The 68,107-nt window shown below is 37.6% G+C and overlaps 1 protein-coding gene across 1 annotated transcript; it reads left to right on the forward strand.

The window, feature by feature from the left end:
• Nucleotides 1-12,115: 12,115 nt before the first annotated feature.
• On the forward strand, nucleotides 12,116-42,689 carry AMTN (amelotin). Its single transcript, XM_006896843.1, has 8 exons — nucleotides 12,116-12,169; nucleotides 16,889-16,975; nucleotides 18,613-18,678; nucleotides 19,452-19,541; nucleotides 29,458-29,493; nucleotides 34,238-34,264; nucleotides 40,936-41,206; nucleotides 42,559-42,689. The coding sequence occupies exons 1-8, from the start codon at nucleotides 12,116-12,118 to the stop codon at nucleotides 42,687-42,689; spliced, it is 762 nt and encodes a 253-aa protein (XP_006896905.1).
• Nucleotides 42,690-68,107: the final 25,418 nt, after the last annotated feature.

Here is a 68,107-nt window from a genome sequence, read left to right on the forward strand (position 1 = left end):
TTCTATTCCATTGATCTATGTGTCTGTCATTGTACCAGTACCATGCTGTCTTTACCACTATGGCAGTGTAGTAGGATTTGAAATCAGGTAGTGAGATACCTCTTACCATTCCTCTATTTTTAAGGAGTGCTTTGCTTATTCGGGACTTCTTTCCATGGATGGAAAGATTCTTTACCCTCTCATTACCAGATAAAACTTCTGTGAATGGAATTCACAAAAAAGTAGTGTTTAATTACTAATTATTGGCTGTACTAGTTAATTATAGGCCTTTTATTATTCACTGGGTATGATGAGGAAGGAAGGAGAAAATTAGGATTAAGAAATCCTAGAAAATTTAAGAATTATAAAAGCCTTTATAGGAATCCACTTGTTTCCTCAAGTTGTCTAGTACATGTTTTGGTCATGTGCATAAATGCATTTTTATAAGGAGATATAGTTTCCAAGGCTTTTAATTTTATTAGATTCTCAAAAGCTTCCAAAACGCAAAGAATCTTAAAATTGGAACAAATTAAAATAATCAAAGAGTACCAAAATATGAAGGGCTCAGAGATGTCAGCTGTATTCATAAACACTTTAATGAATCATTTCATATTTTGCTTTAATGAGCAAAATAAATAATCTCACTGTTTTTGCTGATGTATCCTAGTTTTGGAATGGTTGGGGTATTTTTTCCCATCTTACAGTGCATTCTTCTTGACAATAAAATCCACAATTATACTATTATTTCAAATTACCCACTTTCAAACTTAAAATTTCTGGTCTAAGAAGTTACTTAGTCTTTCTAATTTCACTTGCGTATTTCAGTCTTAATTTCACTGAGTGCTCACTTTCCTAGCAGGGGCATGTCCCATTCCATTTTGGGGTTAGAGGCGTGTTTGCAACAATCAGCTTACTCTCATGCTTCTGAATCACTTATTGCCCAGACAGTCACAGCAGTGATTTAATTTGAATGAGTTATTCACAGCAACATACTGATGATAGAACTGAAATTTCCTCAGCTAGGCTAGGAAAATTTCCAGTTGCTTCCTATTTGTATGACAACTGTGCAAATAATAAAGAAGAATCAATACCTTGGAATTGTGCTGTTGGTGAAGAATATTGTATATATTATGGACTGTCTTTATTTCCACTACAAGAAATCGTGATCCAACAGTGTGAAAATATTCTAACAATGTTACTAATATCACATACAAGCAAGATCTTGTTGGAAATGATCCAAACAAATAACTGGAACAATACATCAGCAGAGAACTGCCAGGTGTGCAAGCTGGATTTAGAAGAGGCCATGGCACTAGGGATATTGAAGCCAATGTAAGATGGATATTAGCTAAAAGCAGAGAGTACCAGAGCAATGTCTGTGTTTCATTGACTATGCAAAGGCATTTGACTGTGTGTATCACAACAAATTGTGACTAACCTTGGGAAGAATGGTAATATCAGAATACAATCAGAATCCATTGTGTTTACAGAAAACCTATACTTGGAGCAGTCACTAGAGTAATGCGAATAGGTGTGTCAGAAACAATGAGATTGGAAGATAGAAGAGGCTAGGGAAAGGTTCAGAACTATTGTTCTTAGGGTCTTTATGAGTCACAGACAACTTGACATCACATAACAACAATGGACTGATTAAGGAACAAACAAATTTGTCTTGGAGGAGGTGAAATCATGGTGTCTCTTAGAAGCAAGGATGTTGATACTTCATTTTATATACTTTGGTATGCTTTCAGGAGATGACAGTCCTCGGAAAACAATAACTCGTGCTTGGAAAAATATAGGTTCAGTAAAGAGGAATGAGACCTTCACCGAGATGAACTGCCATGATACCATAAGAATAGCAGGGATTATGAAGACAACATGTTTGGGTATGTTTTGCTTAAGGTTTCCATGAGTCAGAGACAATAACAGCACCTAACATTATTGTCAGGAACAATACCAAGAAAAAATTTAACTGTTTCCATGACAGAGGTAGAGCAGTGGAATGGAACTTAAAGGAATACACTCCCTCTCACATTGACCAAACAATAATACCAGGAGGAAAGTACACATACAAAGTGAAGTTGCTTGACTACTTATGTATCCTTTCCTACTCACTCCATGTCCTATCCTGTGACATCTTCATCATCTCCACCATGTTCATTGGTTCATTCACTGTGTCAATCCATCTCATTAAAGTTCTTCCCCTCCTTCACTGACCCTCCAGTTTCCTTAATATGATGTCCTTTTCCAAGGACTGGCCCCTCCTAACTACATACCCAAATTATGTGAGATGAAATGTCACCATTCTTCCCTCTAAAGAGTACTCTGGATGTATCTTCTTCAGATTTATCATTTGTAAGGTCCCTATGATTCTATAGTCAGCTCAATGGTGCCTAACAACAATAATACGAAGCTAATCACCATTCTTGTCAAGTGTAAACTCTATGAGGGTATAGATTTGTATCCCTTCCATTCATTGTTTGCTCACCAAAGAATAAAGTTATTTCAAAGAAATGTAGAGTGTATTGTTGTTGTTGTTGTTGTTGTTGTTGTTGTTGTTGTTATGTGCTGTCAAGTCACCTATGACCCATTGCGACTCTATGTAGAGCAGCTCAGAATACTTCCCTGTCCTGAGCCAGTCCCACTAATTCTGATACACCAGCCCTTATTGCCCAAGTCACTGTATCAGTCCTTCTCATCCAGGGTCTCCCTTTCCTGCACTGTCTATCCACCCTTCCAAGCATGAGATCTTTCTCCAAGGACTGATCTCTCCTGCCCACATGCCCAAAGTATGTGAGACAGAGCTTCAAAATTCTAGCTTCCAAAAAGAAACTTAGTTTAGCCCTCTCCAAGATAGACCTATTTGTTTTCTTGGCAGTAGAATGTATGTTACATGTGAAATAATAGATATGAATGGATTAACTGAATAGAAGAATGCATTTGTATATGAAAACTCATGAGAATTTAATCAACAGCTTCCCTTCCACCTTCTTTGGCACTTACACACGTTTATTCTCTCAAAACTACAAGAAAAAAAGAAAACAGAAACTATTTACTCTTCTATGCTTTCTGCCTCTCCAATCATATTTATTCAAGTCCAGTTAAAACTTGGTTCTTTCTCTGAAATTTGATGGAATTCAACCACATTCCAACACCCGATGTTGATGTTAGGTGCTGACGAGTCAACTATCATGTATAAATAACACGTCTGAAGTTTTCCCTATCTAACCATCCTCACTATCTCTATTGTACTCAAGACTAGTGTCTATGGTCACTGTGTCAATCTAATTTGTTGAGGTTCTCTTTTCCTCTGACCTTTTCCAGGATGTTGTATCCCTATAGCACATATAATTCACTCATCAACACGTGATAACTATCTGCTATATTAAAATATGTGCGTATGGTATGTGTGTCGTTGTTGTTGTTAGGTGCAGTCAAGTTGGTTCCAACTCATAGCGTGCCCATGTGCAACAAAACTAAACTCTGCCCAGTCTTTCATCATTCTCATAAATATTACTATGTTTTAGCCCATTGATATAACCACTGTTTCAATCATTGACTTTCTTGATAGCTCTTTATACTTTATGTCCTTCTCTGGGAACTGGTCCCTCCTGACAACATGTCCAAAGAACGTGAGATCATGAAGTCTTACTGTCCTTCTTACAGCTTCTAAGGAGCACTCTGGCTGCACTGATTCTAACATGGTTTTTTGTTCTTTTGGAAATGAATGGCATAGTCAATATGCTTTATCAACACCATATTTTAGAAGCATCAGTAATTCTTTGCTCTTCCTTATTGATCATCCAATATATGCTTATGAGGCTATTGAAAAGACCATGTATTGGTCAAGCATACTTTAATCCTCAGGATGACATTCTTTCTCTTGGATTCTTAAGGAGGTCTTTTGCAAAAAAATGGTTCCTTGAAGGTTGGTCATTGTTTTAATTCTTGACTGCTACTTCCATGTACATTGTGTGAAAATTCAAGCAAAATTAAATTATTGACAATATCAAACTTTTATGTTTTTTATCATGATGTTAATTGGTCCATTTATGAGGACTTTTGCTTCTTGAGTAGAGGTATTGTTTATACTAAAAACTTTAAACACCTTCAGTAAGTGTGTCAAGTATTTGTTTCTGAAAGCAAGGTTTTATCATTTGCAGAATGTGTCTTCCTACAACCTTACGCTACATCCTTCTTCACATAGTCCAGGTTCTCAGATTACTTGAACAAAATATAGATTGAGCATGCAAAGTAAAAAAAACATAACCCTAATTCATGCTTTTTCTTTTAAACCTCATGTTGTTTTTTTATTCCATAGAGTCAGAATCGACCCATAGCTGACCCTACAAGTGGGTTTTCAGAGATAGTTGATTGCACAAGAGGAGATTGGCGATCTTTCTCCCGCAGACTGGGCTGGTGGCCTCGAACTGCTTGCCTTCAAGATTATAGCACAGCTTCTTGCCACTAAGCCACCAGAGTTCCCGCTAAACCATATAGTGTTCAAATGGCTTCATCTTGTTCTATGTACAGCTTCCACATGAGCACAATTAAGTGCTCTAGAATTCCCATTCATTCACATTACCTGTCATTTGCTATTGTCAACAAAGACTAACGACTAGGTATAATAGATAAAACACATATAAATAAAACACATATGAACATCTTTCTTACATTCTTTGCTTTCAGCCAAGATTTATCTGACATTAGTAATTATATACCCTGTTCCACATCTTTCCTGAATCCCATTTGAATGAAAACATAGGACAAATTAAAGAAATATAACACAAGATTCAAAGGGCTCTCCATCTAGTTCAAGAGAATCATATGTTGTTGTAAGATGTCATCCAGCTGAATACAACTCATTATGACCCTGAGAACAACAGATTTGCTATCTTTCTTATCCTATGCCATCCTCACCATTTCTGAGATACTTGAGTGCATTACTGAAGTCACTGTATCAATCCATCTTGGTAAGGCTTTTCCTCTCTCTCAACTACCCTCCATCTTTCCAAGCATAATGACCCTTTCAAAGGAGAAACCTCTCCTAAAATATACCCAAAGTATCTGAGACAAAACTTTGCTGTATATGTCTCTAAGGAACATTCTGGCTGAAAAATATACATCTATGAAATTAACGAGTATAATCAAAATATATCCTCTGCTCTAATGACAAAATGAGGGAGCTTTGGTGACCTAGTAGCAAAGAAGCTGTGCTGCAATCCCAAAGGCAAACAATTCAAGGCCAACATCTGCTCTGTGTGAGAAGGATGGGCACTCTCCTCCTGTGCAATTAATTTCCTCTGAAAATACACTGGAGGATCAGCTATGGGTCAGTTCCAACTCTACAGTAAATAACAGTGATAAAATAAGTTATAAAGGCCAGAAAAATGCTATTGTTGTTGTTAGGTGCTGTAGAGTCGAGCAAAAGTCCCTAACTAACTGCAGATTTTCTCAGTGTCATGCATCTCCTCATTTCCTGACTGCTGGTAATAAGGGTGTTAATTGTGGGTCCGAGTAAGATGAAGCTATTGACAGTTTCAATCTCTCCATCCATCGTGATGCTGACTATTGTTCCAGTGGTAAGAATCTTTGTTTTCCTGACACTGAGATGTAATCCACACTGAAGGCTGCATTTCTTAATCTTCTGCAACAAGTGCTTCAATTCCTCCTCACTTCCAGCAAGCAAGATTGTATCATCTACACAACACAGGTTATTAATGATTCTCCCTCCAATCCTGATGCCACACTCATCCTCATAGACTCCAGCTTCTTGGATAATTTGTTCAGCATACAGACTGAATAGGTATGAAGAGAGAATATATGCCTGGTGCACTCCATTACCAATTCCCAACCATGCAGTACTCCCATGTTCTCTTCACACAACACCCTCCTGGTCTAGATATAGGTTCTGCATGATCACAGTCAAGTGCTCTGGGATTCCCATTCTTCTCAATGTCAGCCACAACTTGTTATGATCCACACAGTCAAATGCCTTTGCATAGTCAATAAAGCACAAATCAGCATTCTTCCAGTAGTCTTTAGTTTCAGCCAGGATCCATCTGACATCAGTAATAATATCTTTAGTTCTACAGCCTCTTCTAAATCCCACTTGAACTTCTGGCAGTTCCCTGTCTATGTAAGAAAAATACTGAAGAAAATTAAAATATGTCCTATCTGCATCATCCTCATAATCTACTTCATGCTCAAGCTCATCGTAGATTATTTGAGGTCTCTTTTCTCTCTAAACAAGCTCCATAATTGCCTTTTCAATCTCTTTGAAAAATTAATTTAGTATTTGTATTGAGTCTTCGGCTTGGAGCATTTGGATTCTGGAGGGTAAGTTGTTTTGATTTACTTGAAAGTCAGGTGAAAACTGCTTTAGTATTTTTAAATTTTGTTAATGATCAAATGCAAACTGATTGGCAGTTTTGATTTTGTTAACAATCAGCTATGATCTGGAAGGCTCTCTACCAACTCTTATTTTATTTCAATAATAAAGATAATGATTGTTTATATCTTGGCACTTGCTCTGTCTGGATGTTCTCATGGGGGGAAAATATACGTTAATGGATTATTTTTTTTTACATTTTTTAGTTGAAATTGATTACATGTTTTGAGTCCTTCAACCATTCTCACCTTCTTTTCTTTTTATTTATTAACTAATTTTAATGAAAGTTTACTGACTTTGGATTTCCTTTCATTCATTGTTGCACTTTTTCCTCTGTCCACCCTCCCCACCCCCAGTTCACTCTTCTCTTTGAAAAGTAAAAGAAAAATTTTTTCATTGTTAAACCATCCCTTCCCCCAAGTCCACTCCACTATGCAGCCTTCATTCTGGACTCCTGTCATGACAATAATACCTAATCATATATCCCTTTTAAATAGTTCTTATCTTCTTTTCTGAATAGCTTCTCCCCAATTTAAAATAAACTCATTACCTCATCTCCCTCTGTATATAGATAATTTTTTTTAAAAAACACAAACAAACATACGTCATGTGAAGCACAGGTGCCATTTTTCTGTACATGTATAAGAAACCTCAGTGTACTCCTGTGTTCCGCTTAGATTAAAGTATCTTTACCTATTTCAAATAAAGCGTTTATGGAAGCATTTCTTGGAAGATAAATTTATAATATTTGTTGACATTTGGAATGCACGTATCCTTTAAAGTGATACTTATAGGATTAATACCTACATTTATGTTTCCAAGTGCATAAAAGAGAGATTATAAAAATGTTTTTTGTACCAGGTTGTTTTTGCTGTGTACGACAGAGTCAAAATCAACTCATAGCTGACCTTTTGTGCAGCCTATCTGCATCATCCTCATAATCTACTTCATGCTGATGACCTTTTCAGAGGCAGTTCATCACATGGGTGGAGATTGCCCATCTTCTCCCATGGAGTTACTGGTGGCCTTGAACTAAATGCCTTCAGGATTGCAGCAAAGCTTCTTGCCACTAGGCCACCAGAGCCCATATTTCTTTAAAAGTATACTTTAATCTTGGAAAAAAATTAATTTTCTAGAAAAAATTGTGCAAAATAAATAAATTCACATTTGTCCTCTTTCCTCTTTATTCACAGTTGCTCTTATTATGAGATTCTTCCATGGAAGCATCAATCAAGATCAAATGGCATATTGTATTAGGAAATCAACTAGAAAGGACTTCTCTGAAGTTCTAAAGAGCAAAGAGGCAACTTTAAAAATTAAATTATGTTTGACTCACCATAAAATTGTGGGGGATTTTTTATTTTTTAAAAAACAACAAACAGGTTTTATTTTCCATTTTTTCCCATTGTTGCACATTTTCTCCCCCTGACATTCCCCCTTCCCCAGCCCTCCCTGAAATGCATCCTTTGTTCCAAATTGTTGTCATTCATATAATACCTAATCATATATTCCTTTCAGACAGTTCTTCCCCTCGTCTGATGTATGTATGGCAGTGTTCAAACCATAACGTTTTTGATTGCTTCATAAGCACGTGAAAGTTGGACAATGAATAAGAAAGATCAAAGAAGAACTGATGTCTTTGAATTGTAGTGTTGGCAAAGAATGTTAAATATGCTATAAACTTTCAGAATAACAAACATGTTTTCTTGAGAAGCCAATCCCTGGGAAGGGACATCATGCTTGGAAGTCAGAGTTGGCGGAAGAAAAATATCTTCACAAGACGGATTATTACAGAGGCTGCAATAATGAACAAAAACACAGAAGAGATTGCGAGATTAGTACAGGATTGAGCTGTTTCATTTTATTATGCATAAAGTGATGTGTTACAGAGGCTAAAGTTGTATGGGAGGGGATTGTCCACCTTTCTCCCATAGAGCAGCAGGTGGATAGATTCAAACTGAGTACCTTTGCTTTGGCAGTTCAATTCACTAAGCCACAAAACCTCCCTAAATTTATCCAAGGTACTAGGTGCATTTATTACAATTGATTAATCATTATTTACTACTGTTGTTGTTGTTGTTGTTGTTGTTGTTGTTATTGTTGCTGTGTGTGATCGAGTCACCTGCTACTCATAGCAGCCCTATGTACAAGAGATTTACTTGAAAGTCAAGTGTAAATTGTTTGTAAACTATCCTATACCAATCTTATTGTCTCTAATACACCTACCCCCATTATCCCAGTCACTGAATCAATCCATCTCATTGAAGGTCTTCCTCTCCTGCGCCGTCCCTCCACCTTCCCAAGCATGATGCCCCTCTCCAAGAGCTGGTCCCTCCTTGCAACATGTCCAGAGTATGTCAGACAAAGCTTCAGAATCCTTGCCTCCAAGGTGCAGCGTGGTTTAACCCTCTCTAAGATGAACTTGTTCCTTCTCTTAGCAGTCAGTACTCTTCTCCAACACCACAGCTCAAAGGTGTAAATTCTCCTTCTATCATCTCTAATCATAGCTCAACTCTCTGATACATAACAAGTGATTGCAAAGACCACCACTTGTATCAGGTGCTCTTCAGTAGTCTGAAGATTACCTAATTGTTCTTCCGTACTCTGGAGAGGTCTCTGACAGCAGACTTTCCCAATGCAACACATCTTTTAATTTCCTGGCTGCTGATGCCAAGAGTGTTGATTGTGGAGCCAAGCAAACTAAATCTGTTAACAATATCAATCTTTTCACCATCTATCATGATGTTGCCAATTGGTCCAATGGTGGTAATCTTTGTTTTCTTGATATTGAGCTTCGGTCCGTATTGAAGACTGCAGTCCTTGACCTTCTGTAGCAAGTGCTTTAGGTTCTCCTCAGTTTCAGCAAGCAAGGTTGTGTCAGTCATCTGCATAACACAGATTGTTGATGAGTCTTCCTCCAATCTTGATGCCACATTTCTTGTCATATAGCCCAGCCTCCCGGATAATGTGTTCTGCATATAGATTAAAAAGGTACAGAGATAGGACATATCCCTGGCATACACCCTTCCCAATTTTGAACCATGCAGTGTTCCCTTGCTCCAACCTGATGACTGTCCCCTGGCCCATGGTTTTGCATAAGCATGATCAAGTGTTCTGGGATTCCCATTCTTTTCAGAGTCAGCCGCAGTTTGTTGTGGTCCACACAGTCAAACGCCTTTGCATAGTCAATGAACCACAGAGAAGACATTGTTCTGGTACTCTGTTTTCAGCCAAGATCTATCTAACATCAATTACAATATCCCTAGTACCATAGTCTCTTCTAAAACCAGCCTGCACTTCTAGCAGTTTTCTGTTGATGTGCTGTTCGAGTCATTTTTGGATAATCCTCTGCAGAATCTTGTCTGCATGTGAGATTAATGATATTGTTCAATAATTTCCACACTCTGTCAAATCACCTTTCTTTGGAATGGAAACAAATATAGATTTCTTGCAGTCAGTTGGCTAGGTGGTTGTCCTCCAAATTTCTTGGCATAATTTGGTGAGCACATCCACAGCAGCATCTGTTTGTTGAAATACGTCAGTTGGTATACCATCAATTCCTGTGGTCTTGTTTTACCAATTCTTTCAGAGCAGCTGGAACTTCTTCCTTCATCACCATAGGCTCTTGTTCATACATTGTTTCATTAAAGTCTTCTGTGTCCCCAGTTCCTTTTGGTACAACTCTGTATACTCTTTTCATCTTCTTTTAATACTTCCTGGATTTGGGCCCTTTGATTTTCTGACTCCATCTCTGCACATTTCATTATAATACTTTACTTTGTTTTCCTGTACTGCCCTTTGAAATCTTCTGTTCAGCTCCATATTACCTTTATTTCTTCCCTTTGCTTTGGCTTCTTGGTGCTCTACTCAGACTCTCCTCTGATGTCTATTTTGGTCTTTTTGTCCTACTCTGTCTTTATAATGACCTTTGGCATTCTTCCTGGATGATATTCTTTTGATTTCCTCCCACAGCTCATCTAGTTTGCTCAGTAGTGTTCAAAGCGTCAAACCTGTTCCTAAGATAATTTTGAAATTTATGTGGGATAGAGTCAAGGTCATATTTTGGTTCCCAAGGATTTGGTTTCTTTTCCTTAGCTTCAGCTTGAAATTGCATATGAGTATTTGGTGGTCCATTCCACAATTAGCCCCTGGTCTAGTTTTCACAGCTGATATTGAGCTTCTTCCACAGATGTAACTGATCTGAGTCCTATGCCTCCCATTAGGTGAAATCCATGTATATAGTCTGCATTTATATTTCTTATGAAATGTATTTGCAATGAATAAATCATTGATTGTGCAAAATTTTATCATTCTATCTCCTGCTTAATATCTGTTACCAAGTCCATGTTTTCCAACTACTGATCCTTCTTCTCTGTTCCCAACTTTTACATTCCAGTCACTTAATGCATCTTGATTGCATGTTTGATCGATCTCTGACTACAACAGTTGGTAGAAATCTTCTAGTTTATTATTAACTAAAGCTAGTAATTTACATTAGCAGTAATCTTTAGTGTTGTACACCATTCCTACAGGTTTTGACAGTGCATAATGTCATATATCCACCTTACACTATAATGCAAAGTTGTTTCACTTCTTTTAAAAATAGGGAGATTAATCCATTGCCATCATTTTCAATTACAAAATAATATTGAATTATAAGATGCTATTACAAATATAGTTTAACATAATAGTTACCATGGACTGCAAAAGAAAAATCAAGTATGTCCTGGAGAGGGTGGAACTGAGTTGCTCCTTAGAGGCAAGGATTTTGAAGCTCAATCTGACATACTTTGGACATGTTGCCAGAAGGGACTAGTCCTTTGTGAAGGACATCATGCTTGAAGAGTGGAGAAACAGTGTAGGAAAGGAAGACTCCAGATAGATGAATTGGCACAATAACTAGAGTAATGGGGGTAGCTGTGTGGGAGACACTGAGACTAGCTCCTGATAATACAGAGTTCAGAGTTGTTGTGCTTAGGGTTGCTATGAGTTGCAGGTGACTCAATGGCATATAATAACAACAACAAACATTAAACAAGTGAAATAAATTTATATATGCTGATACACAAGTTGTCCACTATTTAGTAAATAACACAATAGATCTCATTTTTTTTAACTGTGTGTACAGCATTATATTTTGGTGTTTGGTTTATATGTTCACTGTTGTTGTTGACATTAGGAACTGTCAAGTCAGCTCTTACTCATAGAGACTTTTTGCATAAGAGAACAAAAGCATACATGTTAACACAAGTATGTCTGGGAAGTCATTTGAGAAGGATTTGAAGACAAAGTTAGATTTCATTTTTTTTATTTTCTGCACTTTCTAAAATTACGCAAGTCTTGTCTTCCTGAAATAACCTTCATTCAAATGGTAGACATTGAGTAATATGATGTCTGCAACTAATAACCCACCAAATGAAATGTTAGGAAATGAAAGAAACCAAATGATTTCATATCAGCAGCTAACTCCTGATTGGTTGCCAATCTCTTGCTCCTGAGTTTAAATTCCTTCTACAAACTGCTACAAATCAAAGAGTAATATTATTCACTAGTAAACTGGAGAAAACAACTGAATTTTGAACATTGTTTTACCTGTACCCTTAGTCTGGTACATAAAGGTAACATTAATTGGCAATGTTTCAAATAGAGCATTTATTATTATTAAATAATTTTTCAAAAGGAAAAACAGAAGAAACACTAATATTGTTTACTATTTGTTTGTTTTTACAGATAACAATTTAAAACATGAAGACTATAATTCTACTATTATTTCTTCTAGAATCAACTCAATCATTACCAGTAAGTGCATGTTTGTGTTATGTACCAATTCCCTTAGCACAGTATCTATAGTAGACTCTTTCCCTTCCCATTTGCCATGAGAACTACTTTATTCTGTGATCCATTCCCTTCGTTTTCTGTTTTCCTTCTCCAAGGTGAAAAATTGTTCATTTGTATGAAGATTAACTTGTATGAAAGTCTTAAAGAGTGTTTGTATGAAAGCTTAATCTGTGTGAAAGTCTTAAGGCATAGCCCAATGTTTCTCACTTTTTTAAAATGCATTAATTTTATCATGGTAAAATTTCACTCACTTTGGTAGATCATTAGGTAGAAATATGAGAGTAAAAAAGTGCCTCAGGTTGCATATGCCTAAAGCTTTCATGTACAATTATTTTCTTTTCCAAGAAGAATTTCTTAGTAACTAGTTAACTGTGGCTAAACTGGTGACCTACATTTTCTGGTTTTTCCAATTGCAAGCACAAAACTCTGGGTGCTGTACATATAAAAAATTTACAAAATTATACATTAGTTGTTGTTAGGTGATTTAAGTCTGCCTCAACTCATAGCAACACCGCCTACAAAAAAACAAATCAAACACTACTCTGTCCTCACAATCATTGTTTTGTTTGAGCTCCTGTTTAAGTCACTGTATCACTTTATTTCACTAAGGGGCTTTCTCTTTTTTCACTTACCTGCTACTTTACTAAGCATGGTATCTTTCTTAGGGATTTGACTCTCCTAATCATCAAATCCAAAAAATAATATCAAAGGAATATTAAAAAGGTCTGTATTTGTTGCTAAGCTTAGGGTTGGTAGCTTGCACTCATCAGTTATTCCTTGAGAGAAAGATGTGGCAGCCTGTACTATGAAGATTACAGACTAGAATACCCTATGTGGTATGTCTATTCTGCCTTATAAGATAGCTATGAGTTGGAATCAACTTGATGGCAATAGAATGTGTTTAATGGCAGTAATTTTGATTTGAAATATTTCATCATAAAATGTGCTTGCACATAACAAATTTTTGAAAGAAGCACATGAGTTGAAATGCATACTCTCATTGTCTTTCAGATGTTGTATAGATAGAGATAGGTGCTTTTTGTGTCTCAGTGGGTTGTTCTTTGGCTGTTTGAGATGCTTCAGTGTGGACAATAGAGAAAAGAAATTAGAAGATGTTTTCTATGAAATATGTTGATGTTTGTTGTCAGGTGACACCTGAGATATAGGGGGGAGAGAGAGAGAGATGTTATTGTTGTTGTTTTCATGTGCTGTCGAGTCGCTTGTGACTCATAGTGACCCTATGTATAACAGCCCTAAACTTCACTCTGTCCTGTGCCAATCGCACTGTCTCCGATACACCCATCCCAATTACCCCAGTCACTGAATCAATCCACCACATAGAGGGCCTTCCCCTCCTGTGCTGTCCCTCCACCCTACCAAGCATGATATCCCTCTCCAAGGACCGGTCCCTCCTTACAACATGTCCAAAGTATGTTAGACGGAGCCTCAGAATCCCTGCCTCTAGGGAGCCGCCCGATTTAACTCTTTCCAAGATGAATCGCTTTGTTTTCCTAGCAGTCCATGGTACCCTCAGTACTCTTCTCCAGCACCACAGCTCAAAGGCATCAATCCTCCTCTATCCTCCTTGTCATTGTCCAACTCTCTGATGCATAACAAGTGATAGCAAAGACCATGGTCTGTGTCCGACACACCTTAGTCTCTCTCTCTCTGTATGTGTGTGTGTGTGTATCCCTCAGTTAAGCTTCAAGCACATTAGATATTTCAAGTCATTCATTCAAAAATTAGTAACTATCTACTGAAAAATTTCTATGTGCCACACATGCTAATTGTTGAATATATTATTGTAAGAAAATTTTAAACCCCATAATTCCTCTTAGTGTTCAGAAGAAATATAATATCAATCAAATAAGCCTTGGATAAAAATATTACATTATAACCAATTAGTTAAATGTAGGAGATAAACAGTGAACTTACAGGGGTAATGCAAGTCCTGAATAAGCAATCTCCATCATATTTCATCTCAAAAATACATTTTTCATCCTTGAAAGAAGTTTAATCTTTTAAATGATTTAAGATAGAAAAAAACAATTTTCAATTCTTCATATAAATTTGCCAGAGTAAATTTGCCAGAGTAAAATTGCACTTTGTAAAGTGCTCTCTCTACTATTTGCAAATTGTTGTGAAATTTGTGAAAGTTTAAGATAAATAAAACTTTGCAGGAACTCAGTTTTAGTCAAGGTGGACTGAAGAACAAGTGCAAGCTAAAACCTATTGTTAATAGCCCAATCGGAGAGCTCTGGTGGCCTGTGAGTAGGGAGTTGTCTGTCAACCCAAAGACAGACAGTTCAAATGCACTAGATGGTCCTTGGGAGAAATATAGACCTTCTCCTCCCATGCAATTTATAGCCTCTCCAAACCTGCTAAATGATCAACTATGAGTCAGTTCTAATTCAACAGCAATGAGGCCTTTTTTATAATATCCAATAGTGTGAAAGCAACTAGATAGGGAAAGGGGTTGGGGGTGTGACACTAAAAAAATTATTTTTTAAAAAAAAGAAAACTCTACAAGCTATAGAAACAATTTTATCAAATTAAAAACCATCAGATGAGCAAAGTATTTTTTTTAGTCTTTGTTAATTAATTTATTGAATTCCCCAAAAAAAGCACTTTTAAAACAATTTGTAAGTATACTTTTAAAACAATTTGTAAGTATAGATTCAAATATCAGCTGATAACTCTTTTCACAATGTCAGGAGTTTGGATACAGGTTCCAAAGAATATTATCCAGAAAGGAAAGAAATATGTGAGACAAACCAAGGTCACAGCTTGTGTTAGGGTGGTATTGTGTACTATAGGGTCAGATCGACCCATACATAGTTGAACCTCTGGCGAGTTTTCAGGGAATCTCTTTCTAGAGATTCTTTAATAAAAGATTCTATTCCTTAAGCAAAAAATTTCATACTTACTGCATGCTATGCATTAAATTTTATCTGCTTTGGATAGCTCTTGAGAAGCTTGTATTTTAACAAAAGAGAAATGATAAAAGTAATCATAAATCAGTAAGTTACATAATGCAGTAGTGGAAAGAAGAATGCCAAGCTGAATAAGGTTAACTAGGGGAGTGAAATTAGTTGTAAGACAGATTGAATATTCAGGACAGTGGTCGGTGTAGACCTCAATAAAAAAGTGAATTTCAGCAAAGACTTGGAAGAAGGTAAGGAGTGAGTCTTTCTTGTAGATATCAGGGGAAAGAAATTTCAGATAGAAGGCAGGGGTGAAGAAAGAACTGAGGCAAGTTTGGCTTTGACCTGTTCTCAGGACACCGAGGAGCACAGTGAACAAAGTGAGGCAAATGGCCAGAGAGATGCTGGTGGCTTAACTCATGAAAGCCATTGTCAAGTCTTTGGGGTGTGTGTGTGTGTGTGTGTGTGTGTGTGTGTGTGTGTGTGTGTATCTGGCAGGGGGTGTTTTGTTTTTCTGAGTGAAATAGAAAGCCAGTGGAAGGGCTGAGAGTGGCAAGATCAGACTTTTTTCTCAAAAGTTTATTTCAGCTCCCATACTAACAAATTTTTAGTTGTGTTGTTGTTGATATTGTACTGTGCCAAAACTTAAAGACTATATTTACATAACCTTAAAGATACCTCCAAGTTCCTTTTCCACACTTTTAACAACTGAGATGGAAAAACTCCAGTCAAAATAAAAGGCAGTGGCAGCTCTAAGCAAGATAACCTAAGTCCAAGGTTACCTAAGAACTGGCCCTGTGCTCAAAGTCCATGTCACATTGTCCTCTGGAAAGTAGATAGGAGCAAAGATCAACTTGGGTCAACCTGTCCAGGATGCTTCTGCTTGATTGCAGAGTGTGTGCTGAGATACAAAGGAGGAACTTATTTCTTAAAGCCCAAAGCCCTTGTAGGGATTCTAGTATTGGCTCTGCTCCTAATCTTGTCATTTTGAGCAAGTTGGGTTTTTTCCTCTTTGGGCCTCAGCTTCCCAATGTATACCAAAACCATAAAACTAACTCATGATAATTATAACAAATATTTTCACCCCACAAAACCTCTATTTCTTTTAAAAAGACTATTATTATTTGTGTGTGTATCGTCAAATTGGATCTGACTGGTACAGGAAGTGATTGCCCCTCCTTCTTCATTACAGCATCTGGTGGATTCGAACCACATACCTCTGGGATTGCAGTGCAATTTCTTGCCACTAGGTCATCAGAGCTCCAATCCTATGTTACTTAACACACCATGGAAATACCTTAGCCAAGAAATGGAAGTGACATCAGAAGATGAGGCAAAAAAAGGAAACTTTGTGGAAATTAAGAAATTCATGGCAATTTCCCTTTAAGCATTAGGAAAAAAGACAAAAACTCCAAGATCTAAGGTAAAGACCACATAGTTAAAGTGTTGGCAAAGAAGAGAGCAGTTATTGAAAAGAAAAGGGAACCGGAAACTACCAATAGAAATTCCACATGCCCATCATGAGCCTATGTTGCATCCACACTTCACTTCTGTATCCATTTGCTCTCCTATTTTTCCACTACACTTTGATATGTACAAAATGTTCCATTCTTACCAAAGAATTAAAATTGGTTCAAAACAAACAGTGCCTAAAGAAAGACACTTTTACATTTGCTGGCCACCTGTTAACTCTTAGGCATAAATAAATATACTTCCTCAAACATACTCCTGCCTCAACAAATATTTGTTACCACAGATACAGCTCAATCCTGCTTTGGGACTTCCTCAGGCAAAGCTTGTTCCGGATCAGACAACACTGCTGAACCAACAGCAGCCAAATCAGGTAAACATGTTTTGATAGAGAATATTGGTAAGCCAGGAAAGAAAACACGTTAGAACTACTGGATTTAAAAATTAAGATTTACACAATCTCTGACTCAACAAGAAGGAAACTTTCTTTAAATTTTATGTTTAATAAAACATAAGAACTAGTGATTATTTTTTTTAAATTTGACTAAGGAAAGCAATTCATCCTCACTCTTTTCTCTTTTGCATGAATAGTAATCTAGCTTAGCAAGCAAATGAAGTAAACTTTGAAAATTAACGACTACACTTATTTTTGAAAGTTTGTCATCTATGCAGTTGAGATAGCATATATGATATTTTTCAGAATTAATAAGAATCAAAAGTTGATCTATAATGATAAATGCACATTTCTTCATGGTTTTTTTTAAGGGAAATTTTATATTTTCTGATGAGCTAGCTGATAAGTTATTGTAAAATCTGTTCCTTGAAGCACACTTAAATACTTTTGAAATTACATTATCTCTTAGCTACTAGGTGTCTCTCTGGAGACTAAGGTGCACCTGATACAGGCCATGGTTTTTGCAATCACTTGTTATGCATCAGAGAGTTGGACAATGACTAGGGAGGATAGAAGGAAAATTGATGTCTTTGAGCTGTAGTGCTGGAGAAGAGTATTGAATGTACCATGGGCTGCCAAGAAAACAAACAGATTCATCCTAGAGAGGGTTAAACCAGGCTGCTCCTTGGAGGCAAGGATTCTGGGGCTTCGTCTGACATACTTTGGACATGTTGTAAGGAGAGACAGGTCTTTAGAGAGGGACATCATGCTGGGCAGAGTGGAGGGACAGCACAGGAGGGGAAAATCCTCTATGAGATGGATTGATTCGGTGCTGGGGTAATCGGGATGGGTGTGTCAGATGCAATGAGATTGGCACAGGATAGAGCAGGGTTTAGGGCTGTTGTACATAGGGTCGCTATGAGTGGCAAACGACTTGACGGCACATAACAACAACAACAACAACTTAGCTACTAGAACTACCTCACACTCTTACCTTCCCTCTATTCTGAAGGACCCTCTCCTTACCTCATTCCAGACTTTATGAACTAGTACAGATAATGCTAGAATCTAGAATTCTTTTATTACTTCTATGAATATTATAGAACATTCAAGTCGGGAGTCAGTCTTAACCTTCAAGGGAGTACCTAGGACTCATGTCATTTGAAGGTTTTTGTGGTGGCCTATGGGTAGGGAGTTACACTACCAACCCAAAGTTAAGCAGTTCAATTCCAGCAGCCGCTCTACAAAATGGACAATCTCCAGTGTAATGTACAGCGAGAGGGTCAGCTATGATTCAGTTCCAACTCTAGGTTAGTGAACAATAATAACTAGAAGAAGAAGAATATGAAATTAAACATAAAATTGTGTCCTAAAGTGAACATTTATTTAGAACAAAAAATAAATGAGTATTTTTAAGATGAATAAATACTGTAACTTGCTAATTTGCTTCCAGGGCCTTGGAAAGAGCCAATGTGAGTAAGAGGCCCTGAAGTTTCATCTTCATTTACCTTCACTGTAAATACAACTCTGACTTGAATATAGGTTAACTGAGCAGATCCACCTGGGTGAAGGCATTCACATACTCTTTCTCATAAATTAATTTCAAAACCCTGCAGGTCTTCACTTCTTTGGGTCTAATACCACTGACACAGCTGCTCACACTGGGGTCAGATCTGCATCTTGTAAGTACTCTTTTATATCATTATCCTACCAACTGTTACATATAATACCTGATGTTGAGCTTATATGCACACGCTCAAACTACAGATAAGGTGAAAGAGAAGATAGATGTCAATCAAAAGAGCACAAAAATATTTTCATAAAAAATATTTGTAGAAATTAAGCTGGTTTAATATTTTCTCTGCTTATCTCTTCTCTGAGATCCCTTCTAAATCCCACTGCAGAATCTCTTCACTGCCGCCTATGTCATTCAGACAACCCACACACAGTGACTAAATCATCACTTCAATAATAAGAGCAAGCTAGAAGGCATATAAAGATTGTCAGTCTTCTCATAGAATCTCTGCAAACTTCAATTAAGAGAAAAAAAATAATTAATGTGTTCCTTTCCTTGCTAGAGCAAGCTTTTACCAGTTATCTAGTTCATATAATAGACTAGATATTTTATTCTGTCTCTCATTTTTTATATGGTTATCTATGAAAAAATTCAATTCTTCATAGAAGAGTCCTAGAAAAATTCCTAGAGATATCTAAAAGGAAAGGATTACTGAAAAATTTACAAAGTGAATTAATTCAATGTCAAATTGGATGTGGAGAAAGTCCTCGATGTTGAATTTGTACGCTTTGTACAACTAAGTCTCTAATTCACATGACACAGAACTTTATTTACATAGCAAAGTCTCCCTTTAAATATATCACCTGTATGGTAAATACATTTTACCTTTCTGAATGTTCAAGCAATTTTTTAAATGAAAATTTCTTTATTGCCCTATAGCTAAATCCTTCTACAGGATTGGCAGCTGGCGCTCAGACTCTTCCATTGAACCTCGGGGCCTTGACTGTGCAGCAGCAGCTTCAATCACAGGTAAGTTCAATAAGGGGGCACTCAATTAACACAGTCAGCAGCAATTTCTCAGGGGGAAATCTAAAAGGGAAGAATATTTCCAGATTCTTTCAAGTTTTACCCAGAGAGTTTACAAAGGAATGTCTTACCGGAAGTAGGAAGTCTTTGGTAAAGTAATCTAGTGCTACTGAAAATCCATGCAAACTCACCCAGAAAACAGAAAGCATAACCCATGTTTTAACCTTTAAGAATATGCTTTTAAGGAGTAATTTGAAAAGTTGAAAACTAAAAAGTAAAGACAGTAAAGGCGTGATTGTGAGATATCAGGATTCTTTTCTAACATACTCCATTTTTTTTAAACCGTGACCAATAACAAGGCTGATAAAATGTATCTTCAGAAAATCTAATCTTAGCTATTCTGTGTCCTTTTTCTATGCCAACTTTAAAGTCTTAAATGACTTCCTAGCTCTTTACCACCATCCTTCATCACTTGCTTTCAGAAAAAATTCTGGAAAACACATTAAGATTTACAAGGTAAAATACTATGCAGCACTCATGAGCAATGATTTCAAAAAATACTATGTAACATGTGAGATCCTAGAGAGCATTATGTTGAGTAAAATAACACAGTCTCATAAGGATAAATACTACATAAGTTCATTATTGTAAAAATAGAAGGATAACTAGTAAAATGTGTACAAATGTCCAAAGAGGAAAGGGGGGAGATAGTGGGGCTAAAAGTGGAATGAAGGAAAATCATGGGGTCACAGAATTTGGTGGGTATAAGGAGAGAATGAAGGAATGCAACAATGAATGAATGGAATCCCAAAATCTCTGTAGATGTTCATTGAAATGAAAAATAAACAACCTAAATTTAAAAAAAAAAAAAAAAAAGCTCCAGTGGGAATCTGAAAAGATGGGGTAGTAGTGGGCGTAGAACCATGGTGATTAATTTTATAAGACACAATGTACAAGAATGATGGTATGAAACACAATGTGAATAAAGGAATGTGTGAAACACAATGTATATGAATTTGGTATGCAAACTAATATATAAACTTTTAAAACACCCAAAAAGGGTGTTCTTTTAAATTTATATTATAAATTTATGTGCTTTATCTACAAAGTCCAAAATTTTATTCTTTTGAGATCTCTCTAAACTTTATAAACTCTAGGGAAAAATATGATAATCCCTTTATGGCTAAAGTCAGTTGTTGTTGTTTGTTGTTGTTATGTGCCATCGAGTCGTTTGCGACTCATAGAGACCCTATGTACAAAACCCCTAAATGCCATTCTATTCTCTGCCAAACTCGCTGTCTCAAACACATTCATTCCCACCACTCCACTCACAGAATCTATCCATCTCATTGAGGGTCTTCCTCTCCTGCGCTGTCCCTCCACTCTGCCAAACATGATGTCCCTCTCCAAGGACCAGTTCCTCCCTGCAACATGCCCAAAGTATGTCAGATGAAGCTTCAGAATCCTTGACTCCAGGGAACATTCTGGCTTCACCCTCTCCAGGACAAACCTGTTCTCCTAGCAGTCTATGGTATATTCAGCACTCTTCTCCAGCACCACAACTGAAAGGCATCAATTCTCTATCATCCCTATTAACTGTCCAACTCTCCGATGCATAGCATGTAATTGCAAAGACTATATTCTGGATAAGGTGCACCTTAGTCTCCAGCCTGATTACGTTGCACTTCGGTACTCTTGAGAGGTCCCTCACAGCTGACAGCAGTCTTATGTAATATTTGTCCTTTTATGACTAAGAATCTGATTCAGCATGATGTCTTCCAGACTCATCCCATAGTGTTTTAGAAGTTCATTGTTTTTTTAATGCTGCATAATATTTCCATTGTGTGAATGTACCACAGTTTTTCTGTCCATTCATTTGTTGACATGTGGATGAGTTGCTTCCATTTCTTTGTTCTTGTGAATAATGTTGTAATAAACATGAGCGCACATACATCTGTTTGAGACACAGCTCTGATTTTTTTTAGGGTATACTTCCAGTAGTGGGATAGCTAGATCAAGTGATATTTCTATTTCCAAATTTTTTTAAAAGACCCAGACTGCCTTCCATAGTGGTTGCAAAATTTATATTCCCACAAAGTGTGAACAAGAGTTCAAAACTCTCCATATCCTCACCAGAATATATTGTTTACCACCTTCATGAAGTTGGCAATTTTTGCTGAGTGGGATGATATCTCATTGTTGTTTTTATTTGCATCTCTCTGATATTTAAGGATTTTGAACACTTTTTTTCATTTCTGTGGGCCATCTGAATTTCTTCTTTGGTGAAGTATGTATTCATATCTTGTGTCCATTTTGTGATGTCTTCTGAAATGCTAGAGTAGTCTATAAATCTTGCATGAGTCCCTTATCAGATTTATCATTGCCAAATATTTTTTTCCCAGCCTGTGTGTTTCAATTTTACTTTATTGGAGACATTTTTGTACATAGGGATTTTATCTGTAGAAGGTCCCATTCATTTATTTTATTTTCTTCTGAAGGGTTTTTGGTTATGCTTTAAAATCTGTTCATGCTGTAAATTAGGGTTTCTAGAGCTGTTCCTCATCTTTCTCTGGTCAATTTTATTCTTTTGAATTTACTCCTAGGTCCCTGATCCACGTTGTGTAGTTTCTTGTGTATAGTGTAAGGTGTGCATCTTGCTTGAGTTTTCTGCAGGTAGATTTACAATTTTGCCAACACCATTTGTTAAAGAGGCTACCATTTTCACACTTAACTGACTGCATCTCTTTGTCAAAGATCAGTCGACCATAAGTAGATGAGTTCATTTCTGGGTTCTTAATTCTATTCCACTGATCTATGCATCTATCACTATTTCAATACCTTGATTACTATGACCACGTAGTAGAATTTGAGATCGGGGAGTGTGATGTCTCCCACTTTGTTTCTCTTTTCCATTAGTACCTTTTTATTTGAAGTCGCCATTCCAGAAAAAAATTGAAAATTTCCTTTTCCATCTCAGTGAAGAATAAAATTTGTGTCTATGTTGGGGTTACATTAAATTTGTAGATTGCATTTTGTAGAACTGTCATATTCATAGTGTTGAATCTTCCAACCATGAGCACGGTATATTCTTCCATTGCTCTAGGTCTCTTTTTCTTTCTTGCAGTCATTTTTTTTGTTTAGATCTTTTAGGACTTTAGCTAGCTTTTATCTTGTGATTATCTATTGTAATTAGTGTTCTTCTTAGTTCTTTCTCTATGTTCTATTTGTTACTGTAAAGAAATCCAACTGATTCTTTTTTTATTATTATTAATTTCAATCAACATCTACAGAGATTTGGAATTCCATTCCTTCATTGTTGCACTTTTCTGCCCGCCCAACCCCCGCCCCCAGTTTGCTCCTCTTCTTGAAAAGCAAAAGAAAAACTTCTTCATTGGTACACAATCCCCCCCATACACCCCCACCCCCACACCAACCCCAAATACATTCTACTCTGCAACCCTCATTCCGGACTCTTATGATAATCATAATGCCCTAAAATATATTACTTTTGAACTATTCTCTTCCTCATCGGCCACAATGCAATAAACATAATTTATCCAGTTTTTCTAAGTCTTAACCCCACCCCGATGTCAGCGTCATTCTACAACAGTGGCACCATATAATATTTGTCCTTTTGTGACTGAGATATTTCACCCAACATAAGGTCCTCCAGGGTCACCCATTTTGAATAATATTTCATGAGTTTCTTGTTTTTCAATGCAGAGTAGTATTCCATTGTGTGAATATACCACTGCTTCTCTACTGATTCTTGTATGTTGATCTTGCATCAAATAATTAGAAACTCACAACCCACATAAACTGACACAGACCAAAGTAGAACACCTAAACAGATCTATAACAAAAGAAATAATTGATCAATTCATACAAAAACTTCCAACAATACAACAAAAATTCTGGACCAGATGGCTTTACTAGTAAATTCTACCAAACATTTAGAGAAGAGCTGTTACCAATTCTACGAAAAATATTTCAGAAAATGGAAAAGGAAGGAATACTCCCAAACTCATGTGATGAAGCCAAGATATCCCTGATACTAAGTCAGGTAAAGATATAATACAAAAATAATAATTTGAAACACATTCTGAAATATTTTATCCTTCCTATTAAATCACAAAGTTACATTTCCTTTCACCATAATTTTATTTAGACTGTTCAGCTGCTGCTTTGTAGATTTCTGTCTCTTTTGCCCTAGGTAATTTTAAAGAAGAATTTTCAATTATGTTTCCTCCCAAATCCTAAGCATCCTCTCCTCACAACCTGCTTTTCAGTTGGTCTCCTGGAGATTTCTTTCTCTGAGTAACCAAGAACTTCATTAATTGAGTGGAATTCATTCTTAAATGCATACACTACCTATTTTTAAAACTAATTCTTAGCCACTGAATCAGAACCAACTCTGAAATGAGCCTCCAACAGATTTTCAGAGGCCTGAAGAGATTGTTTGTCTTTCAAGCCTCCAGGGAGGCACTGTACTTGGGTTAACCGAACAACATGCTTCAGATCAAGCCACCAGAGCTCATATTTCCTCATATTTTGCATTATGGTTTTACTTTATAATTTGTTTGGGGGAAAAATTAGGGTAAAATTATATTTTGTAGATATTTTACAGACTTCATACTGATTAGTATTAAAAAAAAAACCCTACTATAATAACTTTCCTCTGCCAGCGAAGGAGGGACAATCTCCTCCTGTAACCAGTCAGATCTGATTTGACAGTACACTCACATAAAAATAATAAAATAAAATAAAATAAAATAAAATTTAAAAATATAATAACTTTCCTGCTACTTTAAATTTTTTATATAAATAAAAATAGATCTTTTTCATTCCTTTGACAAATTCAAGGCTAGTTCTTGAAGCACTGGAGTAAACACATCAAAACATCTTTTTCAACTACAATTCATAGCATTTAGGGAGGTGCCAGTAATTTACTAAAGCATTCCTATCCAATTTTAAGAGTTGTGTCATTACCAAGGGTTACTGAGCAATGTTATTATTATTAGGGTCATGAAGTTAACTCTAACTCATACCAACCATATGAACAAAAAAATCTAAACTTTGCTCTGTCCTGCACTATTCCCAAAATCTCTGCCAGGCTCAAGTCCAATGTTGCAATCACTGTGTGAATCCATCTTGCTAAGAATATTCCTCTCTTTTGCTAATCCTCACTTTTCCCATCATGGTTTCTTTTTCTAAGGGATGGCCACTCTTGACAACATGTCTAGAGTATGTAAGATGAAGTTTTACCATCTTTCCTACTAAGGAGCACCTTCTATCAAGTCAGGTTTATTTGTTCTTTTGCCAGCCCATGGAATATTCACTCCTCTTCACCAATACCACATTTCAAAGGCATTGATTCTGCTTAGGTCTTCTTTATTCATTGTCCAACTTTGGCATGCAAGTGAAGTATTGAAAACACCATGACTTGGGTCAGGTGCATTCTAGCCTTTAAACTAACATCTTTGCTCCTGAATGCTTTTTTAAAAAAAATCCTTTGCGGCATACTTTCCCAGTGCAAAGCATCTTTTGACTTCTTTTTATTTTTTCTAAACTGGAGAACTTAATTTTATTCTTGTAATTTTATACTAAGAAGTCAATAATCCATTTTCCACAACTGATTCAGACTACAATTAATCATTAAATTGTACATATATATCCTATGACTCCAATTTTTAATCTACCACTCTCTCTCAAGTCTAAAGAAAATTATTAATTAATTTGCACATGCACAGATAGCACAGTCCCAGGGACATAACATTTAGCCAGAATTAAGAATAACAGCCAGTTTCAAACTGGCCTGAACCCTGATTGTGTTCCTGGCTCAGGATACCTATAGTAAATTTGCAAATCCACACTAAAGTACAAAAATAAACTAGGGAATGTATGCCTTATAAAAAGCTTTTCACAATAGATTAAAAATTAACATTACAACCTTGCTATGGTATTTTATCCAATTAGCTTTTGAATATGCCTAATTTAACTGTAAATCAAATGCAAATAACTTCATATAGGATCTTTTTTCTTAAAGCTTGCCCAGCATTTCAAAATGGTTATTTAAGTAATATTAACTTTTAAAATGACAAAATATGCTGTACATATTGCACTCTTCTGCTAGACTGGGCCAGCAGATTCCTTGGCAAAATGCATTAAATATACATTTAAGTTAATAGGCACTTGATTGTTGTTGATGTTGTTGGTTTCCATCAAGTCATAGATGACTCATAGCGACCCTATGAATGAAAGACCTGAACACTTGTACAACTTTCATCATTTCTCCAAGTTCATAAGATTTCCAGAGGCAAGCTATTTTGGAAGTGGATGCCACTCCTGCTTCCAAGCTTGTTTTAATTGGGAAGCTCCAATAAACACTGTACATCATGGATAACCATTATCACATTTGACACACCAGTGTCACAGTGTTCAACATCACAGCAACCACAAGTTACCTCTGTACAGCAAATTGACAGACCAGTGTTATGCCACATAAAAGAATGTTTGACCAATAACAATTTGCAGGCCTGAGGGCTGCAGATTAAAATTGCCTACCTTTGGCTTGGTACCATCACTTTCTGTCCACTAGGCCAACTGAGCTCTCTCTCTGTTTTTGTTGTTATTGCTAACTATCATCAAGTTGTAGACAACTCATATAGTTTCAAAATAACCCTGATTATTTCTAAAATCTCTATATCCACAGAAAGCTCAGCAAACCACCACCTGGCATCTTTCTGCTGTACAACACAGGCTACATGTAGGCAAGCTAAAACTACCATGAAAGACGGGTACAATAGGCAAAGATACATTCTGTCTGTATCATTTACTATCCTCCATGCAAGGGGTGGCAACATGTCTTCTTGGCCCATGTCTTACACATACAGGAGCAGAGGTCTATAAGGATGATACACTATCAAGTACAATTCACTAAAAGAAAATTCACATTCTAGGTATATGGTTCGTCCTATAAGAAAACTGCTGCAGAAATGCATACAAAAATCTAGTTTTTAATACAGAAATAGCAGTAGCAATCAATCTTGTGTTTGAGGCTGCTCCAAACTCATCTAGTTTGGATGCCAAAAGCATGCATGTTGAAGCCATTAATACAAAATCTATACTTTTCAGAGACTACCTGGCATAGGATCTCTTAAAATAGACTGTAGCAGTGGCAACTACTTGTCTTAATTTAAGATGTTCACCTTATGCCTTGATAACATTTGTTAAAAAATAGTTGTAATTTCCAATACTCTTCTTCTGAAGGAAACTTTAAATCCTTTTGAGGCTCCTTCAAAACGTCTTTATTACTTGAAATCCATTGCAAATAGTGGATCTCAGCCAAAAATTCCCTACCATGGATCACAGCTTGTCCTGATAAAAAAGCACCTGCCCATGGAGCAAGCGTAGACCCAGCCTGTCCAATAACCAAGCTCCTCGTATATCCATATTTTGATTTCTTGACTGCTGCTATTATAGGTATTGATTGTGGACCCAAGTAAAATTAAATCATTGACAATTCTAATCTTTTCTTTATCGTAATTTGCTGATTGGTCTAGTTGTGCAGATTTTTGTTTTCTTGATGTTACTATTTAAACTTTATAGAATATAAGTTATAGTCTTTGAACTACTTTGTAAGCACTTCAATTCTTATTATTATTCTGCAAGCAAGTTGTGTCATATCCATAAGGTAAGAAGTTATGCTAGTATTCGAAATACCAGCGGCATCGCTCCAAGAATCACAGCAACACAAGCCACACATAACAACAACAGTGGTTACAACAAAGGCCACCAAACATAGCAATAATTGAGTTTTATTCTGTTGAACATTGTTGTTGTTGTTGTTGTTATGTACCATCGAGTCACTTGTGACTCATAGCCACCCTACTATGTACAACAGCCATATATCCTGCTCTGTCCAAACCCTGCTCTGTCCTGTGCCAATCTCACTATCTCTGATACACCCATTCTGATTACCCCAGTCACTGAATCAATTCACCTCGTAGAGGGTCTTCCCCTCCTGCGCTGTCCCTCCACCCTCCCAAGCATGATGTCCCTCTCCAAGGACCGGTCCCTCCTTATAATGTCCAAAGTATGTTAGACGAAGCCTCAGAATCCGTGCCTCCAAGGAGCCACCCAGTTTAACCCTCTCCAGGATGAATCTGTTTGTTTTCCAAGCAGTCCATAGTACATTTAATACTCTTCTCCAGCACGATAACTCAAAGGCATAAATTCTCCTTCTATTCTCCTTAGTCATTGCCCAACTCTCTGATGCATAACAAGTTATTGCAAAGACCATGGCCTGTATCAGATGCACCTTGACACCATTGCTCTTGAGTACTTTGGAGAGGTCCCTAACAGCAGACTCTCCCATCGCAATACATCTTTTAATTTCTTGGCTGCTGGTGTCAAGAGTGTTGACTGTGGAGCCAAGCAGACTAAAATTGTTTACAATCTCAATTTCTTCACCATCCATCCTGATGCTGCCAATAGGTCCAGTAGTGAGAATATTTGTCTTCTTGATATTGAGCCTCAATCCCTATTGAAGGCTGCCGTCCTTGATCCTCTGCAGCAAGCACTTCAAGTCTTCCTCAGTTTCAGCATGCAGGGTTATGTCATCTGCATAACACAGATTATTGAGCTAGATGACACCTGTACTTTCCAAACAAATGTACATTGCTGTCTGTGTAAATTTGATTTAACAATTAGCGAATAATAAGAAGATCACTTTCAAGCATACAAGATAAATGAATTTTCGTGTCATTTGAAGAAGAGCCATGATCTAACAGGCAAAACCCCCAAATCATCCAAACTCATTGCCATCAAGTTGAAACTGATTCATAAATGACCTTCTAGTGGATTTTCTTTTTTTTTTTCATTCAATAAGAATATACAATGTAATTTTTTAGTAATTTAAGGCTGTGCATTCATTATCACAATGAGAGTTTAGAATATTTTATCATCTTTTGGGGTTTTGGTAATACATATGCAAGCTTCTAATTAGCACATTGTTCTTACTTATCCTTTAACAGTGGAAGTTTGTTTGTATGGGTGTTGGGTTTTTTTATTTCCATTAATTCACTGTTGTGCTTTCCTTCCTGCCCACCCCTTCTCAGTTTTTTTTTAAGAGCAAAATAACAAGACAGCCATCCTTGTTATCAGGTACCGTAGAGTCGGAGCTGACCCATAGCTGACCATCCTGCAGGTTTTCAGAGACAGTAAATAGCATAGGAGGAGATTGCCCATCCTTCTCCTGCAGGGCAGCTGGTGGCCTCAAAACGTGTTTCTTCAAGACTGTGGCGCAGCATCTTGCCACTAGACCACCAGAGCTCCCAGACAACCATTACTGGACTGAATATTTATGTTTAAACAAACATATGTTTCAAATATCCACTAAATATTTTTATGTCTCTTCTGAGAGGTCACATAGAAGAAATGTATGATTTATTATCATTATTTTGGTTTGGACATAATTTAGGGTCAAAATTAAGCTCTGGAGGACTAGTGGCCTAATGGCAATAATCTGCACTGCAATCTTGAAGGCACATGGTTCAAGGCCGCCAGCCCCTCCACAGGAGAACGATGGGCAATCTCTTTCCAGGCGATTAACTGCCTCTGAAAAACCACCAGAGGGTCAGCTATGGATCAGTTCCAACTCTATAGTTCATAACAACAAGTTACTAATTTCCATCTCCTAAATATGTACTCTATAACAAGTTTTTAAATATCTTTGGTTTTAATTTTCTTTATTTTAAATATTGGGTGAGCTCTAGTTCTCATTCAATTCTGTAAGTCTGTTAACTGTCATTAAAGACGATACAGAAACAACCTCAATATTTACACTATTTAATATATGTTTACATGCCAGAGCTTATCTTTGAACATATTTTTTATTGAACTTTTCTCTTTATTTCAGATGTTACCTATTATTGTAGCACAACTTGGAGCCCAGGTAAGATGCTTGTATTGGTTTGATGTTACCTTTAAATCATCTTAAAATTGAGTATTTATTTTGTCTAAATTTACCAAGTATCTGAAACAGTTCCAATGTAGTTTTCTTTGTATGAACACTGTAATCATAAGATTAACATTTGCGGAGGTCCACTGCATGCACCCATTCAAAATTTCTAGTTTTCTAACATCCAAACTATGTACATTCCATTTTCCAATTATTAAACAATGTTTATCTTTAATTTTTTCACATTTCAACTGACTTCAAGTCTTGCCTGGAAGTAGTACCACTAATATTACATGTGTTCCTCTACTGTGCATATGGTTTTCAGAGACCTGTTATTTAAGAAGTGGATAGCCAATCCTACTTCCTAGTTTGTCTTAATCTAGGAGCTCTACTAAAACTTATCCATCATGGGTAACCTTTGTGGTATTTGACACACCAGTGGCATGGCTTTCAGTACCATAGCAAACTACAAGTTATCTCAATACTGCAAACTGACAAACAAATGCTGTATCAATTAGAACAATGTTCTCCCCAAACATAACAAACTGACAATTTAGTTTCTAACTCTAATAACAAATTAGTCTTCACACCAACTTTTAATCACAAAGGCCCATGACTGGGTCCTAATTGGTTTAAAGAAGAGGCTTCCAGGCCACAACTGATTCTTAATTAAATCAAAACAACTTATAATTGATTGCTAATTATGTAAAAATGACCAAGCAGCTTACACTTGATTGTTAATTAAAATACCTACCTTCCAGAATCCAACTTCTTCAAACAAGAGGCTCCAAACCAAGACCCTCCTTGGCTCTTCGGACCTCTCCAAATTATTGATAAACAATAATGTCAATTTGGGAACTAGGGTGTGTTTGATTCAGGCCACAGTCCTTATGATCACTTGCTATGCATCTGAGAGCTGAACAATGAATACATATGATCGAAGAATAGATATCCTTGAGATCTGGTGTTGGAGGAAGAGTTCAGAACATTCCATGGACTACCAAAAGAACAATCTAATATGTCTTATAGAGGGCGCAGTTAGACTGCTTTTTGGAAGCAAAAATGAAATTTTACCTCACATACTTTGAGTATTCTTGCTAGTAGGGGCTATTCCTTGAAAAGGGACATGATGCTCAGAAAGGTAGAGGGTCAGTGAAGAAAAGAAAGACCTTTGACCAGGTGGGTTGGCATAGTGACTGTTGCAATGGGCTCTACTATGTCAGGAAGTGTGAAGATGGCACAGAATAGGGAAGAGTTTAGATTGGTTGATCATAGGGTTGCTATGGATCTTACTCAAGTTGACAGCACCTAACAACAACAACAACTGGATGCATCTGGAATGCTGGCTTCAAGATCTGGTTGGAAAATCGGGAAATATGTATGTCAGAGTTATAGCCTTTCTCCATAATATTCAGTCTACACATAGCAAATAATTCAAGAAGTTGAACTCTATGAAGAACAATGTGGGATCAGAATTGGAGGAAGACTCATAAACAACTTGCATCATAAAATTGATTCAACCTTGCTTACTGAAAGTTAGGAAGACTTGAAACACTTGCTGCAGAAGGTCAGAGAATAAAGCCTTCCATACAGATTGCACATCAACATCAAGAAAATAAAAATCCTCATAACAGGGCTAATAGGCAGTGTGATAATAGATGCAGAAAGTATTTTAATTGTCAGCTATTTCATCTTAATTTGATCCACAATCAACACCATTGGGACCAGCAGTCAAAAGATCAGGGGACATATTACTTTGGGCCAATCCACTGTCGGGGAACACTCCAAAAGTACTGAATGCAAAGCAACGCTATTGGTTCATAATTTAAGGTGCACCTGATTCATGCCATGGTCTTTTAGTGGCAACCACTTCCTAAACAACATGCCTCTGGAAACTCTATGAATTTTGATCAATGATGATACTTATAGAAAGGCTTCAGGCCTTTTGTTTATAGGGTCGCTATGAGTCATGCTTGACTTGACGGCAATCAACAACAACAATAATGTATCTGAAAGCTGAACAATGAATAAGAATGACAGAAGAACCTATCCTACAGACACAAAAGAACAAATAATTATGTTTTGGAGTGGGGGAGGAAATGCAGCCATAATGTTCCTTAGAGGCAAAGATGGTGAAGCTTCATTTCACATACTTTGGGTATGTTGGTAAGAGAGACTATTCCTTGAAGAATGACAGCAAGCTTAGAAAGGTGTAGGGTGAGTCATATGGCTTGAATGGGTGACTGGAGCAATGGGCTTAAATGAGTCAGAAATAATAAGGATACCACAGAATAAGACAGGGTTCAGTTCTGTTTCTGTTCATAGAGTGGCTATGAGTTGTAGACTACTCAACAGCACCTAACAATAATAACCTCATGCTAAATGTAGTTCTAACTATTGGGTCTGGTTTTAATTGGTTTTGGTCAATCATTCTTCTAAATGGTATAGCACTGGTCTATCCATTTGCTGTACGGAGGTAACTCGTGGTTGCTATGATGCTAAACACGGTGACACTAATGTGTCAAATGTGATAATGGTCACCCATGGTGGACAGTGTTTGGTGTAATTCCCTGTTTAAAACATGTTTGGAAGGAGGAGTGGCATCCACTTCCAAAATAGCTTTCCTCCGGAAATCCTATGAAACTGTAGAAATGATAAAAGTTATATTAGTGTTCAGGTCTTTCATTTATAGGGCTACTATGAGTCATCTGTGACTTGATAGAACTTAACAACAACAGCAATATAACAGACAACAATAAATCTGAACCCTATCTTTTCCTGTACCATCCTTATAATTTCTGATATTTAATCCCTTTGCCACAGTCACTGTGTAAATTCAAATAGTTGAGGCTCTTAATCTCTTTCGTTGACTCTCCAACTTTCCAAGCATGAAATAGCCTCTTCTAACAAAATACCCAAAGTACGTGAGATGAAGTTCACCATTCTTGTCTTCAAAGAGCACTCTGGCTGCACTTTCTCCAAACACATGTGTTTGTTCTTTTGGCAGTCCATGGAACACTCAGAACTCTTCTCTAATACCATGGCTCAAAATCATCAATCCTCCTTCTGTCATCCTCATTCATTGTCCAGCTCTCAGATGCATAGGTAATGAGTAAAAAGACCATGCCTTGAATCAGGCACAGCTTATTCTTAAGCTGACACCATTGCTCTGATCTTTGGAGATGTCCCTGATAGCAAACTTTCCCACAGATGTATTGCTGTGATACGTCTTTTACACTATCTGAAAATAGAATAATACTAATAAAAGATTCACATCAACATGTAATTCTACTCTAGGAACATACTCTTCTAAAAATACAGAAAGATAGAAAATGTTCATATTTAAATATTCATTAAAAATATTAATGGTGGAGAAAAATATTGGGTTAAATTTAAATTTACAACAAAAGAAAATGAGCTAAGTAAACTGCAACACAAGAGTAAATAACATATAACCACTCAAAATTATATGTATTAAAAGTTGTCTATAACATGGTAAGATGATTGCTATGTAATCTTAAAGAACAAAGGAATCAATTTCTTCTGTAAACTTTTATTCAAATCACACCATTTCTATTGTTATGCACAGGAGAGTCAGATCTAATTCTTGGCTGACCCTTCGGTGGTTTTCCAGGGGCAGTAAATTGCAGAGGAGAATGTTTTCCATTTTTCTTCTGCAGACCGGCTGGAAGATTTTAACTGCCTGCATTTGAGTTGACAGTGCATGTCTTTACTCACTAGGCCACTAGAGCCCCTTCAAATCACAGTATCAAGTTTTAGTGTTAAAAAAGAGCCAAAAAGACCCCACAAAACTTTATGTGCATACATATATGTATACGTATATATAAAATAAAAGTGTGTGTGTATTTATATATTCAATAAAAAAGTTTGTGTATATATAATAAAAGTGTGTGTGTGTGTATATATACACACACACACACTTACATCTGTTACGTACCCAAAAAAAGTGGCAAACATCTGTTAGAAAATACATCAAACACGTTATGATGGGATTGTTGTTGTTGTTAAGTGTCGTCGAGTCATACACGATTCATAGTGACCCTTATGAACAAAAGACCTGAACACTTGTATAACTTTTACAGTTTCTCCAAATTCTTAGTTTCCAGAGACAAACTATTTCAGAAATGGATCCCACTCCTGCTTCCAAGTTTGTTTTAGTTGGGAAGCTCCACCACAAAACACTGTCCACCATGGGTGACCATTTGACATATCAGTGTCACAGTGTTTAACATCACATCAACCCTGAGTTACCTCTGTACAGCAAATGAACAGACTAGTGCTATACCACTTAGAAGAATGTTTGACCAAAAACAAAACTAGGCCTAAGGGTCACAAATTAAAATCACTATGGTGGGGTTTTAAAAAAAGCTAAAAATGATGGGATTAGCTTTATTTTTTTCCTTTTTATTATTTTCTGTGTTCTTCATGCTTCCTGTAATATGTTTATATTGCTTAATATTCATAAAATATACTATGCTTAGTAAGTATATCACCTCATATCCCTTTGATAATAAGTTATATCAATTAAATATCATGATGACTTGAATTTTGTGACCCAGATCACAAAGGAAGCTTAAGATGTTATGTTTAATGCAAGATCTTTTTCTTTTCTAGAAAACCATAAAAGTATTTTAACTCTCAAAGTTAAATGATATATATCTTACCTACAATGTGTTAAAATCTCTCTAATAATTTATATCTATTCTCTTTCTTCTAGGGTGTTATCCTAAGTTCGGAAGAATTGGTAAAAAAAAATGCTAACATTTCAAATCATTTTCATTTCTACCATAATTCTGCTTTCAGTCTTCACTTTGTCTCTCTTGACCACAAACCCTAAATGCTTTGCATATTGCAACAGACTAGACCTTTATATATGTCCTAGCTTTAAAGGGAGCTCTGGTGGCCAGCTGGTAAGAAGCTGTGTTGCAATTCCTAGGGCAAGTAGGCTAGAATCCACTAGCTGCTGTGCTGGAGAATGATGGGCAGTGATATATTGTGATATATTGCCTCTGAAAAGCCACTAGAGGTCAGCTATGGGTTGGTTCTGACTCAGTGGCACACAACAACAAAAAGAAGAAGGATTACATTAGTATAGCATTATCTTTTTCTCTTTTTTTGGTGTTTCATTCTCCTTTTAGGGTTGCTTTTTCATTAATTTAACTCTTTTTACATACATTCCTAATAGATACTGGGACATCAGCGCATATAATTTTTCAATTTTATGTTGGTTAAAATTCAGGACTATAAACTACTAGTGTATATGTAAATACAGATATTAATATTGATACTTCTTATAGAAAAGATACATTTTGCCGTGAGGGATTTTTTTTAAGAGAAAATATACCCTTCTTATAATCTCTGGTAGTAATTCATCTAACTAATCTTACACGCACAAATAACTGAAGAGCTAAAGCTAAATAAAGCTTATTTTATTTCTTTGTATTATCAATATTCAGAGAAAATTATGTAAATTAACATGATATCTAAATATGATACTAGAACTGAAATATTGAGAAACTATCTGGAATACAGGTTTTAAACCATCTTTTGTTATTAAGAGACTTTTAGTATCTTGTTTATAACTAATAATTGAGTAATGAAATTAATATTTTACATGAACACATACAGTTTATTAAGCCCCTTTCATCTATAATAGAATGTCAGTAGATATTTTACGTGTAATATCTTTAACCTACACCAAACTATATTATTGTTGTTGTTATTGTTAGGTGCTGTGAAGTCAAGTACATCTCATACTGACCCTATGAACAAAAGATCTGAAACTTGTACTATTTTGTCCCATCCTGACTCACAAGAGCCCATTGCAGCAGTCACTGTGTCAGACCATCTCGTTAAGGGTCTTCCTCTCCTTAGCCAACCCTCCACACTTCCCAGTATCATTTCTTTCTCCAAGAAATAGTCCCTCCTATCAACATGCCCAAAGTATGTGAGGTGAAGTCTCATCATTCTTGCTTCCAAAGAGTACTGTGATTGTACCCTCTCCAAGACATATCTGTTTGTTCTCTTGGCTGTCCATGGTATGTTTAGTGCTCTTCTCCAACACCACAGCTCACAGCATCAATTCTTTTTCTGACATCCTTATTCATTGTCCAGCTCTCAGATTTATAGCAAGTAATTGGAAAGGCCATGGTCTGAGTCAGATGCATCTTAGTCCTCAACTAACATTATTATTCTTCAATTATTTGGAGAGGTCCCTAACTACATAGCAGAGGGGATTTTATTTTGCTTTACAGATAAAATAATTATGTGACTCAGCATGCTTAAGCAATTTAATTCCTGAAACAACAGAATATATTCAAATATAAAATAATTTTCTACTCACTATACTAGTGATTTTCAAACTAATTTTACTACAATTCACAGTAAAATTTTCATGCGATGTAACTCAACACAAACACACACAACACCTCAAGTATAAGAAACAACACCTTTACTATGTGAAATGCACACCATTAATTTATAGTATGTTCTTTTCCTTTTTAATAATTGTCATTGCCCATCTTTTTTTCTTTCAAAACGCTAGTTGTTGTTTATTTGAAAAATTTTGCATTTTACTTCTATCTTTTATCCAGCATAAGGCAAAATCTGGTTTCAATACTCCTTAGACTTAACACAGTTTTTACCAACTTCTTTTTTTTTTTTTTTAGTTTTTACCAACTTCTTAGACCACCAAATAACTAGCCCTTTAGGTACTAGTTTAAAAGGGAGACCAGTGAGCCAATTCTGCTTCTCAGAATCTCTAGCAATAGAACCTGAGAATCTGCCTTTTAACAAATTCGTCAAATTGTTCTTAAGCAAACTAAAATTTAAAGACAACATCCAAGAAATCTGATTTGTTACTTACTTATGAATCTTCAACACTTTTAGAGATTCAAACCCTAAGCCCATACTTTGGGAGGCAAGTATTTCATCTAAGCCATTGAGGCCTACTTTGGGCAGGTTGTCAGGAAAGGCAAGATCCTGGGAAAGGACAACATGTCTAGAAAGGTGGAGGGCCAGAGGAGAGGAAGAACTTCTACAAGATAGAACGACATGCCTTTCTATGAAGATAGCACCAAAAGAGAAGGAAGCCCCTGCCCTTCCCAAAGCTGAAGCCAAAGCAAAGGCATTAAGGCCAAGAAGGCAGTCCTGAAGAGCATCTACAGCCACAAAAAAAAAGATCTGCACATCACCCACCTTCTGGAGGCCTAAGACATTGAGAATCCACAGGCAGCCTATGTGCCCCAGAAGAGGGCACCCAGAAGAAACAAGCTTGACCAATATGCTATCATCAAGTTTCCCCTGATCACTGAATCAGTCATGAAGATGATAGACGATAACAACACACTTGTGTTCACTGTGGGTGTCAAGGCCAACAAACACCAAATTAAATAAGCTGTAAAGAGGCTCTATGACATTGATGTGACTAAGGTCAACACTTTGATTAGGCCTGATGGAGAGAAGAAAGAAGGTCTATGCTCGATTTACTCCTGACTATGATGCTTTGGATGTTGCCAACAAAATTGGAACTGAGTCCAGCTGGCTAATTCTAAATACAAATTTTTCTCATCATAAAAAAAAACCAAAGATGAAAAAAATAAAAATAAAAAAACCAAGAAAAATTTTTTTAAAAAAGATGGTATGACACAGTGACAGAACAATAGACTGAAGCAGAGGAGATTATAAAGATAGTGTAGGTTCTGACAAGTTTTAAGTCTGTTGTGATCTTGGGGTCTCTATGAATTGAAGTGGAATAAACATTCCTAACAACAATGACAAAACTTTTACTATATGAAAAGTCAATAATATTAGTCCCATGTGAATGCTCCTGGCCTGCTGGCTCGGCTCCTGGTTTGCCTATAGGTGCAGCTTGCCAACTTCAATGCAAGAGTTGGAAACAAGGAAGAAGGACAAGTAGTTCAGAAAATATGGGCTTAGTGACAAAATGAAGCTGGCAGTAGACTGATAAAATTTATAATCAATTATTTATTCATTATAAATATTATTGCTATTGTCATGTGCCATCGATCGAGTCACTTGTGACTCATAGTGATTCAATGCACAATAGCTCTGAATCCTCCTCTGTCTCTGGCTAATTATTATTTCCGACACACCTAACCCCATTACTTCAGTCACTGAGTCAGTTCATCTCCTCGGGGGTCTTCCTCTCCTGTGCTGTCCCTCCACCCTTCCAAGCATGGTGGTGTCCTTCTGTAAGGACTGGTCCCTCATGGAAACATACCCAAAGTAGCTTTTATAAAAAAACACAAATGGTGATTCTTCACATCAACCTCACCTGAGTGACTACACATGCATCAGATTCAATCTACAGAAAGAATAGTTGAAGAAGCTCAACATCAGCTGTGAAAACCAGGTTAGGAACAGGTTATGGAACAGACAATCAACTACTAATGTGCAAATTCAAGTTGAAGCTAAAAAAAATTTCATAAATATGCAAGAACCAAAATATGACCTTGAGTCTAACCCATGGGAGTTTAAAAGACATCTCAGAATAGGTTGGACTCACAGAATACTGATGAACAAAGATCAGATAAGCTGCGGGAGGATATCCAGGATATCATCCATAAAGAAAGCAAAAGGTCACCACAAAGATAGAGGAAGAAGAAAATACCAAAATAAATGTCATAAGAGATGTGACTATTACTCTAGAATGCCAGGAAGTCAAAACAAAGAGGGGAAAAAAATAAGTCAAAAGAGATAAAAGATTTCAAAATGTAGCTTGTGAAGACAAAACAAAGTATTATAATAAAATGTACAAAGAGCTAGAGTCAGTAAATCAAAAGGGCAAAACTCACTCAGCATTTCTCAATCTGAAGGAACTGAAGAATAAATTCAAGCCTTGAGTTGCAGTATTTAAAGATGCTATGGGCAAAATCTTGAATGATCCAGGAAGCATCAAAAGAAGATGGAAGAATTACACAGAAGCATTGTACCGAAAAGAATTGGCAGACGCAGAACCAATTCAGGAAGCAGCATATGATCAAGAACCAATGATAATAATCAGTTCAGGCTGCTCTGAAGGAATCACAAAAAATAAGGCCCCAAGAATTGATGAAATACCAATTGATTTATTTCAACAAACACACACAACTCTGGACGTACTCACCAGATTGTGCTAAGAAATCTATAGAACAGCTACTTGCCCAACTGATAGGAAGAGATACAGATTTATTCCCATTCAAAAAAAAAAAGAGATGATCCAACAGGAAGTGGAACTATTAAACACTATCACTAATATCACAGGCAAGCAAGATATTGCTGATGATTATCCAAAAACACCTAGAACTGACAGAGAACTGCCAGGAATACAAGTTGGGTTAAGGAGAGGCCAAGGCACTAGGCCATGGCATCATTTCTGATGTCGGATGGATTTTGACTGAAAGCAGAGAGTACCAGGATAGATATTTGTCTTTTACCAACTATGCAAAGGCCATGTGGATTGCTACAAATTGTGGCTAACTAACAGAAGATTGGGAATCTCAGAACACTTGATTATACTCTTGTGAAACTTATACATAGACCAAGAAGCTGTTATCCAAACAGAACAAAGGAACTCTGTATGGTACAAAATTAAGGAGCTCACCGGAGATACATTCTTTCTCCATATGTTTTCAATCTAAATGCTAAATAGATCATTGGAGAAACTGTATTTTATGAAAAAGAATGTGGCATCAGGACTGGAGGATAAGACATCAACAACCTGCATTCTGCAGATGACTCAAACTTGCTCACAGAAACTGAGGAGGATTTGAAGCATTGGCTGCAAAAGATCAAGGACTGCATGCAACCCTTAATATGGATTGCATCTTAATATCAAGAAAATAAAAATCCTCACCACCTGGCTGATAGACAGCATCATGAGAGAGGGAGGAATGATTGAAGTTGTTAACTATTTCATCTTGCTTGGATCCACAATCAACACCCTCGGCACCAGCAGTAAGGAAATCAAAAGACAAGTTTTGGGGAAATTTATCAGGAATCTGCCCAGAATGCTAAAGAACAACAAGGTCAGTCTATAAATTAGGGTACGCCTGATCCAGACCATGGTCTTCTCAATTGCTTTTTATACATCTGAGACTATGACTATGACTGATTTCAGAAGAACTAATGCTTTTGAGTTTTCATGCTGGAGAAGAGTGTTGGACATACCATGGACTGCCAGGAGAAAAACAGGTCTGTCCTGATGAAATCAGCTTCCTTCTTGAAGGCAAGGATTTTGAAACTCCGTCTCACATAATTTGGACATGGTAGGAAAAGAAAGTCCTGGGAGAAAGATTTCAAACTTAGAAGGGTGGAAGATCAGTGCAGAAGAAGAAGACTCTGGATGAGATGGATTGACAAATGGCTATGGCAATGGGGTAAAATCTGTCAGAGGCTGGCTCAGGATAGGGCAAGGTTCAGAGCCACTGTTCACAGTTCACATAACAGCAACAACAACATTAGTCCCAGAGAATTACTTCCAACCTGTATCCTTTCTACATCCAAGCACTGTCAAGTTATTTTATTTTGGAGCAACTATTCATAATATTTTTTCTCAAAAAAAAAAAGTGTAAGCAGTAAAAGCATTCGTTATCAGTGTACAAATGACTGATGGCCCCTTAGAGAGGATATTGGAAATAACCTTAAGGAGCACTCAGGTAGCAAAATTGCCAAAAAATAATAAATTTCTGACTCACTGTCAAAATATTTTAAAAAGGACTTTGAGGAATATAGCAATTAGGGATATAATAGATTAATCTATTTACTTGTTTTTCTATTCATTTTTATCCCTTTCATTACTTTAGTGAGTTCTGGTAGCCTACTGCGTAAGGAATTGTGCTAACAACCCAAAGTCAGGCAGTTCAAATCCACCAGCTGCTATGCAGGGGAAAGATGGGCAATCTTCTCCTGATTGAAAGACTTGTAAAACCTGTGGGAAGCTCATATATAATCCGTTTTGAGTCAAAGCTAATTGAGCTTGAGTTTCATGGCTTAAATTAATCCTTACAGGCAAAAGAGAAGCTATGGTTTAAATAAGAACAGCCTTTATCTCCATAATTACATTAATTTGGAGGCTTAGAAATTCTAGAAATAAATAGAATTTATTTCTAGAAATGCTAATGAAAGCAAATTATTCATCATTCCTTTTCCTATGACTGGCTTCATTTTTACTTCCTTTTTCAGAAGAAGATCACAGGAAGGATTTCCAATAATGAAACCAGTGGGGGGCGGGGGCTCAGGAGAGGGAAACATTCCATCTGAGGAATGTCAAATCTTATTTTCTCTGACTTTATCCCTTTAGTCTTTCTCTTCCTGCTTAAATGTGTTGCCCTCAAAAAAGAAAATAAAGTTGGCTTGGTTAGTCTTAACTCTACGCCTTCTGACTTTGTGCTTCTTTTTCACTCCTCATTGTAGCCTGTAGCTCCACAAATCTTTGCAGGCCTCCTCATCCAGCCCCTGTACCCAGGAGCCATCCTGCCCACCAGTCAGGCAGGGGCTACTCCAGAGTTGCAAGAGGGAACCCTTCCTGCAGGACAAACAGGAGTAAATCCTGCCATACAAAGAACCCCAGAAGATCACCTCCCAACCCCTACTGGCACAGATGATGTGTTTGGAGGTACCACACCTGCCAGCCTCCAAAGAAGCATGTACACCACTGAGGAAACCACCACAGAATCACCAGATGGTAAGTTCTCTAAGGAGAGAAAAGGAAAATGATCTGCAGAGTAGGAATGGAGACTATTTCATTTTACCTTAGCAAACATATTATTGTTGTTATGTGTTGAGTAGGGACTGACCCATAGCAGGTTTTCAGAGGCAATAAATCACAAAGGAGGAGGCTGTCCATCTTTCTCCCACAGAGCTGCTGGTGAATTCAAACTGCAAGTCTTCAGTTTGGCAGTGCAGCTTCTTAACAAATATGGGCTTGAAGAAAATGAAGAAGCCCTTCTAACAATTTACAGTTGATTGCAACAAAAGGGAATATTTTAATTGAGCCCTAGATGAGGAAAGATGTGTGTCAGGGTTGTATCCTTTCTCCTTATCTATTCAGTCTGTACACTGAGTAAATCATTCAAAAATCTGGACTCTACAAAGAAGAATGTAAGATTAGGATTAGAGGAAGACTCATCAACAACCTGCATTATACATTTGATACAATCTTGCATGCTGAAAATGAGAAGGACTTGAAATGCTTGCTGCAGAAGATAAAAAAACTACAGCCTTCTGTATGTATTGTATCTCAAGATCAAGAAAACAAAAATCCACAACATCATAATAGATTGGGGAAAAAACTGACATCAAGAATTTCATTGTATCTTGGATCCACAATAACCCTTTGTACCAGCAGTCAATAGATCAAGAGACATATTGCACTGGGCAAGTCTGCTGTCAGGGACTTCTCCAAACTGTTGTGGAAAAATTATGTCATTTTCAAGCTTAGCTAAGGGGCATCTGAGTCGAACCATGGTCGTTTTGATCACTTACTATGAATCTAAGGACTGGATAATGAATAAGGAAGACAGAAAAAGAATTAATATCTTTGAGTTGTGGAGAAGAGTACTGAGTTGGAGAAGAGTACTGAATATCTCATGACGTCCAAAAGAACAAAGAGATATATCTTGGAGAAAGTGCAGCCAGAATGCTCCTTGAAGGCAAAGGTAGCAAAGCTCCATCTCACATACTTTGGGAATATTACTAGCAGAGGCTAATCCTTGGAGAGAGACATCATACTTGGAAAGGAGGAGGGTAAACAGAAGAGATGAAGACCTTAGCAAGATGGATTGACACTGTAGCAATGGACTCAAGAGTGTCAGAGATGATCAAGATGGCATAGGATAGGAAAGGGTTTAGATCTGTTTTTCATAGGGTCACTATGAGTCACACTGTAACAACTGGCTTTGAAGATAGGCCACTAGCATTGTTTATATTATTAACCTTGAAAAGGGGGGGAAAGACATTTAACTACTAGCATCACTGCTTTACACATTGGGTCAGGCAAGAAATATTTGAAAACAAATTGTTCTTCTCTTCCCATAGCAGTGTTTCAAGTAACCAAAGCACAAACCCAAGCAGATGTAGTGAAACAGTTAAGATATTCTGTTCCATTGACTGATCCTGAACAAGCCTCAGATTCTTCTCAATGTGACACTACAATAAGGAACTGGTAATAGATTGAAGTTACTACAATATTAGCTAATTAGAACTTTGTACCAGTATCCTCAATGAAGTTTGATGAAATATTGCCGAAGATAGGTTCTGCTTGCACAAAAAAGCAAAGATAATCATACTATCTTTGGGTATATCTAGAGCCAAGTATCTTTCGAGATAATAAAAGAATGACTTGATATTGGTCCTGCTGCTCCTATAGAGATGGAGAGAAGAGGAACTATAATCTCAAGCCAAAATGTAAAAATTAAATGTGATTTTATCTGCATTTAAAATATACTTTCTTTTCTTCCAGGGATTTAGTGAGCTGCTTATGTTTTCAGCTAAGCCTTCACCAAGATGTAGTGATGTACATGAATCTTTTTCAAAGACCATCTGATAGCATAATCGAGTGAAACACACTGAAGAATATCAGAAGAAAGCAATAATTCTTTTACATGAAAATTTATTTGAATCTTGGAAAATATATTCTACCTAAAAAGTATAAATTTTTAGGAGGAAAAAAATAATGAAATGGAAAAGTTTCCTTGAGTTGTAATAGTATACCATCTTTTACCTGAAAAATAACATATTAAAAAGCATTTTGAAAACTTACTCTTTTTCTTTTTGGGGGGGATAAAATAATATTTGACTCTTTCTTAAATTACACTTGCCCAAGGTACTTAAATGAAAAATTTTTATTCAGGACTTTGGAAAAAGGAGCATTATGGCCAAGGGAGGGTGTCATCTTGTGAATATAAGTTCTGATTTTCTCACAACCACCCAATCTATCTCATAAGGAACACAAACTTACTTTTTAATGAGCAAAGTACTCTTGATCATCTAAATAATACTTTAACAACAAAGGATTAAAAATCAAGTTGCCTGTCCTCAATGAGCTTATACTCAGAGCACCAATGATTGGGGTGGTTGACATTTCATTTTGCTATTTGAGAGTAGGAAACATCACCAGGAAAAAAGGGGTGAAATGGAGGGGACAGAGTGATACTCTTTTTTCCTAATATCAAATAGATTTTCATTCAGAGTTATAAGGGTAGGTATTAATTTATTTCATATGTTTAATGATTAAAAATAACTTTTGATCGCAGTCACGTTGACATTTTCAACATGTGATTCAATACTCAAACTGATTGTCACTGAAACAATCTCAGAGCAGACCCTCCTCTGGGTTTCCATCTTTTTCCATGGGGGCCACTGGTGAATTCAAGCTGCCAGAGAGGTTCAGCTTTTAGATGAGGAGCACAACTCCCTGTGGAAAGCTCTATAGTATATAAATGTGGAAGAGATTTAAAGTGTGTGTGTGTGTGTGTGTGTGTGTGTGAGAGAGAGAGAGAGAGAGAGAGTTGGAATAAGAGAGACATTTTAAGAGAAATTTGGTAAAGATGATTATAAAATCCTAAGGGGTCTCTAAAATCTTTTCAATAGGCAAAAAAAGAAAAAGAAAGTTCATTATAAATAACAACAACAATATAATAATACCTAGATTTTTGCTTTTGTTTTTCCCTAAAATCTTTTCAATAGGCCAAAAAAGAAAAAAAAGTTCATTATAAATAACAACAACAATATAATAATACCTAGATTTTTGCTTTTGTTTTTCATTCTCTTTCTCTCAAGAGTATATAGTGAATTATCAAAAAGCTACATATATGATATGAGTAGATCATATATGAGTGCTCTTGGGAGACAATGATGAGGCTTTGCCTCACATACTTCGGGCATGTTGCTAAGAAAGACTATTCCTTGGAGAAGGAAGGGAAGGGTAGAGGGTCAGTGAAGGAGAGGAAGAATCTCAACAAGGTGAATTGACACAGTGACTGCTGCAATAGATGCTTGTGTGTCACTAAGTGTGAGGATAGCACAGGATAGAGTTCGGGTTCTTTTGTTCATATGGTTGCTATGAGTCATACCCAACAGCACCTAACAATGTATTGCCACAGATACAACTAGAGAGTAGAAATACAAGTATCATACTGTTATCTATTAAATCAGACTTTAAAAATGTTTCAAGAATAAAATCACTCTCCTCAATCAATACGATCAATTAAGCACTCTTCAAAAATATTTTAAAACATAGTTCATTTTTGTTTAAAAAACCCATCATTTACAATAACATCTAGACAGAAAATTGATGCTGTATTTTTATTAATGGGTTGCAAATAGCTTAAGATATAAAGAGGTCATTCTTAGAGAAGGACATCATGTTTGGAAAGGTGGAGGGTTGGCAAAAGAGAGGCAGACCCTCAACCAGATGGATTGACACAATGGGCTCAAATGTGTCAGACGTAATGAGGATGGGACAGGGTAGAGCGGGGTTCAGATAGACCTGTTGTTCACAGAATGGCTGTGAGTCATACTCAACTTGATGACACCTAACAATAACAAAAGAAAAAAATGTTTAATTCCTCAGTTTTAATATCTAAATGGTAACACATAAAATCAGAATTACCCTCAGCACAGCAGGATTGCTGGAATTGCTTCGACGACAAAATTTCCATCTATATTAATTAATTAAGTTAATGATTATAGCTTAAGAGCAATTTAAAATGACCTTAATTATACCACTATTACCACAATGTAGCATGCTTCAATGGCAGAGAAAGGTAAGCCTTTGCCAGCAGAACTACTGTATTTCATCTTTACATTTCATAGAAATGCAATGTTCTAATTTAAAATAGCTGTATTTATTGTCTTGTTGTTAAGTGCTTTCGGGTCGTAGGTTGTTGTTAAGTGCCGTCGAGTCGCATAGCGACCCTATGAAGGAGAGTCCTCAATGCTTGGGTGTCTCTCATCCTCTCTCCAGGTTCATAGGGTTTCCAGAGGCAAGCTATTACGGAAGTGGATGCAACATCTCCTTCCAAGCTTGTTTTAATCAGGGAGCTCCACCCCACTCTCTGTCTGCATTGGGTAACCAGCCATTAACGCATTTGACACATCAGTGTCATAGTGTTCAGCCTCACAGCAACCACAAGTTACCGTTGTACAGCAACTTGTACACCAGGGCTATATGACGTAGAAGAATGTCTGAACAAAAACAATGAAAGACAGGCCCGAGGAGCGCAGATTAAAGTCACCCACCTTCGACTTGGTAGAATCAGCATCACCTTCTGTCCACTGGGCCAGCTGATCTCTCTCTCTCCACGTTAATATTATTTTTGTTAGGTGCCGTCGAGTCGTAGGCAACTCATAGCGACCTCAACGTTTGGGTGTCTCTCATCTTCTCTCCAGGTTCATAAGGTTTCTGGAGGCAAGCTATTTCAGAAGTGTACACCACTCCTGCTTCCAAGCTTGTTTTAATCAGGGAACTTCACCAAACACTTTCCACCATGGGTGACCATTATTGAATTTAACACATTAATGTCACAGTGTTCAGCATCACAAGTTATATCTGTACAAAAATTGGACAGACCAGTGCTATAACAGCAACAACAAAGAGAGAGCTCAGTTGGCCTAGTAGACAGAAAGTGATGCTACCAAGCCAAAGGTGGGTGACTTTAATCCGTGACACTCAAGGCTGGTTTTAACTATTTTTGGTCTAACATTCTTCAAGGGCTATAGCACGGGTCTGTTGATTTGCTGTACAGAGGTAACTCATGGTTGCTGTGATGCTTAACACTGTGAAACTGATGTGTCTGTCAAATACGATAATGGTCAGCCATGGTGGACAGTGTTTGGTGGAGCTCACTGATTAAAACAAGCTTGGAAGCAGGAGTGGCATCCACTTCCGAAATAGCTTGCCTCTGGAAACACAATGAACCTGGAGAAACGATGAAAGTGATACAAGTGTTCAGGTCTTTCATTCATAGAGTCGCTATGAATCGCCTACGATTCGACAGCATTTAACAACAACATATTTATTTTCACTTACAAACGATGTTTTAAATTTCTTGCTATCAAATAAATTTGATGTTGTAAGAAAACTTGCCATTTTTTACTGAACATTAGAATGAATGAAAGTGGCAAACAAATTGCTTATTGTACTGCTGCAGATATATGAACTACCAAGATTGATCTTGATAACATCTATTTCATTTCGTTTCCACCTAAAATAAAAGACATGCTGACCTGAGACCTGGATGACAGTAAAAGAATTGACACCATTGAGCTGTGGTGTTTGGAGAATAGCATTGAACATCCCATGGATGGCCAACAGAACAAACAGATATGTCTTGGTGGAGTGTGTTTTGGAGGAAAGAATGATTAGGCTTCGCTTCACATACTTTGAACATGTTGCTAGGAGGTGCTATTACTTGCAGGGGGACATAATATTGGGAAGGGTGGAGGGTCAGCAAGGAAGAGGAAGACCCTCAACCATGTGGATTGACATGATGACTGCTTCAATGGGCTATTTTGTATTAGGAAGTGTGAGGATGGCGCAAGACAGAGCAGAATTCGGATATTTTGTTCATAAATTTTCTCGCTATGAGCTGTGCTTGGTTTGATGGCATCTACCAACAACATGGGAAATGTCAAACACAATCCTGTCACAAGAGACCTGCCTTTTAAATGAGATGTCAATAAGAATTGAAATCTTTGCTACAAGTTTTTTTATACCTAATCATTGGTTAGTTTCTTGCTAGTCTCTAGAATTAATAATTTTTTTTCTCTTTCATAGTAGATGTTAGGTTGTTGTAACTATATAATGTCCCAAGATATGATATTGTTAAGTGAAGGTCATGTATATTGGTGTTCCCCTCCTGTTTTCCCAATGTAGGATGACTGTTGCCCTCCAGAGACCTCTGCTCTACCAGAACTCTTCCACTTGATGTTCAGAAATCCCACGTGATATAGCTAGACAACAGTGTTCAAGGCCAAAGTACCTCTCTTCTCTATTCTATGGGACAGTTCAGTGTCTGGTCCTTGAGTTCATTCTTGTACTAGTTGCAGGTAACATCTTGACAGGATTTTGGTTATTGATGATTTCCATTTATTTTGGCCTGAGAGTCATAGGCCTGAGGACCCTAACCTATGAAAAGAAATAGACCAATATGGCAGCAGGAGACAGTGTTCAGTCGTGGGCATTTTCCAGTCCAAGGGTGGTAGGCTGATCTCTCTGCAGGGCTCCACCTCCTCCTGGGAGCTGGCAGGGGAATGAGAACCTAAATCATTCCCTCACCTGTGAATGGAAATAGACCAGTATCTATTTTGTTTTAAGCAAAAAGACTACTTGGAGTAAAAAGTAAAGGGAAATATACTGAGGATATTCTAGTTGGAAAAGTTCCTGCTCACTATCTCTCTGTTGATGGTAAAGGAAATTCCTTTTTTCCTTTATCACTTGTAGGTCCAAGTTCCCTGGGGACCTCCATGTGTCATTGTCTTCCCTGGTAGCAAAGAAATGTATTATACAGAGCCTAAGTCCAAAAAACCAGCACTGTTGGCAATTCTTTCTTGGTGGTTCTAAGAGTCCCCTTCCTTGATTTCATTTCCTTGACTTTATCTCTAATGAGAAGAAAGTTATTATAGGCCTATGCTAGAGATAATGTTCTTTCAAAGGCTCTGTTAGCAACATGCCCAAAACACCTGAGACAAAGTTTTGCCATCTTTGCATCCAAGGAACATTCTGGCTGCACTTTCTTCAAGTCATATCTCTTTGTTCTTTTGGCCATCCATGGGATATTTTAGTACTGTTCTACAACACCAGAGCTCAAAGGCATCAATTCTTCTTCTGTCATCTTTATTCATTTTCCAACTTTCTGCTGCATTGCAGGTGATTGAGAAGACCAGGGCCTGAATCAGGCACAACTTAGTCTTCAAACTGACATCATTGCTTTTAAATATTTTGGAGAGGTCCCTGAGAGTGAAGTTGACTGCAGCAATTGACTTAGAGTGTGTCAGAGATGATGAGGACGGCACAAGATATGACAAGGTTCAGGTGTCTTGTTCATAGGGTGCTATTAGTAACACTCTACTTGACAGCACCTAACAAGAAGAACCCTAGGGAAACTCCCAGTTATCCTATTATGGTTCTGGTAGTACTAAATACTCTTGCACTCTATCTTTAATCTTCCTACAAATAATTGTTGATGTGTGAAAGCATATTTTCCGAGTGCAAAAATCTTTTGATATCTTGATCATTGCTTCCATGGGTGTTGATTGTAGATCCAAGTAAAATTAAATCATTGAGTTTCAATTCTCCATCTATTAAAATGCTATTGTTTATCATCAGTATATAGCTGACCCTCCAGCCAATTTTCAGACACTGTAAATCACAAAGAAGGAGAGCCAATCTTTCTTCTTTAGAGCAGTTGATGGGTGACAAGAATGTCTATTTGTCCTTTATTTACTAAGAAAGACATTTGACTTTGAAGATCATAAATTATGGCTAACACGGAGAAGGATGTAAATCCCAGAATACTTAATAGTGCTAATGTGAAACCTGTACTTATACCAAGAGGTGGCTGTGCAACCAGAACAAGGGAACAAACACTACATAGTTTAAAAATAAGAAAGGCATGCATTAAGCTTGTACATTATCTTAATACCTATTTAACTTGTATGCTGAGTAAATCATTTGAGCAGTAGATTGTGACATCAGACTCAGTGGAAGAGTCATCAACAACCTGTGTTATGCAATGGCATAATCTTGTTTGCTGAAGATGAGGAGGACTTGAAACTCTTGCTGCTGAAGATCAGAGACTATAGCCTTCAATATGGATTATATCTCAACATGAAGAAAACAAAAATTCTCACCACTGGACCTGAAGGCAAAACATGATAGAGAAAAGTTTTAACTTGTCATTGATTTAACCATACTTGGATCCACAATCAATACCCTTGATATCAGCAGTCAGGAGATCAGGAGACCTGTACTGTATTCAGAACATCTACAAACAGGAATCTTTCCAAATTACTGAGTAACAGTGATGTCAGTTAGAAGACTAAGTTGTGCGTGACTCAGGTCATGATCTTCTCAATAACCTGATATGTATCTGAGAGCAGTGCAATTAATAGGGATGACAGAAGAAGAATTGATGCCTTTGAGCTGTGGTTTTAGAGAAGTGTACTCAATATTCTATGGACGGCTAAAAGCACAGCTAAGTCTTAGAAAAAGTACAACCAGAGTGCTCCTTGAAGACAAAGATGATAAAGCTTCATCTCACATATTTTGGATATGTTGTTAGCAGAGAATATTCTTTGGAGAGGGACATCATTCTTAGAGAGGTAGAGAATAAGCAAAAGAGAGGAAGAACTTCAATGAGGTGTATTGACCCAGTGACTACAGCAAGGGGTCCAAGTACATCAGAAATGATGAGCATGGGCAGCATAGGGTGGGAATCCTATTTGGTGTTTAGAGGGTCAATATGAGTCATTCTCAACTCAATGGCACCTAACAACAATAACAAGATGTTACCAGGTGTTTGTTGTTATGTGCCATCAGACAGAACTGATCCACAGTTGACACTCCAGAGGGTTTTCAGAGGCAATGTTAGAATGGGAAGAGATTGTCTATCTTTCTCTTATGGAGAAGCTAGTGGATTCAAATACAAACCTTCACAAGGCAAAGATGGAGAAATGTTATCTCATACACTTTGAAGATACTGCAAGGAGAAGCCATTTCTTGGAAAGGGATATCATTCAGGGAAAGGGAGAGGTTAGGCAAAAGAAAGAAAGACCTCCACCAGATGCATTTACAGATACTGCAGCAAAGGGGTCAAGTGTATCAGAAATAATGAATATGGCACAGAATAAGATTGGATACAGATCTGTTGTCCATAGTGTCACTATGAGTCATAGCCAATGAAACCTAGTTGCTGAGAGCTGGACAATGAATAAGGATGATAAAATTAAAATTAATGCTTCTGAACTGTGATGCTGGAGAAGAAAATAGTATATCTCATGACACCAGAAGTCAGGAAATCAAAAGATTCATTGCATTGGAAAAATATGTTGTCAGGGACCTCTCCAGAGTACTAAGAAGCAATTATATCAGTCTAGAGACTAAGAAGTGCCTGATCCAGGCCAGGGTCTTCACAATTACTTCCTATGCATGAGAGATCTGGACAATGACTAAAGATGGCAGAAGAATTGATGCCTTTGAGTTGTGGTGCTGAAGAAGAGTCTTGAACATAACATGGACTTCCAAGAAAACAAATAGGTCTATCTTGGATAGGGTGAAGCCAAGTTTCTCCTTGGAGGCTGGGATTTTGAAGCTCTATCTCACATAATTTGGGCACATGTCCAGGAGGGACCAGTCCTCAGTTCTTGGAAGGTCTTGGAAGCACATCATGCTTGGAAGGATAGAAGGACAACACAGAAGCGAAAGACCCCGGATGAGATGGATTGATACAGTAACTGGGACAACACAGGTAGGTATATTAGTCAATGAGACATGATCAGGACAGCGCATGCTTCCAAGGGTCGCTATGTGTCATAGCAACTCAATGGCACATAACAACAACAACAACAACATGGACTATCAAATGAACAGATAGGCCTTGGAGAAGTTGCAATCAGAGTGCTCCTTGAAGGCAAGGTTAGCAGAGCTTCATCTCACATATTTTGTGATTTGTTTTGTTTTTTAAATACAGAGTATATTCATATTTTTTCTTTATTTTATTGTGATTAACAAAAATTTTCAGAAAAGTTGGATTTTCATCCACACATTGTTGCACACATACATTGCGCATGTTGCTATGAGAGGTTATTCATTGCTTACAAAGGTGGAGGGATGGTGAAAGAGAGGAAGACCATCAACCAAAGGGGTCAGTGTATCAGAGATTGTGAGGTTGCCAAGGGATTTAAGAGTCTTCCTATCTATTATTCATAGGGTCGTTTTGAGTTGTATTGGACTGCACCTAACAACAACAATGCAATCTTTCTCTAAACTTTATGCTGTGGACTTCATGTAGTCTGACTTCTTGGATCAGTTATCCACTTCATGTACAAAAAGAAAAAGTAAGGCGAAAAGTTTTTCCAACCTTAAACCAGCAAAGCAGTTGTGTGAGAGGAGGAAGAGATAGACAATGTTGCCCCTCTGGTGCCATCTACTGGCTCTATAGAGACAGGAGAGAAAGAACAAGGTGGTGAACCACTTGAAGCCAAGGTGAATCAGAAATATGGGAGTATAGCCAAAACCATAAAGTTTCTAAGAGACAAACTGCGACCAAGCTTAGAAGGCTTAACCTATGGTTTAAAAAGACCACCAAATACAACCAGAAATGCACAATCTGGAGAAGATGAAATTGATGAATGGGACTTCCTAAAGATTAAATCTCTGTGCTCATAAAAATCTTTTTCCAACAGAGTGAAAAGAAAGCCTACCAACTGGAAACAAACATTTAGCAATACCATTCTGGACAAGAGTCTCATATAAAATATTTAGAGAATACGCCTGGACCTCCAAAACAAAAAGATTGATAATCCAATTAGAAAATGAGCAGAAAACATGGAAAGACTTTTCACATTCAGCTGGCCAACAGACACATGAAGAAATGCTCAAAATCACTGTTAATAAGAGAGGTCCCAATCAAAACTACAATGAGATACCATCTCATTCCACTAACAGTGGCAAAGTTTAGTAGGGCAGCAAGCAATAAATATTGGGAAGGATGTGGAGAGGTGGAAATTCTCATACACTGTTGGTGTGATTATACAATGGTACAACCACTCTGGAAGACGATTTGCATTTCCTCAAAAAGTTGAACATAGAAACTCCATAAGACGTAGCAGCTATTCCACTACCAGAAATATACACCGAAGAAATTAGAACTGAGACACAAATAGAGATTTGTACACCAATGTTCATAGCAGTGTTAGTCACCATTATAAGAACATGGGGAAACCCCAAATGTCCAGCCACAATGGAATGGATTGACAAAGTATGGTATATTCACTCAATGGAATATTATGCAGCACTCAGGGGCAACAATTTTTTAAAATACTGTGTAACTTGGGAGAGCCTGGAGATTATTATGCTGAGTGAACTAATATTACTGCGTAAGACCACTATTATAGGGGGAGCTCAGGTGGCCTAGTGGCAAGAAGCTGCAACTACAGTCCCAGAGGTGCACAGTTCGAATCCACCAGATGCTCTGCCGGGGAAGGAGGGGCAATCTCCTCCTGTACCAGTCAGATCTGATTTGACGATATATGCACACAAAAATAATAAAATTTTAAAAAAAAGACCACTATTATAAAAACAAGGATAACTAGTAAAAAAATGTGCAGAAACTCAAGGGGGGAAGAGGGAGCAAAGGGGTGAGAATAGATAGGATGAAACCATGGAGCTGCTCAGTTTGGTGGGTGGAGGGAGCGGGGAAGCAAAAGAGGGAGATCTGAGTGAAAATACAGAGGAATGATGGTGATTAATTTTGTAAAACATAATGTACAAGAATGTATGAAACACAATGTATATAAACTTTGTAAGCAAAGCAATTAAAAAAAATTCTGGAAAACCTAATGTATATGAATGATTATATGAAACATAATGTAAAGGAATTATCATATGAAAAAATCTTTTTAAAAAAGAATAGTTATAATCCCATTAGGACCAGATAGTACAGAAACAAACTGATAATCCACTATCATAGCCATCAAATCGATATCCCTTAAACTCAAATAAGCACTCACATAAAAAGAAGAATGCTATTTTAAAGAAGTCAGTATTGTAAAAATGTATTTGAATTTTGTAAATAAACTAGTATAATTAAAAAAAATAAAGGGGGGAACCTCTATGTAAAAAGCATTTAAAAAAAAAGAAATCAATGTTGTTGCTGATTGCTGTTGTTAAGTGCTTTCAAGATGACTCCAACTCATGGTGAATCTATTTGCCTACAGAGGAACCTTGTCAGGTCTTACAGGATCCTCACACTTCCCACCGTGCTTAAGCTTATTGTTGCAGTTCCTGTGTCAATGCATCTTGTTGAAGGTCTTCATCTCCTTCGCTGGCCCTTCATCTCTCGAAGTATGATTGTTGTTTGTTGCTGTTAGGTGCCTGCGACCCATAACAATGCTATGTATAGTAGCTCTGAACCCTTCCCCGTTCTCAGCCAGTCCCACTAATTTCAACATACCAATCCCCATTGCCCTAGTTACTGTATCAATCCATCTCATCTGGGGTCATCCTCTCCTAACTGTCCCTCCACCCTTCCAAGTATGATGTCCATCTCCAATGGCAGGTACCTCCTGGCCACATGCCCAAGGTATGTGAGACAGAGCTTCAAAATCCTAGTCTCCAAGGAGAAACTTGGTTTCACCCTCTCCAAGACAGACCTATTTGTATTCTTGGCAGTCTTCGGTTTGTGCAAGACTCTTCTCCAGCACCACAACTCAAAGGTATCAATCCATCTTTTGCTATCCTTAGTCATTGTCCAACTTTCTGAAGCATAACAAGTAATTGTGAAAACCATGGCCTGGATTAGGCGCACCTTGGTCTCTAGATTGACATAGTTACTTTTGATCACTCTGGAGAGGTCCATCACAGCATATTTTCCCAATGCAATTTGTCTTTTGGTTTCCTTACTAGTGGTGCTAAAAGTGTTGATTGTAGAGCCAAGAAAGCTGAAATTATTAACAACTTCAAATACTTCTCCATCTATCATGGTGCTGCCAATTGGCCCAGTGGTGAGAATCTTTGTCTTCCAGATGTCGAGTTTCAATCCATATGGAAGACTATCATATATGGAAGTCCTTGACCTTCTGGAGCAAGCACTTCAGGTCTTCTTTAGTGTCAGCAGGCACGGTTGTGTCATCTACATATCGTAGTTTGTTGATAAATCTTCTTCCAATCTTGATGTCACACTCCTCCTCATAAAGCCCTACATCCGGCATGATCTGTTCTACATAAGTATGATTGAGGGGTTGCTAATTTAGTCTCAAAATTCTTGTCTTACATGCAATTTTCATGCAGGAGGCCCAGGCTGGATTTTCCTGTCAATACACCTTGTGTGAAAAACTGTTTGTAAATGGAAACTTTCATGTTATTAGGATGCTTAAGAGATTTTCAGTTGAACTTCTAGACTAATAGCATAACAAGAGATACTTGGAGCTCAGCCAGTAAAAACTCCAAGGATCACAAGATGTTAATTCCCAACTAATCATGGAGATAGTATAAGATTGAGTAGATATTATATGAAAAAAGGCGGGTTATCTGCTCCCAAAAATCAAACAATGAAAATCCTGTGGGTCTCATCTTCTGCATCTTATCTTCAAACAAGTATAGAATTAGTAAAGGAAAAGACATAACTTTGCTACCTTGTGCATCAGGTAAACACAAAAGCAACTAACACCAGAAATAATAAGCAAATTAAGTGAGTAAATGATGTTTATCACAAAAGAGAGAGAAGAAAGACAAATTCTAGGATTCCTCTCATTATCCCTTCGATAGGAAGGTCTCCATGAACCAGGTAATGAATACAAACTGAATAGACTTTAAAAAATAGAGTGTGTATGAGCACTTTGATCATATACAAGATGTGTCAGGTTCAACTCCTCAGTGAAATATTGGCAGATCTGATGGGCATGTATCTAATTTAAGATGTAAGAATCAGATATATTAGGGAAACTTAGTGGAACTAAGCAAACACAAGCTGAACTTCTAACTATTAATTCATTGGCATTTTTAGATTTGTAAAACTAAAAGAAGTGGCCATATACACAATGTGAAGTTGGTGTCTGAGTCACTTTAGGTCTATGTATGTATAAGAGAAAAGATTGAAGTTGTCAACAATTTCATCCTACTGGGACCTACAATCAGTACTCTTGGTCCTGTTGCTGTTCTTCTTGTTGTTGTTCTTGGGTATCACTGAGTCAAGTGCAATTCATAGTGACTCTGCTGAGCAGATCTGAACCCTGTCCTATCCAGTGCCATCCTCACAATCTCTGACATACTTGAGCCATTACTGCAGTCACTATCTCAATCCAACTAGTCAAGGGTCTTCCTCTCCTTGGCTGTCCCTCCGCTTTTGCAAGCATGGTATCCCTCTTCAAGGAATAACTACTCCCAATGATGTGCCCAAAGTATGTACAGAGGAAGAAAACACTGCGTGGTTCAAAATCAGGAAAGCAGTGTGTCAGAGATGATTCCTGTCTCCATAACTTTCCAATCTATATGCAGAACAGATCATTTGGGTAGTGTTGCTTTATGAAGAGGAATGTGGCATCAGTACTGGATGAAAACTCATCAACAATCTATGTTATACAGATGGCACAGCCTTGCTAAATGTGAGGAGGACCTGAAGCACTTGCTGCAGAAAGTCAAGGACTATATCGTCTTCAATATGGATTGAAGCTCAACATCAAGAAAACAACACTGCATGGTTCAAAATTTGGAAGTGTGCATGCCAGGGATGTATCCTGTCTCCATACCTTTTCAACCTGTATGCAGAACAGATTATTGGGGAGGCTGGGCTCTATGAGGAGAAGTGTGGCATTAGGATTGGAGGTAGATTCATCAACAATCTGCGTTATGCAGATGACACAACCCTGCTTGCTGAAACTGAGGAGAACCTGAGTACTTACTGCAGAGGGTCAAGGACTGCAGCCTTCAATATGCATTGAGGCTCAATATCAAGAAGACAAAGATTCTCACCACTGGAACAATTGGCAGCATCAGAATGGATGGTGAAGAGATTGAGATTGTTCACAGCTTTAGTTTGTTTCGCTCCACAGTCAACACTCTTGGAACCAGCAGCCAGGAAATTAAAAAATGTACTGTGATGGAAAGTCTACTGTTAGGAAACTCTCCAAAGTACTGAAGAGCAATGGTGTCACTCTGGAGACTAAGGTGAGTCTTATACAGGGCCATGGTCTTTGCAATCATTTGTTATGCACCAGAGAGTTGGACAATGACTAGGGAGGATAGAAGGAGAATCGATGCCTTTGAGCTGTGGTGGTGGAGAAGAGTGTTGAGTGTACCATGGACTGCTAAGAAAACAGATTCATCCTGGAGAGAGTTAAACCAGGCTGCTCCTTGGAGGCAAGGATTCTGAGGCCTCATCTGACATACTTTGGACATGTTGTAAAGAGGGACAGATCCTTGGAGAGGGACATCATGCTTGGGAGGGTGAAGGGACAGTTCAGGAGGGGAAGACCCTCTGTGAGGTGGATTGATTCAGTGACTGGGGCAATCAGGGTGGGTGTGTCAGAGAAAGTGTGATTGGCATAGCAGAGAGGAAGGATTAGGGCTGTTGTACATAGGGTCACTATGAGTCACAAGCGACTCGACTTCACATAACCACAACAACATATTCCAAGTAGTAGAATAGCTGGGTCATATGGAATTTCTATGTTCAGCTTTTTGAGGAAGTGTCAAACTGCCTTCCAGAATGGTTGTACCATTTTAGAATACCACCAACAATGTATAAGAGTTCCTTTCTCACAACATCCTAGCCAACATGTATTACTTGCTGCCCTGTTAAACTTTGCCACTGTTACTGGAGTGAATGGTACCTCATTGTGGTTTTGATTTGTTCTTCTATTGCCAGTGATTTGAAGCATTTCTTCATGTGTCTGTTTGACATTAAAATACCTTCCTCTGTGAAAATTCTTTCCATGTCTTTTGCCCAAATTGAGATTTGTACTCCAATGTCCATAACAGCATTATTCACCATCACAAGAACATGGAAAGGAAACAGCCCAAATGTCCAACCACAATAGGATGGATTGAGAAATTATGGTACGTTCATACAATGAAATACTATGCAGCACACAGGAACAATAATTTTGTAAATTATTACCAAAGTTGGGAAGGGCTGGAGAGCATTATGCTGAGTGAACTAACTCAATCCCACAAGGATAAATATTGTATAAAACCATTATGGTAGAATGAGTATAAGAATGCAAGAAGGGAAGGAGAGATTAGAAGCAGAGGGATAAGGATGTGCAGAGAGAGGGGAGAATTAATCATGGAGTTATACCATTATATGGGTGGGGTGAGGAAAATTTGAAGAATTTGTTCTTGAAAACAATGTATTCAAATTTTGTAAATAAACTAGTAGAAAAAGATAAAAAAGAAAACAAAGATTCTCAACCACTGGGTCAATTGGTAACTCCATGATATGGAGAAGAGATTGAGGTTGTTAACAGTTACAGATTGCTCAGCTCCACAATCAATACTCTTAACACCAGCAATCAGGAAATCAAAAGACAAATTGCATTGGGAAAATCTGCTGTCATGAACCTCTGCACAGTGCTAATAAACAATGATTTCAGTCCAGAGACTAAGGTGTGTCTAATCCACTGTCTTCACAATTACTTGATATGCATCAGAGAGCTGGAAAATGACCTAAGGATGACAGAAGAAGAATCAATGCCTTTGAGTTGTGGTGCTGAAAGAGTCTTGAACATGCAATGGACTGCCAAGAAAACAAACTGGTGTGTCTTGGAGAGAGTGAAACCAAGTTTCTCCTTGGAGACTAGGATTTTGAAGCTCTATCTCACATACACTTTGGGCATGTAACCAGAAGGGACCGGTCATTAAAGAAGGATATCATGCTTGGAAGGGTGGGGGGACAGCTCAGGAGAGGAAGACCCCAGATAAGATGATTGATACATTAACTAGAGAAATGGGGATTGGTGTGCTGGAATCAGTGAGACCGGCTCAGGACAGGGAAGAATTCAGAGCTGTTGTACATGGGGTTGCTATAGGTCACAGGTGACTTGATGGCACATAACAACAACAATAATATGTGAGACAAGCTTTATCTTCTTTTTCTCCAAGGAGCGCTCCAGCTGCATTTTCTCCAAGACAACTGCGTTTGTTCTTTTGCTAGTCCATGGGATATTCAGCATTATTCTCCAACACCACAACTCAAAAGCATCAATTTTTTTTATTACCATTATTCCTTAACCAGCTCTCAGATGCACAATAAGTGATTGAAAAGACCTGAATTAGGCTTACTTTGGGCCTCAAGCTGACATCACTGGTCCTCAATAATTTGGAGAGGCCCCTGATTGCATACTTTCGCAGTGTAATATGCCTTCTGATCTCCTGACTGCTAGTACCAAGTGTACTGATTGTAGATACAAGGTAATATGAAGTTCTTAATCCAAGTAATATGAGCAAGCAAGGAATGACAATATAAGGAAGCATTTTTAATATCAAATGCCTTTGTACTCTTATTGTTGTTGTTTTTGTTAGGTGCTATTAAGTCAAGTACAACTCATTGCAACCCTATGGACAACAGATTGAACTTTCTCCTATCCTCTTTCATCTTCAGAATGTCTGATATGCTTGAACCCATTGCTGCAGTCACTGTGTCAATCCACCTGGTTGAGGGTCTTCCTCTCTTTCACTGTTTCCCCACCTTTCCAACCATGGTATATTTCTCCAAGAAATAGCCTTTCCTAGCAACATGCCCAAAGTATGTGACAAGAAATTTCACCTTCCTTGCCTCCAAGGAGAATTCTGGCTTCACCTTTTTCAAAAGGTATCTGGTTGGGGGGTGGGGAACTAGGGGGGTTGGCAGTGCTTGGGAAATTCAATATTCCTCAATATTACATGTCAAAGGTATCAATTTTTCTTCTATCTTCCTTATTCATTTCCCAGCTCTCAGCAGCATATTAAATTATTGAAAAGACTATAGACTGAATCAAGTGCACGTTAGTCCTCAAATTAACATAATTGTTCCTCAGTAATTTGGAGCAGTCTATGATTGCAGACTTTCCCATTGTAATATGTCTCCTGATTTCTGACTGCTAGTCCCAAGTGTATGGACTATGGACCCAAGTAAGATGAAGTCATTGATAGTTTTGATCTTTTCTCCATCTATTTGATGTCACCTACCATTTGCATGGAAAGAATTCTTGTTTTCTTGATGTTGAAATGCAATACATATTACAGGCTGCAATGTTTGTTCTGCAGCAAATGTTTCAAGTCCTCCTCACTTTCAACAAGCTAGTTTGTATCATCTGCATAACCTAAGTTATAGATGAGTCTCCCTTCAATCTCATCTGTCAAATGCTTTCATTGTTGTTGTTGCTTTTGTTGTTGTTATGTGTCATTGAGTCACCCGAGACTGATAGCTTCCCTATATACAACAGCTCTGAACATTGCTCTATATTGAGCCAATTCTATTGTCTCTGACACACCTACCCCCATTATCCCTGTACTAATGGTCAATAAATCAAAAGACATGTTGCATTGGGAATATCAGCTGTCAAGGACTTCTCCAAAATAATAAGAAGCAATGATGCCCGTTTAAATACTAAAGAGTACCTGCTTGAGGATATGGTCTTTTCAGCCATTTGCTATGCATGTGAGGAATAAGGATACAATGAATAAGGATGACAGAAGAATTGATGCCCTAGAGTTGTGTTAGATAAGAGTGTCGAATATTCCTTGGACTGCCAAAAGAGCCAACAAACAATGTTTTGAAGAAAATGTAGTCAGTGTGTTCCTTGGAGGTAAAGATGATGGAGCTTCATCTCCTATACTTTGGACATGTTGGAAAGGGACATTGTGCTTGGAAAAGTGGCAGGTTGGCAAAAGATAAGAAGACTTTCAACAAGTTGAATTGACATGATGACTTCAGCTATGGGTTCAAGTGTGTCAGAGATGATGACAACTACTGTGCAACTAATCCAAACCATGGTCTTTCCTATTATTAACTGTGAATCCACAAATTGTACAATTAATAAAGAAAACAGCAGAAATATTGATGCCTTTGAGTTTATGAACTATAGAAGAGCACTAAATAACCCGTGAACTGCCAAAAGAATGAACAAATATGTCTTGAAGAGAATGCAGTCAGGATGCTCCTTGGAGGAAAGGACCGTGAACCTTCATTTTAAATACTTAGAGCGTGTTGTTAGAAGGGGCTAACCCTTGGAGAAAGACATCATACTCCGAAAAGTGAAGAGCTCATCAAAAGAGGGAAAATACTCAATGAGATGAAATGACACAATGACTGTAAGAATGGGCTCTAGTGTTGCAGAGAAGATGAGGATAGCACATGAAAGGGCAGATTTCAGAACTTATGCTCATGGGATCATTCACTATGAGTCGTACTTAACTCAATAGCACCTAACAATGATAATTTTTTCCCCACTTGTAAGCTCAGATTTTTTTCTGGAAAGAATATCCAACCGTCTCTGCTCTCTCAACTCAGCCTGGATTTGCAATGGGTTGGGGGAGGGGTATTTCCAACTGTCTCTGCTATCTCAACTCAGGCAACTGTTCAACCCCTCAAATTTGTTTCAGGAAGAATTTTTTATTATCTCTGCTATCTCAACTCTGGTAATTTGTCCAACCCCCCAAATTTGTAAACAACATCAGTATACCAGATCTAGAGGAGACATCATCCTTACCTGAGGACCTATCCCGCTATGATAAATGTGTGCCTCAAATGGCAGGCAGGGACACTAAATCACAAGAAAAGAGTCCTGGAGAAGAAGCTCAGAGAACATTTCTCTGGAACTGCCTCAGAGAGAAATCCTTCCCTAAAGCTGCCTGGGGACAGGGAGGTGCTGGCAGGGCTAGGTAGCGAGGCTAAGCAGTGGGAAAGTTCTTGGAGTAGGAAAATGAGCAGGACCCCAAGACACATGTGACAAGGCTAGGGGACCAACACTGAATCTATTGACTACTTTTATAATGAGGTAGTATCTCTCATCTTCTTTGAGGAAAAGGCTTGTTTTTCATATATTGTTCTAAAACTGGGCATCCACATTAAGACAGACTAGAAAGGATTGGCCATTCATTTCCAAAATATGTACAATAGAGCATACTTAGAGCAAAACAGCAGACATGGCACCTGAGGCTGAGCCCTCATAATGGGACATAGAAAAAAGGAGGAAAAATTGTAAGCAGGTACTGATAATTGGAACATGGAAAGTGAGTACAAATGTGTAGGAAAATTGGACATTGTTAGGAAAGAAATGGAATGCATAAATCTTCACATACCAGGTACTGCAAAATGAAATTGATTGGCGTGCAGCATTTTTAATCAGACAATTATACAATCTACTATGCTGGAGATGAAAAGGTGAGGGAAAATAGGGTCACATTCATAATTAAAAAGGTCATTTCTAGATCCATCTTGACACACAATGTTGTAATTGACCGGATAATATCCATACACGTACAAGGAAGACTCCTTAATACCACCATCATTCAAATTTAAGCACCAATAACCAGAGCCAAAAAGAAATAGATATTTCAACCAACTATTATAGTCACAAATTGATAGAATGTGCAACCAAGATGCATTTATAATGATGGGTGACTGGAATGAAAAATTTGGGAACCAGGAAGAAGGATCAGTAGTCAGAAAATATGGACTTAGTGGCAGAAATGAGACTGGAGATAGAATGATAGAATTCTGTACAATCAATGATTTGTTCATTGAAAATATCTTTTTAAGAAACATAAATACAGACTTTACACATAGATTTCACCTGATTGTATGCACAGGAATCAGATCAATCACATCTGTGAAAAGAATCACTGGAGAAGCTCAGTAACAGCTGTGAAATCTAGGCAAGGTGCTGATTGTGGAACAGACCATCAACTACTCATATGCAAGTTCAAACTAAAACCAAATAAGGTTAAATCAAATCCACAAGAACCAAAATTTGCCATTGAATCTATCCCACCTGATTTTAAAACCATCTCAGGAACAGGTTTGAAACCTTGAACAAAAACCAGATGAGCTGTGCGAGGATATCAAGAATATATCAAAGAATGCAAAAGATCATTACAAAGACGGAGGAAGAAGATCAAGATGGATGTTAGAAGAGACTCTGAATATTGCAGAGAAGCCAAAGCAAAGGGAAGATATCAGGAAGTTAAGAAGCTGAACACAAGATTTCAAAGGGAAGCTCAGGAAGACAAATCAAAGTATTATAATGAAATGTGCAAAGAACTGAAGTCAGAAAATCAAAAAGGCTGAACTCTCAGTATTTCTTTAGCTGAAGCACTAAAAAACAAATTCAAGTCTCAAGTGGCAATACTTAGGATGCTATGGGCAAAATATTGAACAACCCAGTAAGCATTAAAAGAAGATGGAAAGAGTATGCACAGTTACTGTAACAGAAAGAATTGGCTGACATAGAAGAATTTCACGAAGCAACATATGATCAAGAGGAAATGATGAAAAAGGATAAAGTTCAAGCTACTGTGGAGGAATTAGCAAAAAACAAGGCCCCAGGAATTGATGGAATAGTAAGTCACACATTTCAAAAAACCTAATGCTGCCCTAGATGTGCTCAACAAGTTGTGTCAAGAAATCTGGAGAAAAACTACCTGTCCAACTGACTGGAAGAAATCCATATTTAATCCCATCCCAAAAAAGGTGAGCCAAGAGAGTGTGAAAATTATCAAGCAATATCATTACTATCACACAAAAGCAAAATGTTGCTGAAGATTATCCAAAAATGACTGAAATCTACGAGAAATACAAGCTGTGTTTAGAAGTAGCCACGGCACTAGAGACATTATTGCCAAAGTCAGATGGATTTTGGCTGAAAGCAGAGAGTACCAGAGGAATGTATGTCTGTGTTTCATTGACTAGACAAGAGTACTTGACTGTGTGGATCACAACAAATTGTGACTAACCTTGAGAAGAATGGGCATCCTAGAATGAGTGATTGTGCTCATGCAAAACCTATGCTTGGACAAGGAAACAGATATTAGAACCAGGCTAGGAAATATTGCATGGTTCAAAATCAGGAAAGGAATTTGTCAGGGAGGCATCCTGTTTCCATATATAGTTTAAATCTATTTGCAGTACAGATCATTCGGGAGGCTGGATATTATGAAGAGGAATGTGGTGGCAGCATTTGGAGGAAGACTCATTAACTACGTACATTAGGAAGATGACACAACCTTGCTGGCTGAAACGGAAGCATTTGTTTGCTGCAGAAAGTAAAGGACTGTAGTCTGCAATGTAGATTGAAGCTCAATATCAAAACAAAGACTCTCACCACTGGGGCAGTTTGCAGCACCATGATACAGGGAGAAGAGACAGAGATTGTTAACAATCAACATTCTTGGCACCAGCAGTCAGGAAATCAAAAGACAAATTGAATTGGTGAAATCTGCTGTCAGGGACCTCTCCAAAATACTAAAGAGCAACTATGTCAGTCTAGAGACTTAGGCGCACTTGATTCAGGCCATGGCCTTCGCAATTACTTGCTATGCATCCAAGAGCTGAACTAAAGTAAACAGAATAAGAATTATGGCTTTGAGATGTGGTGCTGAAGAATACTGAACAACAATGGACTGCCAATAGAACAAACTGGTCTATCCTGGAGAGGGTGAAAACAAGCTGCTTTTTGGAGGCAAGGATTTTGAAGTTCCGTCTTGCGTATTTTGGGTATGTGGCCAGGAGACACCAGTCCTTGAAGTTCATTATACTTGGAAAGGTGCAGGGACAGCCTAAGAGAGGAAGACCCTATATGAGATGGATTGACACAGTAACTGGGGCAACAAGGGTTGCTGTATTGGAGATAGTGCGACTAACTCAGGACAGGGCAAGTTTCAGAGCTATCATATAAAAGGTTGCTATGAGTTGCAGATCGTTCAGTGGCACCTAAAACCAACAAGAGTTTTGGAAATGTCATAGACAGCTAAAAGAACAAACAAATCTGTCGTAAAGGTGGTACAGTCAGAGCGCTGCTCCTTAGAGGCAAGGATGGTTAGACTCTAGCTTACATAATTCGGACATGCTGTGAGAAAGAGGTTGTCATTGTCATTAGGTGTCGTCAAGTTGAGGACGACCCATAGCTACCCTACGATCTACAGATCTGAACCCTGTCCTATCCTGTGCCATCTTCATATACATTATGACTGTTTCTGCAGTCACTGTGTCAATCCACCTTGTTGAGGGTCTTGCTGTCCTTCGCTGATCCTCTACCTTCCCAAGCATCATGTCCCTCTGCAAGGAATAGCTCCTGCTAGCAATATGCCCAAAGTATGTGAGGTGAAACTTCATCACCCTTGCCTCCAAAGAGTACTCTCAAAGACATATTTATTTGTTCTTTTAGAACTCCATGAGATGTTTATTACTTTTCTCCAACACCACAGCTCAAAGTTGTCAATTCTTCTTCTGTCATTTTTATTCATTGTCCAGCTCTCAGATACGTAGCAAGTGATTGAAAACACCATGGGTCTGACTCAGACACACTCTAGTCTTCAAACTGGTAATCATTACTCTTACAAAATAATAATAATTTGGAGAGGTCCGTAACTTTAGACTTTTCCAGAGCAATTGTTTTTGGTTTTGTTTACCATCCAGTTTGAACTGATCCATAGCTGACCCTCCAGAGGATATTCAGAAGCAGCTAATTACGCAGGAAATGTCCCATCCTTCTCCCACAGAGCAACTGGTGGGCTCCAACCATGTGTCCTCAGGATTGCAATGTAGCTTCTTGCCGTACATCTTCTGATTTCCTGACTTCTGGTACCAAGGATGTTAATTGTGGATCCAAGTAAGATGAAGTTGTTTACAATTTCAATCTTTTCTCCACCTATCATGATGTTGCCTATTAGTCCAGTGACAAAAATTTTCGTTTTCTTGATGTCGAGAAGCAATCCATATTGAAGGCTGGAATCTCTGATCTTCTGCAACAAGAATCTCAAGTCCTCCTCACTTTGATCAAGGAAGGTTGTGTCATTTTCATAACACACTTTATTGATGAGTGTCCCTCCAATCCTGATGCCATAATCTTCCTCATAGTCCAGCTTTTCAAATCATTTGCTCAGCATACAGACTGAATGGATTTGGAGAGAGAATACAACCATGACACACTGTTAGTAATTTTAAACTATGTAGTATTACCTTACTCTGCACAACAGCTTAGATATAGGTACAGGTTTTGCATGAACACAATTAAGTGGTCTGGGATGCCCACTCTTAATATTAGGCATAACTTGTATGATCCACACAGTCAAGTGCATTTTCATAGGCAATGAAATATAAATAGATTTTTTTCTGGTATTCTTTACTTTCAGCCAGGATCCATCTGACATCAGCAATGATATCCCTGGTGCTATGGCCTTGTCTAAATCCTTTCTTCAATTTCTGTCAGTTCCCTGTCTATGTACTGTTCTAGCCTTTTTAAAATTATCTTTAGCAGTATTTTTCTTGCATATGATATTAATGATATTGTTTAATAGTTTCCTCATTCTGTCGGATCACCTCTCTTCGGAATGGGGACAACTATGGATCTCTTCCAGTCGATTGGTAAGACAGTTGTCTTCTAAATTTTCTGACACAGACTGGTGAGCACATCCAGGGCTGCATCTCTTAATTGAAACAGAAAGAGGTCATCCTTGGAACAGACACAATACTTGGGAAAATGAAAGGTCAGAGAAAAAGAGGAAGACTGAAAAATGTGAATTGACATATCAGCTATAAAAGCGAGCTTGAGCACAGCTGAGATTATGAAGATGATCCAGGATCAAGCCACATTTCCTTCTGTGGTGCATAAACCTGCTAGGAGTCAGAACCAACTCCACAGAACCTAACAACAACAAATGACTCTGTTGATCAACCTATACAAAAGGCAAAACTGGCATTTCCTGTGTACATTTTTTCCCTCTTTCCTTCTTTCTAGAGCAGTGTGTGAGACAGTTTGCTGTTTTGTTGTTTGTTTTTTTTTGCATCTTTTCTCAATATTGTAGCATGAAATATACTTAGAGGATTAGAGGAACATTTAGTAATATGATTAAGATAATGCAAGAAATAAAGAGTATTTAAGAATAATACAAGTGGAAGACCAACTTAAGGGTGATCCATTTGGAAATCTGAAATTTCTGACAGACTCACAACTGTATTCCCCATGAGATGAGACCCCTCAATAAGCCTAATTCAGTGGGGAATCAACTAATAACTTGCCCTAGAAAGCTAGGACAAGAATGTGTGGAACCACTTTAGAGACAAAAGGAAAGAGTTTAAAGGAATCTAGAGACCATGGAAAATATATAAGACCAAAAGGAAGTATTCTTTTTTACCTCCTACAAACCAAGAAAGATGGAAGGATCTTGTCAGTGAGAATACAGTGTACAAGAGTGACTATATCCACCCACCTGTAGAGTCTGTGTGGTTTGGAAGATATCACCCTACCCTGGTAGACTCTGATTTGCATTCCTGTGGGCACTGTGTGTGAGGCTGATCAGCTAATGTAAGGTTATTTAACAATGTACTCTCTCCATCCGCTTCCACTGTGAAGGATGTAGTTGTGGAATGACAGATAAGGAAAATCCATATTTTGTGCTATAAGTACAAACACATGTTTCTTCATCATGGCTCAAATCAGACTTTGTGTCAGCAAGCTTCTCCTAGTTAATTGTCAATAATCTATTTACCTTCTCCACACCCTGTCTGCCTCCCACACTGTAATTTAAAGTCTGACTTGGTTTTCAAAGCCATGTCTCACCAGTTTAAAGGAAGTTTGCTGCACCAAAACACCCTCTAGAAACATGCTGAGATTTTCAAAGCAGCATTTCACCAGGTTAAAGGAAGTTTGTTGTACCAAAGCACTCTCTAGAAACATGCTGAGGAAAGCTTTCACATCTTAGTAAACAACTGGCTATTAGATGAAACTACATGGAGCCTACATTTCATATCTATACAAGTCTCAGTCTAGAACTTTGACTCATTACATAAACAACCACATTTTTTTAACTTGATAATTTATTCTAAGAGCTTTAAATAGGTCAAATAACAGGAACACTGTAGAGTTAATAGTACACACATGCATATTCAAAAATTAAGTCATCCTCCCTTATGCTCCTCTTTTCTGCACTCTTATATTCATTAATGGTTCTACTATAATACTTAGTGGGAATATATTCACCAAAATTCATAAACAAAATGAAACTTATAAGAAATTTTCTTTCAGTTCAATGTCAATCCTCTTTATCTCTGTTTTAAATTCCTTGAAAGTTGTAAAGAAATTACCTCTTTTTAAATCACCTGGAAAATTGCCTACCATGTTTTAAAAATGCAAAAAGGTCTTATGCAATATTTGTCCTTTTGTGACTGATTTGTTTCATTCAAAATAATGTTATCTAGAATTTTTCATGTTGTGTCATATTATATACAAATAAATGTTGTATTGTTGTTGATTGCTATGAGCACAACTCATAGCAACCCTATGAACAAAAGGTCTGAAGTCTTTTTATAACTATCAACATTTATCAAAGTTCATAGAGTTTCCAGAGGCATGTTGTTTAGGAAGTGGATGCCACTCTTGCTTCCAAACCTGTCTTAAACTGCGAGCTCCACCAAACGCTGTCCACCATGGGTAACCGTTATGGCATTTGACACCCCAATGGCTCAAGGTTTAGCATCACAGCAACCCCAGGTTACCTCAGTACAGCATATTGACAGAAGAGTGCTGCACCACTTAGAAGAATGTTCCTGCAAAATATAATAGCAACTGACTTTTAAATACAAACACCCTTCCCAATGTGTTATTGACCCTAAACATAAGGCTTAAATAAAACACAGCCGAGATAGTATGTTTTTGTTGTTATGTGCCA

This window comes from Elephantulus edwardii, unplaced genomic scaffold, assembly GCF_000299155.1.
Source record: "Elephantulus edwardii isolate Elephantulus edwardi_28Jun2011 unplaced genomic scaffold, EleEdw1.0 scaffold00192, whole genome shotgun sequence".
In the NCBI taxonomy this organism is placed as follows: Eukaryota; Metazoa; Chordata; class Mammalia; order Macroscelidea; family Macroscelididae; genus Elephantulus; species Elephantulus edwardii.

What these genes read in the sequence shown, in the direction of transcription:
- AMTN (XM_006896843.1), top strand. Translation starts at nt 12,116, where the DNA reads ATGAAGACTATAATTCTACTATTATTTCTTCTAGAATCAACTCAATCA. An exon ending in TGGGGTCAGATCTGCATCTT is followed by an intron (nt 18,679 to 19,451) that starts GTAAGTACTCTT and finishes ATTGCCCTATAG; the next exon opens with CTAAATCCTTCTACAGGATT. An exon ending in AGCAGCAGCTTCAATCACAG is followed by an intron (nt 19,542 to 29,457) that starts GTAAGTTCAATA and finishes TCTTTATTTCAG; the next exon opens with ATGTTACCTATTATTGTAGC.